Source organism: Neomonachus schauinslandi, chromosome 4 (genome assembly GCF_002201575.2).
Source record: "Neomonachus schauinslandi chromosome 4, ASM220157v2, whole genome shotgun sequence".
In the NCBI taxonomy this organism is placed as follows: Eukaryota; Metazoa; Chordata; class Mammalia; order Carnivora; family Phocidae; genus Neomonachus; species Neomonachus schauinslandi.
The window spans coordinates 5368155-5439111 of record NC_058406.1 but is presented as its reverse complement, the minus strand read 5'-3'; the positions used below and the strand labels follow the sequence as shown (position 1 = coordinate 5439111).

General features: G+C 44.6%; 3 protein-coding genes, 1 long non-coding RNA gene and 1 other non-coding gene across 9 annotated transcripts in view; 3 read left to right on the top strand and 2 right to left on the bottom strand.

The window, feature by feature from the left end:
• The first annotated feature begins 67 nt into the window (after positions 1-67).
• Positions 68-4220, top strand: ERRFI1 (ERBB receptor feedback inhibitor 1). The gene is made up of 3 exons (XM_021683411.2): positions 68-397; positions 509-585; positions 1497-4220. The coding sequence occupies exons 1-3, from the start codon at positions 276-278 to the stop codon at positions 2678-2680; spliced, it is 1383 nt and encodes a 460-aa protein (XP_021539086.1). The 5' UTR covers positions 68-275; the 3' UTR covers positions 2681-4220.
• A 15171-nt stretch (positions 4221-19391) lies between these two features.
• Positions 19392-19495, bottom strand: LOC123324662. Its single transcript, XR_006539939.1, has one exon. It is a non-coding gene; the product is annotated as a U6 spliceosomal RNA (small nuclear RNA).
• A 12998-nt stretch (positions 19496-32493) lies between these two features.
• On the bottom strand, positions 32494-49438 carry PARK7 (Parkinsonism associated deglycase). 5 transcript variants are annotated; one of them, XM_021683410.2, is made up of 7 exons: positions 49381-49438; positions 47865-47977; positions 46222-46323; positions 44216-44275; positions 43312-43381; positions 39820-39906; positions 32494-33048 (listed from the first exon to the last, which is right to left on the bottom strand). In XM_021683410.2, exons 2-7 carry the CDS (start codon positions 47952-47954, stop codon positions 32888-32890), a joined length of 570 nt encoding a protein of 189 aa, XP_021539085.1. In that variant the 5' UTR covers positions 47955-47977; positions 49381-49438; the 3' UTR covers positions 32494-32887. The 5 variants fall into 5 exon arrangements, with proteins under 5 accessions (XP_021539085.1, XP_021539083.1, XP_021539084.1 ...); XM_021683408.1 differs by lacking the exon at positions 49381-49438 and adding an exon at positions 48910-49074; XM_021683409.1 differs by lacking the exon at positions 49381-49438 and adding an exon at positions 48898-49073.
• Positions 49439-52860: 3422 nt separating this feature from the next.
• Positions 52861-53457, top strand: LOC110574644. Its single transcript, XR_002479974.1, has 3 exons — positions 52861-52980; positions 53072-53225; positions 53430-53457. It is a non-coding gene; the product is annotated as an uncharacterized LOC110574644 (long non-coding RNA).
• An 11261-nt stretch (positions 53458-64718) lies between these two features.
• TNFRSF9 (TNF receptor superfamily member 9) overlaps positions 64719-70957 on the top strand; it is a 10624-nt gene continuing 4385 nt past the window's right edge. The window contains exons 1-6 of the mRNA XM_021683404.1: positions 64719-64818; positions 65556-65663; positions 66071-66208; positions 66646-66712; positions 68543-68673; positions 69190-69321. Coding sequence (XP_021539079.1) covers positions 64719-64818; positions 65556-65663; positions 66071-66208; positions 66646-66712; positions 68543-68673; positions 69190-69321 — 676 coding nt within the window. The remainder of the gene's footprint in view (positions 64819-65555; positions 65664-66070; positions 66209-66645; positions 66713-68542; positions 68674-69189; positions 69322-70957) is intronic.

Below are 70957 nucleotides of genomic sequence, written 5' to 3'. Positions count from 1 at the left end.
CTCAGTGTCTGTGTTTAAGTACTGTCGTGAGGAGGATGAGTTCATGCCAAAGGGTCGGGATCAAGTGAACGTCTATAACTAAAGTTTTCTGTCCCACATCCCCCCAAATTCTTTTTATGTCCCACATCCCCCCAAGTTCTCTGATACTAGCTCTGTGTGGGTATTTCTGAATTGTTTATTCTCTCCTCTCTTCTCTGCCCCAGGGAATGCAAGCTACTGGTTGACCACAGATCCCTAGGCCTCACAAGTGTGGAGACCTCCCAGAGTCAGACACCATGTCCACGGCAGGAGTTGCTGCTCAGGAGATTAGAGTCCCATTAAAAACTGGATTTCTGCATGATGGCCAAGCCATGAGGACTGTGAGGACCTGCTGGGGCGGCCGCAGTGAGTTTGAAAAGTAAGCGCAGGACAGAATGGCCCTGAGATCTCCAAGCCCGTGATGTTAAAATGAGATCGAGAATAGGATGGCTCCTTGTTTATGACCAAGCTGTTTTTCCTTTCCTTTCAGTCACTTTTTGAACATTGACCCAATCACCATGGCCTACAGCCTCAACTCTACGGCTCAGGAGCACCTAACATCTCTTGGTATGTGTCCGGAAATCCAAGCGGGGCTAGTGCTTGAGGAGCAAGTTGGCAGTGGGGATGGGGATGGCCCTGGCTGGCCCTGGCTGGTCCTCCAGCACCATGCTGAAGTGAGGAAGCCACCTGAGCCGTTTCCAGCAGGAGCCTGACCCCTGGTGGCAGCAGGTTCTGAAGAGAACCGTGCCTGGCTCTCGAGCCACCCTGCCCTCGTCCTGAGTCACCGACCTGTTTGTGCAAGTGTGATCTCTCACAGTCATTGAATTCTGATCCCAGCTCTGATCCACATTTAACTTTCAGAGACCTTGGGTGAGATCTCTCATCTCTCTTACGAGTATCGGGTACGCATCCGAGGGAGATCATCAAGTAGTGTCCATGTGGATAAAATACTTAGGAAAGTGTGTGATGGGCCGCCTGGCACTTCTGACGTGGACACTGTGTTCCTTAGATTTTTGTCAGGAGCATTTAGCACATTGCAAGCAGGCCCGTGCTCTCCTGACGTCACGTTGGCACTAACGGAGCGGACCCGGTGTCGTCTCATGCACACCCTGCCTGCCTCGTGTCGCCGCATCTCTTACCTGCCGGGCTGGCGTGGTGCGGTCGTCACGGAAATTATACGCTGCTCGTCGTCTGTGAATTTTGCACACGTCACAAAACCTGCCGAGATGTGTGGGTGTGCACCGCGCACATGTCCAAGGGAGATGGAAGAGATAACTTGTTCTTTGAACCAGATCATGTGCATTAGCAATCTTCTGGCCCCTAATTACACCTGTGGCTGTCCCCTGGGTGTTCTCAGGGCAGCAGCCGTCAGCTGTGAGCTGCCTTAGCAGAGAGCCGTGGGCGCACGGGTAGCCGGGCTCGGCCTCGAGCGGCTGGGCTCGCGTGGGCCTTTTACTCACCCCTCTCGTTCATTCTAGGGCACGCGGCGACATCTGGTCCGAAGAACAGCAGCCACTTCGCAGAAAATGGCCCCGCTCAGAAGCCCAGCCTGGCCCCTCTTATTATTCCCCCGGGTGAAGACTTGGGGCAGCGTGAAGAGGAGCGAGTCGTGTGTGGTTTTAAGAAACTCTCAGTGAACGGGGTCTGTGCTTCTCCTCCTCCTCTCACCCCCATAAAGAATCCCCCGTCCCCCTTCCCCTGCGCGGCCCTCTGTGAGCGGGGCTCCAGGCCCCTCCCGCCGCTGCCCATCTCGGAAGACCTCTCTCTGGACGAGACAGACTGCGAGGTAGAATTCCTCACCAGCTCGGACACGGACTTCCTCTTAGAAGACTGTACGCTCTCTGGCTTCAAATACGATGTTCCCGGCAGGCGAAGCTTCCGTGGGTGTGGACAGATCAACTACGCATATTTCGATACCCCGGCTGTCTCTGCAGCAGATCTCAGCCAGGCCCCTGACCAAAATGGAGGGGTGCAGAATTCAAATCCTCCTCCGTCTCAGACCCACCGAAGACTAAGAAGGTCTCATTCAGGACCAGCCGGATCCTTTAACAAGCCAGCCATCAGGATATCCAGCTACATACACAGAGCTTCTCCGAACTCCGATGAAGACAAACCTGAGGTGCCCCCCAGGGTCCCCATACCTCCGAGGCCAGTGAAGCCAGATTATAGAAGGTGGTCAGCAGAAGTTACTTCGAGCACCTACAGTGATGAAGATAGGCCTCCCAAAGTACCACCCAGAGAACCTTTATCCCGGAGTAACTCCCGCACACCCAGCCCCAAAAGCCTCCCGTCTTACCTCAATGGGGTCATGCCCCCGACGCAGAGCTTTGCCCCTGATCCCAAGTATGTCAGCAGCAAAGCCCTGCAAAGACAGAACAGCGAAGGATCTGCCAATAAGGTTCCTTGCATTCTGCCCATTATTGAAAATGGGAAGAAGGTTAGCTCGACACATTATTACCTACTACCTGAGAGACCACCGTACCTGGACAAATACGAGAAGTTCTTTCGGGAAGCAGAAGAAACAAACGCAAGCACCCAAACCCAGCACCTGGGTGCTGACCACAGTGCCGTCTCAGCCGCAGACAAGCTGGACTTGAAGACAAAACTGGATCCAGGTGGCCACGTAAAGCGCAAACATCTGTCCTATGTGGTTTCTCCTTAGGCTCGGGGGTCGCGGTTCGGCAGCGGCTCCCTGGGAGCAAATGGTTCTCAAGCCACTTCCCCATTTGGTTGCGGTTCACAGGGAAATGTTTCCGATTGCAGCATAAAATAGTCGAACCCTCTGTGTTAGAGACAGAGAGGGTCAGCAGCCATGGGGCACGCTCATGCTGAGAAGCCCAGATCTTGTTGGCATCGGAGAAGAGTCTGTTCCAGCCTGCAGCGTAAAGCTGTGCTGGCGGGGAGGGAAGGCTGGGGAACCTTTGACATGTGTATACGTTAGAGACCTGCAGAAGCCTGTGGGGCAACCTCAGGCCATAGTCGCAGGGTGACCAGTTAGTTGCTACCTTAGAGTAACATGTATTCAGAAGGATAAAACAAGCTGGAGGACGACTCCTGATCGAAAATTGAGCAAATGGAAGAAAACACAGTATTGTTTAGATCGGAATCCTAAAACAAAACAAAAAAACCCGTTTTTGCTCAGTCAGTTTGAAAGGGTCTGGCTCTCGGGCCCGGGAAGTTCTTCTGTCTCCTTTATTTCTGCAAGCAGTCTGTGCCCCCGGGGGCAGGGCGCAGGGCGCACGTCCGTCCGTCCGTCCGTCCGTCCGCCCGCCCCCCCGCCCCATGGCTCCACCTGCCCGGTTTAAAAATCGCCCCGAGGCCTGGGTGCCCCCGGGTTTTGCCTCCCACTCCGTTGAGGGGAGGTTGGCAGTGCGCTGGGCAGCCGGGTTTTCCCCTGCGCACGCGTGTCTCACCCCTTGAGAAGCGAGAAGATCCCGGAACCCATCAACCGTTCTTGCTGACAGTTCCTGCTCCACTCTGCCCGCTGACGCCGCTGCGCAGGCCTCGCAGCCGCGGTGGGGGGCACGTCCGACTCCCGCGGAGAAGCAGACCGTTCGCCCGTGTTCAGGATGTCATTTACGCCATCGAGAACCAGCTGTGTGACTGAGCGTCACTGGGGGCGTGTGTGGGGTTTTTTTGGTTTTTTCGGTTTTTCGGTTTTTTTAGACTGCATTAATAAACAAAGACAACACAAGCTGGCCTTGTGTTGCTGGTTCCTACTCAGTATTTCCCGGGGATTGTTTGCTTTTTGAGTAAAACGCTTCTGACCAACAGTGCAGCATGGCCCAGCACAGGTCACGTCAGCGTCTTCCTGCTTTTGAGACTCTCCCGGCCGGCGGCTTCCCCCCGAGTCAGCGAGACCCCCGGCACGCGCTGGGGTCGCCCCGTGCTTCGAGGTACGGGTCTTGTATAGATAAGCACAAAAGAGAAGGTGCTCACTAACCGAGGGACATTACTACAATGTTCTCTTAACAGTTAAACAAGCTGTTTACAGTTTAAACTGCTGAATGATACTATTTGAGCTATTTAAAGCTTATATTTTAGTATGAACTAAATGAAGGGTAAGACATGCTTTAGAAAAATGCACTGATTTCTGCATTATGTGTACAGTGTTGGACAAAGGATTTTATTCATTTTTGTTGCATTATTTTGAATATTGTCTTTTCATTTTAATAAAGTTATAATACTATTTATGACACCGTTAACAATGTTGCTTGCCTAAGCTCTTATAAAAGTCGATGTCTCAAGTACGTTGACAATCATTGCCATCTCTAAGCACAAGGGAAGATTTTTGACAGCTTCCTAAATGCTTGAAATTCAGTCATTCCCTAAAATAAAAGTAATTTGAACAACTGATATTAAATCTTATACACACGCACAGTGAAAGTGGGCTCTTTGTTTTCACCTTCAACAGTTCAGAGAAGGGACCTGAACTGATGCTGGGGTGTTTCTGTCCAAACAGGTGCTGCCTGGGGAGGGGCCCGCCCCTCAGGGGGAGCATACGGAAGAAATCAGCTCTCACACAGGCTTGCCGTGACTCACTGGGTTTCAGGATTAGGTCCGGGTTGCTGTGGGCCCTTTGGGAAGCTCTGCGGCTTGCCTGGTGTGCGGCCACCAGAGGAAGCCCAGCCTGCCCAGGCCTCTCACGGGGAAAATGGCCATGCTCACAGCTTCTGGACGCAGGAGGAAGCCGAGCCGCTGCGTGTGAGGGCCCCTCTCCAGCGCCGTGGGGCCCTGTGCTCAGCTCTCCCCTCTCCTGGGCCCTGTGGCCAAAACCCAGCCACTCTCACCCGTCCACAGGCTCCCGGGCAATGGTGAAGCTCTCCGTGACCTTGACTGAGCCCCTGCATGTGCTTGGTATCCTGCAGAGTCAAGAGGGAGGGCTTGGAGGTCAGTGAGCAGGGCTGGGAGTCCACCTCTACCTCCGCCTAATTATGAGTTGGGCAGATGCTTTAACATCTCTGCCCTTGGGTAAAATTGGGGCAGGGGCGTCCTGATACCCACAATAGGAAATTACCTGTGACAACTGCATATAACCAACTGCAACTGGTCCGCGCATGGACTTCGTGGTCCCTGGTTACTGTGCCTTGACAGGTATTATTTCGGACACTTTATAGACGAAGAAATGGGCTTGGGGAGTGGCTTCCACAGACATTCGCTGGGGAATACCAACCACATTCTAGGTCCTGGGAGGTGGGCATATCCTCTGCCCTCTAGAATTTTTTTTCTTTTAAGATTTTGAGAGAGAGAATGAGAGTGCGCGCATGCGTGTGCGTGAGAGCGGGGAGGGGCAGAGGGAGAGGAAGAGAAGCGGACTCCCCACTGAGAAAGGAGCCCGATGCGGGGCTCGATCCCAGGACCCTGGGATCATGACTTGAGCCGAAGGCAGACGCTTAACCGACTGAGCCACCAGGTGCCCCTGCCCTCTAAAACTTAAAGCAGTCCCTAATTACGGTTTGCGGTGAGCGCCAACAAGGGGTGAATGGTGGGGCTCTACTCTCTAAGGTGATAAGACGCGAAGGGTCAGACTCAAAGCTGAAGGAGGTGGATTGAGTAGGAAAAGCAGACTGACCAAGTTACATGTGAGCCCCTGAGGCTGGAAAGAAAAGGCTGACGCTTCCATAAGCCAGAAGTTGTGGCGGCAGGAGGATGGACGCTGGGCAAGGTAGGGACCACTCAAAGATCTCGGTGGGGGATCGGCAGGATCTGATTGTCTTAAAAAGATGACCATGGCTGTTGCATGGCAAACAGCTTGAAGAGAAGCCAGGACAGGCAGGCATCAGGACCCGGAGAGATAAGGGGACAGGGAAGATGTCAGGACCAGAGACCGAGAAAACTGGCTTTGAGAGATCCTTCGAGGTAGAAGCAGCAGCTTGGAGACCTTGGGTGGGACAAGCCCAGGGGTGCGTAGCTCTGGCGCCCCCGCCCCCCATTCCCACCCTCACCCCCTGTGTGGGCTCCACCAGCCTCCAAGGGTCTCAGGGTGGTCCGGAGATGTGAATGGAGTGCTCCCACTGATCCTTATCTGCATCTCATTTTTTGCCTCTTTTCTTTCCCCCTTCCATTGCCTTTCCTTGTATTGTGGTCAAGACCATCTTTTTTGCTTTCTTGGGTTTTTTTTTTTTTTTAAGATTTATTTTATTTTAGAGAGAAAGCATGCATGGAGAGAGGAGGGGCAGAGGGAGAGGGAGAGAGCGAATCTCAAGCAGACTCCCTGCTGAGCACAGAGCCCAAGGTGGGGCTCAATCTCACAACCCCCAGATCATGACCTGAGCCGAAATCAAGAGTCGGCCACTTAACGGACTGAGCCCCCCCCCAGGCGCCCCAAGCCCGTCTTTAATTAACTCCACATTTGCTTCCCTCTGAACCTTTGCATTTTTCCTTGATTTTGCAAGAATACGCTTTTTCCCTATCTTTTCGTGGCCAACCAAATGCACCTCACCGCGGTGTGAATGCCACACAACTAAAATGCCATCCAGAGCACCAGCTCAATCCTCAACCCGCACCTGCACCCAGAGCCAGTGGAACTCTCTGGAGAGTTCTCCGGCCCAGGCCTGCCCAGGCCCACACTCTCAGCTGTTGCTGAGACCAGCAGCAGGGAGAATCAGCTGTTAGCTACCACTAGATGCACTGTGATTAGGCAGGTACTATCTAGTGACAACGTACTGTCCTAAAGTCAGGAAATGGGGGCTCCAGTCAACCTGTCACAACCATGCAAGCTTCCTCGAGCCTGCCGTCCCCTCAACATGAGACCAGGCCCCAGCAGGCCCAATACCACACAAACCGCAGGGATTTATTATTAGGGCCTGTCTCCTGGCAGAGAGGAGATGCTAAGGTCAAGAGGACTCATTTGTCAGTCAACTCGAAATGCAGATAATATTAAATGGGAAGTCTTCCCAGGCTGTAATAATCGATCATGTGTTGCCTATCTTTTTTAAATGCCACGTGTTTGTATGTTGCTTATTTCTCTCTAGGTCTCTAGGGATATCTTAACTATGTAATGAAAAGAACTCTCCTTAAGAGGGTGTCTAGTCGCTGCTAGGGGCCCTGTTCCCAAAAAAGAGGCCAACAGATCCTTCCAGAGCATTTCATAGTTGGAGAAAAGAGAACGCATCCCTCTGTCTATTGGCTCAAGTACAAAATATATATTAAGTTATTCTCTACTGTAGTTCTTAATTTCATCACCTAATCTGTAGTTCTGAGGTACATGGAGACTTTCTCTTAAAAATAAGCTCCTAGCATGGGTATCTCATACTTTCTTGTTTTGGTTTTTTATTTTGTAGTAATTATAGACTCACAAAAAATTTCAGACTCGCACAGGAAGATGCCCTGGACCCATTACCCAGATTCCCCCAAAGATAACATCTTACAAAATTATAGCCCCTTATCAAAACCAGGAAATGGACATTGTCACAATACTCGTATGTGGTATTTTGTTTAGAAAGAGTTCCTATCAAATCGGACTTGGGTCCCACTTTCTAAAATTAACTTAGAAATTAATTCTGGCATTCTGTTAGGCGTTTCGTGAAAAGCTAATAAAGCTTTAAGAATACATTGCCGTGTAAATATTTATACATTATGCTAATGGTAACTGAGATAAAGCTGATGTGTGTTAACTTTGATCGGCCAAGATTTTCTGCAAGATTAATTTGCATGAGCTCTAGTAAAGCTACTCCTTCAAACCTGGAGGATCCATGAATGGTTTCCCAGAGCCTTGAGGTGCCACAACTTTGAAATGTGTAACAAAGCAAGAGGTGAACTGAATTTGTAAGCCGGTACTAAAGCTTTGAGGTATCCTTGTCTTCAGAAAAAAGTCTGGTGCAAACGACAGTACAGAGACAAGTTTTCTTTGCAGACTAGACCATTTGACAAATGTTCTGGTCCTTCTCCCCGGCACATGAGAATCACACCTTTTAAGAGAAGTTCTGGGGTCTTATTTGGGGGAAAGCAGAGAGGGGAGAGGTGAGAAGAACAGGGAAGAAGGTCCGAATGTGCCTGAACTTGGTGAGCCTTGCCTTTTATGCCTTGTGACTGAGTGAAATAACATGATGTAGGCATGTCTAAGGCAATTGGAGGGTGTGAATTTTCATGCTTGCTTTTCCCTTGAATGTATCGAACTTCAAGAACCTTCTGCCTAAGCCGCAGAGAATCTGTCAGTGGAGCGTGTTTAAACAAGCTCAGCTCAGCTTTCATGTTAGCTGCCCAGAACTCAGAGAGGCAAACATACTTCGTGTGTCTGACTTTTCGTATCTGAGGAAACCCTTCACATCAGAGCAGCCCTGTAAACCGTCCCTCAATGTCCACTGCCCACTGGCAGCAGAGGGGGTTTGAGGCTGGGGAGGGAACTGGGGACGGTCGGAAAGGACTCTTCTGGGTCCTAGTTTCACCTGCTAGAAAGAGAGCTGCTATCAGGCTGTTGGGCTTAAGTGTGCCTCCCCAGTGCGGGCAGCCCTCACCCCGTGGTTCCCGAAAACTGCCAGGAACCCTCGGCAAGTCAGCCTGTAGCAAGTTTACTAACACAGCATCCATGACCATGCATAAATCTGCTCCCCGCCACCCCCCCCCCACACACACACACTAAGTAAAAAGGCCTCAGGGGAGGAGGCAATTTGTTGTAACCAGGGCACCAGTCTTTGGGAGTGTTTCTATGTCCCTCAACTTGACTTTGTGCCCTTATGGAGAAAGGCAGCCACTTCAGTCCTGGGAAGTAGCTTTGGATCCATGTCAAATAAAGGTCTTAATCACCTGCTTCGTGCATATTTCTTCCTTTTTACAGTCATGAGGGTTGAGCCCAGTGCCTCCCCACAGGACAGCATGACTTTTGTACCCTCCCCTCTTGTGTAAGGCTGGATGAGTCTGTCTTTCTGGCCTGAGCCCGGAGCAGCCTAAGGCGCCACGGCTCACAGGAAGCTGTCTGTATTCTGTGTGTGCCCGACTGCCAGCCGCCCTAGTGTGCTTGCATGAACTAGCGTCCTTGTCTACACGGCTTCTGTTTAGTGACCCATCAAAGTTCTCGGCTGAGCAGAAGCTTGGACAGTTCCCGTGGCTCAGGGAGGCCCAGGCGCCGGCTCACCAGCTCCAAGCTGTAGAGGGAACTCGCGCACCCACAGCAGCTCAGACGCATGATAAGACTTGTCTGCGCATCGTCCCGGCCCGGGAGCCTCTAATTACACGTCTGGGGCTTGCAGGAGCCCAGGTGGCCGGGCTCACATGATCCCAGAACTGTGAAGATAGCGCGGGCCGGGTTCTCACTGCCTGCGCAGCCAGGTGGGGGAGGCACCTCGGAGCCCCGTGCGTCATTTCAATACAAATTATAATAACCGCATTCCAAAGACAACAAGAGTTCATTTAACCGGGCAGTTCCTTCTTCCCAAAACATTGCCACAGTTTTATCTTCCCATCTACCCTTTTAGCTGTTCCATCTTCAACCTTCCTCCTGGCCCCTGTCTTGGGACAGCTACTTGGCACCGCAGCAGAATCGGTGTGCAAGAGAGCCCAGCGTCGGGTCCCCAGGCCACGTGGTTTGCTCCACACAACGTAGCTCTGGCCCACGGGGTGTCTCGTGTCACGGAATTCGGGGTGATCTAACTTGCAGCGGTCCTTAACAGTATTCACAGCCCCCAGTTATCAGAAACTTGTCACCTGCCGGGTGCTGCGCTGGGCACACCGAGTGTGCGGGTGTTGTAACCTCATCAGGATCAGCCTTAGAACCAAGAGACCCGGCTCAAAAGGAAACACACCTGTCCTGAGCCAAGTGAGAAAGTCACCGTCATCGGGGCCCGGCAGTGGCTCGCAGAGGAAAGCCACGTGCTGTGGGAGTGTGTAACACAACAGTTGTTGATCCTGTCATTAATCAGCTGTGTAGGAGGATTTTGAGGACCGAGGCCAGAAATCTGTTTTTGTTTTGTTGTTTTTGAAGACACATTTTTTTTTTCTTCCAAGCTCCGTGGATGCTGAATCAGTCCAGTTGTTCCTTTTGCAAGAATCCACACATTTTTAACAGCAATAAATAGAGTGCCATTTGTCATCTGGTCATTGATAAGGATCTCATAAAGAAATTGATTTACCAAACTGAAATGCTTATTTGAAATGTTTCTCTCCAAAGCCTTCTCTATGAGTCTGTAGACAACTTCTATCCATGTCGTTTTTTTTCCTTAAATCATATTCCTAAGGATTCTATATATGCATTAATTACAAAAAGTTTTGTGGGTACAGAGTTTTCTCTGAACAGCCTTGGTATAGGCAAAAAGAAGTGTTACCACCCACCGGCATGCATTATAATTCTGTCCTTGCTTAATCCCCACCCAAATGCCCATTTCCATCTATACAAACTCATATTATTCTTTCTGAATCATACCTAAGTGCCACACCCTGAGTTGCACATAAAACTTGGCCATATTATTTATACACCAGTGTGTACTCACACAGCTGTGGCTGACTTAGAAGTCCACTTATATTTTTCTGGGATTATTTATCACCTTACTTCTCCATTACTGGATCTGGGTGGGAAATTCCCTGAAAGCTTTTCTTCTAAAATTTGGTAGCCTAATCTTTTTTTTTTTTTTAAAGATTTTATTTATTTGAGAGAGAGAGAGAGACAGCGAGAGCAGGAACACAAGCAGGGGGAGTGGGAGAGGGAGAAGCAGGCTTCCAGCAGAGCAGGGAGCCCGATGTGGGGCTCGATCCCAGGACCCTGGGATCATGACCCGAGCCGAAGGCAGACGCTTAACGACCGAGCCACCCAGGCGCCCTGGTAGCCTAATCTTAAGGATATATTTTCAACTCCTTTTCTGGTTACAAATCCTGATGTTGGCAGGTCTCTTTCCTTTAAGTTTGAACCTCAACTGAGACAAGCTGCACTAATTATTCAGATCAGCATCCTATTTTATAGCTCAGAGCCAGGAATGCACTGTAATAGAGTTAATGGAGAGTCCGTAGATAGCCTAACACATGGGGGCCTCCTGCCACCCTGCTCAGCATCTCCTGAAATCTCCTGAAATCAAGGATCAATCTGTAAGTAAAACACAAAACTGTCTTTTGGCATACCAGACTGTTTCAGGAATTCAGGAAAGATACAGAGCAGACAGATGTGATATGATGGAGAAATAGGAATAAAGGAAAAGAAAGACTAAAAGAGTCATAGGATATGACCTCTATGACAGCCCCTCCAAGAATTCTGAGAAAACTCCGCCTCTATGGTTGCAGAACAGGAAGGAGCCCTGGGGTGGGCGTCAGGGTGATTATCTGGGCAACTCCTTCCAGAGTATCTGCCAGCCAACTTCTTCCCCTCTCCCCTTGTGTGAAGCTTTGTCAGTGAGTGTGTGCCTACAAGCTGGGGCATTGGTGACAGAGACACAGCAAGGCCCCAGGTAGCAAGAAATGTTGAGGTGGAGAGCGCCCATCCCAACTACACACTCCGTCTGGAAGCATGGCCCTTCCATTTCCAAGCCTGTGTAGTCAGACCCTGGATCCACAGGCAGGAGAGTGGGGATTTTCAAACACAAATATGAGCATAAAATCAAAAATCACCAAGCACTTGGGGAAAATTAACATCAAGAAAATAACACAAGTCAATAAACAGAGACCAGCACCCATGCAAACATTTCACAAGGCAAACAGATGTTAAAATAATCCTCAGAGATTAGACAGAATATTACATCCACAAAAACAGCCTATTGTGAAAAAGAGCCAAGGGACAGAAAATAGGAAAAGTTAAGAGGCATTTAGTATCTGAGAAGACAAGAATAGAAAGTAGCATAAAAGAAATACTTAAAACATGTATATTGTAATGTATATAATTGTCAGATCACTATGTTGTATACCTGAAACTGATGTAATGTTATATGTCAACCATACACCAATTAAAAATTTTAAAAATAATAATAGGAAAAAATTTTCCAGATCTGAAGACATGGGTCTTCATACAGAAAGGACCCTCTCATACCAAGTAATTTGCTTGAAAATAAGACATACCCAGGGGCGACTGAATGCCTCAGTAGGTTAAACAGCTGCTTTTGGCTCAGGTCATGACCTTGGGATTGAGCCGCATTCAGGTTCCCTGCTCAGTGGGGAGTCTGCTTCTCCCTCTGCCCCTCCCCCTGCCTCAAATAAATAAAATCTTTTAAAAGAAAGAAAGAAAATAAGACACACTCAGACACATTTCCCCAAATTGCAGAATACCAAGCATACGGGGCGGGGCGGGGGGTGGTGGGGAACTACCTTTCAAAGGGAAAAACAAGCAGGAAGTTACCGACAAAGGAGCAAGAATTCTATAAGCCCCAGCAACACAGGATGCTGGAAGAAAATGGAGCCGTATTACCAAGGTTCTAAGAAACAGTGATTCTGAACCCACAGTCTTGTACTTGGCCAAATTAGCATTCAAGTGAAAGGTCAGAATGAAATATTTTGGACATACAAATCTCAGAAAGTCTGTCATTCTCAGATTGGCTTTCTGAAAGAATTTCTCAAGGATTGCAACAGAGCAAAACAAAAGGAACCTAAAGAGGAGGAAGATGTATCCAATGGGCAATGGTGAGCAGAAAAGCCATTATAACTTACAGAAAATTTTAAATAATTTTTTATGCATAACTAAAGAATTAATAATAATGGAGAACTAAGATCCCAGGTTAATCCCAGGAGGAAGAGAATGAGGAAGAAACTGAAAACAGAAAAAGATTCTGGTCTTTGGGAGGAGAGGATACAATTGATTAATTCTGGATATTATTGAATACTATTAAATGTACATAAGAAATTTAGAGGCTAAGTTTCACTTCAGGTAGTAGCATAAAAACTTGCATCAGATTAACCATCCTGCCTATGACAATTATAAAGTCAGGACAAAATATTTTTAAAAACTACTATATGAAGGTAGTGGAGAGAAACCAGTGCCCTGGAAAATAAGGAAACAAACTAGTGCAGATCCATCTGTAACCATCTTTCCCCCAAGACAGTTCCTTAATTCTCTCAGCATACAAGAAATAGAATTCAAACTGAAAGTGGCAGTTTTACTGGGCTGAAAAGACAGAAGTTAGAGTTCAGGGTTCCCTGGCAGAGTAGACAGGAATTGAGGGAGGGCAGATCCTGGAAAGGAGGAAGCCCCCAGATCTGTGTACAAACATCCCCCAAATCCTTGGCTGAATCCTGGACTGCATGTGCAGGTCACATCTCCAAGGGATCCGGTGGAAAGCAGCAACCAAAAGGCCAAAGGAACTGAGTAGGAATTTCAGCAGCTGCCCAACTGTGGAGACAGAGTTTGGATATCAAGTACAGCCAAGTTCAAGGTGCTTGGTAAACCCACTGGCTTTCTACTAAAACCCAGAAAGGCCATATTTTAGAAGTGAGGGCCACATCCCAGACTGAGGGCAAAACTGAAATAAACAACCTAAAAAAGCCTATAACCAAGCCACCACAGAATCAAGGTTATCAGCTGGTAATTTATTTGCCTTCTAAAACAAAATTTATCACTTTTCAGAGGAAGGTGACAGGAACCATTGTTCTATACCATATCATCTGCAATGTTCAGTATATGATAAAAATTTATAAGACATGAAAAGCAGGAGAATGAGTCTCATAATCAAGAGGAAAAATCAGTCAATAGAAGCAGACCCACAGATAACCTGTTGCTGAGTTAACAATGATGCCAAAATAATTATCATAAATACAAAGATTTCACAGGAGAAGTGGATAGAATGGGTGAAGATATAGGGAATTTTAAGAAGTAATATAGAAAATATAACAAAGAACCAAATGGAACTCTTAGACCTGAAAAATGCTGTATCAAAAATTTTGTTTTGTTTTAGAGAATTGATAGCAGATTGGATAAAAGAAAAAAATCATAACATGAACATCAAGACAGATGAGTAGAAAGTATTCAACCTACAGCACACAAAAAGCAAAAACGATCAGAAATCTGTCTCTGCTGGGATACTAGAAATTAGATGTACAACTTCTAAACCTTTTGAAGAAAGAGAAAATGAAAACTTTAAAAAAATGATGAATCCAACAAATGGAAAGAAAAAGGGGGAAATTTAACATTAAAAAAAATCATAGTAGGGGCACCTGGCTGGCTCAGTCAGTAGAGCATGCAACTCTTGATCTCAATGTTGTGAGTTCAAACCCCACATTGGGTGTAGAGATTACCTAAATATAAAATCTTTTAGAAGAATCATGGTAAAAAGTAAGCAAAATAAGTTTTCAGGAATAAGTCAAAACATATCAGCAATCACACAAAAAGAATGAATTAAATCCCTATTTTAAAATACAGAGATTTTCAGATTTAGTTAACAACAACAACAACAAAATCTATATGTTATTTACAGAAGATGCATATAAAAAGAAAGTTATGTGTTGGTGAGAACTACTTTTGAGTACAAATAACAGAAACACCACCTAACAATAGCTGACAAAGTGGGTTTATTTCTCTTGTAGAAGTCTGGGAGTATGTGGCTGCTGGTCTTTGTTGAGTAGTGTAGAGATAGTGTCTCGTCATTTCTCTTGACCTTTCCTTCATGGTCACAGAAAGGCTGCCAAGGTTCCAGCCATTATATTCATAGTGAAGGCAGGAAAAGAAAAGAAGCAATACTGGTCACATTGTTTCCTTTTTCAGGAAAAACAAAAACCTTCCCAGAATTCTCAACAGACTTCTGCTTGTGTTTCATTAATCAAAACAGTTGTCATCTGGCAAGAGAAGATAGTCACTCCCACCCTATATAGTAAAAGTATACAAGAGAGAAGAGAATTCAAAATTAGTGCTCAGTAGCCAATGAATAGTGTCTCCCAAAGGTTCAAAATAAGGGGATGGAAAAGATACACTAGGCAAATATTGACCCAAGGCTAACAAGAACTGAGCTGTTACAGAGCAGTGAGAAGCTAACTGGTGGTTCTATGCTGAATATAATCAACAGGACTCAGTACACATTACCAACTCCTGCATCATAGAGGCTAGAAAGTAAAAACTTCATTTCTGATTCTCTTTTGCAGCTAAGTTGTAGATGTGAATTAGGTTTGGCCAATTACACAGACTTGTGTGAGATTTGGCAGATGAAGTTGACACAGAGGCTGTCTTTAAGCTCATAATTAAGGTCATGAAGACAAGTGTGAAAGATAGTTGTGGCAGTGGCCAGACTCAGCATTTCAGGGTCTTATCAGCAGCTTTGTGGGTAGATATGGTTGTTATGGTAACAGCTTCAGTAGCCTTAGTGGCTTCCTAATCCTAGTTTCCTTATGTCTGAATTAAAACTATGATGATATGGTCTTCAACTCAACAGTTCCAGAGAGGCCTCCTGATTATGACTCCTCCATTTTTCCAGGGATTTTATAAGCACTTAATTTCCTGTTTTAAACTCCTTTCTGCATAAAAAACACTGAGTGGTTTCTATTTTCTGCACTGAACTCCAAAACTGATACCAAGTGTGCATGCATGCAACACACACACACACACACACCACCCATCATCTTGGGATAATAGGGCCCTCAGGTGACTTTCAGAAGCATATGCAAACCCCCTCTGGAAGAACTCAACCTCAGTCCAAACCTCAAAGAATTCCTACTGAATAAAAAATGAAATAGAGGGAAATGAACACTTCCTAAGCAAAAATCACAAGATACACAAGGAAACAAAGCACCATAAAGAACAGCAGAAACCACAGACAGCAGACACAATTACAAAGACTTCTGATTTTATCAGATACAGAACATAAAATACATGTGTTTGGTATGTTTAAACAAATAAATATGTACATAGAACAAATAGATTTGAAAAAGAATAAAATAAAACATTTAAAAATAAACTTTAGATGTAATAATTACAACGAATAGTTCAGTGGATGCTCCAGCCACCAGACTGAACACAGATGAAGAATTAATGAACTACCTGATGGATTTGAAAAATATCACAGAGAATGCAGTACCAAAGCACAAAGGGAAGGAAAACATGAAAAAGAGTTTGAGACAAAATATAGAACAAAAGTTGGTAAGTTATGTTGTCCGGAAGGAGAGGCCAAAGGGAATGAGAAAGAAGTAATATTTGAAAATATAATGGATGAGAATTAGCCAGAATTGTTCAAATATACCAAGGCTCAAATTCAAAAATCTAATAAATCCCAACAGGTTAAAAGAAGGAAGGGAGAGAGGGAGAGAAGGAAGGAGGAAAGTAGATCCACAAATCATAGATTCGCAGTGAGACTGGAAGATACCAAAGAAAAGCAAAAATTTTGGAGGCAGCAAGAGCAAGGGGATGAAACAAATCACCTACAAAGGAATAACAAGTAGATGACTAACTTCTCAACTGCAATAATCAACGTCAGAAGAAAGATAATAGTTAAAAGAAAACACTGTTGAGCCAGATTTTTAAAAAAATAATTCCTCTACATGCTGTTCACAAGACATGCTTCCAAAACATAAGGACACTAAAAAAAGTGAAAATATAGATAAAGATAAATTGGAAAACAGTAGCCAAGAGAAAGCTGGAACAGCTATCAAACATCAGACAAAATAGATAAGAAAGCAAAAATTGTTACCCGTGATAAAGAGGACTACATAATGACAAAAATTTGCAATTCACCAGGAAAAGATAACGATTCTATGGGCGCCTGGGTGGCTCAGTTGGTTAAGCGACTGCCTTCGGCTCAGGTCATGATCCTGGAGTCCCAGGATCGAGTCCCGCATCAGGCTCCTTGCTCAGCAGGGAGTCTGCTTCTCCCTCTGACCCTCCCCCCTCTCATGCTCTCTCTCTCTATCTCATTCTCTCAAATAAATAAATAAAATCTTTAAAAAAAAAAAAAAAGAAAAGATAACGATTCTAAACTTTTTTTTTTTAAAGATTTTATTTATTTATTTGAGAGAGAGAGAATGAGAGAGAGCACATGAGAAGGGGGAGGGTCAGAGGGAGAAGCAGACTCCCTGCCGAGCAGGGAGCCCGATGCGGGACTCGATCCAGGGACTCCAGGATCATGACCCGAGCCGAAGGCAGTCGCTCAACCAACTGAGCCACCCAGGCGCCCACGATTCTAAACTTCTAAGCCCCCAATAATATAGCCTCAAAATATATAAAGCATATATTTACAGATCTATGAGAAGAGACTGACAAATCCACCGTTATGGTGGGAAAGTTTAGTATAACTTTTCTTAGCACTTGACAGATCAAGTGTGTAAGAAATAAGTAAGGATAGAGATTTGACCAGAACAATTAACAAGCTTGATTTAAAGAAATTTTTTTTTAAGATTTTATTTTTGAGTAATCTCTACACCCAACATGGGGCTCGAACCCACAACCTGGAGATCAAGGGTCACAGGCTCCACCAACTGAGCCAGCCAGGCACCCCTAACAAGCTTGATTTAATGAATATATAACTATTGTGCCCAGCAATTAAAGAATACACATTCTTTTTTTTAACTGAAAATTTTTTTAAAGATTTATTTATTTGAGAGAGAGAGAGAGCGCACGCATGCGCACGAGTAGGAGGAGGGGAGAGGGAGAAAGAGAATCATCAAGCAGGCTCCCCATTGAGTGAGGAGCCTGTATTAAGGCTCCATCCCAGGACCCCAAGATCATGACCTGAACTGAAATCAAGTCAGGTGCTTAACCAACTGAGCTACCAGGTGACCATTAACTGAACTTTTTTATTGAACAATAACATATATAGAGAAGAGTATGTGAATCAAAAATATATGACCTAATGAATTCTCATGAGGTTGACACACTACAGACCCAGGACTTGGATTAGATCAGGAAATAGAACTTTATGACACCCTCAAACCCTTTTTCTTGCCACTACACCACCCACAGTCACAGTCCATGCTACAGGAAACCACCATCCTGACTTCAAATGCTTAAATGATTAATTTTGCCCATATTTACTTATTATAAATGACATCATACAGTAGTACTCTTTTGTGTCTCTCTTGCTCAATATTATGTTTGTGAGATTTATGTGTGTAGAAATATCTTTTTCATTCTTATTTCATTGTATGAATAAATCACATTTATCCATTCTTCTGGGTTTTGTTTTTTTTTTTTTAAGATTTTATTTATTTAGGGGCGCCTGGGTGGTTCAGTTGGTTAAGCGACTGCCTTCGGCTCAGGTCATGATCCTGGAGTCCCGGGATCGAGTCCCGCATCGGGCTCCCTGCTGAGCAGGGAACCCAATGCGGGACTCAATCCCAGGACCCTGACATCACAACCTGAGCTGAAGGCAGACACTTAACCAACTGAGCCATGCAGGCGCCCTCCATACTTCTGTTGATGGACATTTAGATCGTTGCCTCTTTGCAAGTAGCACAAATGGTGCTAGAATGAACATTTTTTTTTAACCTTTATTACTATTTTTCTTTTAGTAATCTCTATACCCAATGAGGGGCTTGAATTCACGACCCCGAAATCAAGAGTCATGTGCTCTACCAACTGAGCCAGTTGGGTGTCCCAGGATGAACATTCTTTTAAATGTCTTCTGATGATCATGTGTATGTATTTCTGTTGGGTATGTTTAGCTTATGTTTAGCCTTTGCAGACATTGCCCAAAAGGTTTCCAAATGGCTGTAGCAATTTACATTCCCACCAGAAGTATGTGAATGTTTTAGTTGCCCCACAGCTCATTAGTGGTTGGTAGTAGTCTACCTCTTCATTTTAGCCATTCTGATGGATGTGAGAAGACCCATTCTTTTCAATCACACGTGAAATATTTACAAAAGTTGACCAACTGTTAGGTTTCACATATTTCACAGGATTGGTACCATACAGACCAGTCTCTCTGACCACACTACAATTAAGTTAGAAATCAGTGACAAAATATAGAAAGATAAACTGGAAAAAATGCATACACTTGGAAGTAATCAGAACTGAACGCTGACACAAACTGACATCAGTATATAGAAACAATGTTTAATCTTTGCTATGTATGTTGGAAAAGAAGAAAATCTCAAAATAAATGAACCAAGCACTCAATTTCAGAATTTAAAAAGTTTGGAAAGGAAAGAATAAGAGTAGAAATTTCTGAAAAGCTAAGAAAACATAAAAAAGAAAGTATTATCGGGGCGCCTGCGTGGCTCAGTCAGTTAAGCTTTTGACTTGGGCTCAGGTCATGATCTCAGGGTCCTGAGATCAAGCCCCGCACTGGGCTCCATCCATGCTGGGCAAGGAGCCTGCTTAAGACTCTCTCTCTCCTTTTCCTCTGCCCCTCCCCACCCCTCTATCCCTCCTAAAAAAAAAAAAAAAAAAAAAAAAGTATTATTAAAGCTAATATCAACATTTACGCCAATACATTTGAAAACTTAGATAAAGTAGTAGATACCTTCCTGGAAAAAACACAATTACTGAAACCATCTCAGGAAGAAATAAAGAACTCAAATAATCCTGTTACCTGAAAAGAATTTTTTTTTTAAATATGGAATGCTTCAGGAATTTGTGTGTCATCCTTGTGCAGGGGCCCTGCTCATCTTCTCTGTATCATTCCAATTTTAGTACATGTTCTGCCAAAGCTACTTGAAAAGAATTTGAATGGTGGTGTCTCAAAAAGTTAAACAGAGAATTACCATAGGACCCAGCAATTCCCCTCTTAGGTGTGCATACAAAAGAAGTGAAAATAGGTACTCAAAACAAATGGTTGTACATGAATATTCACAGCAGCACTATTCACAACTGCCAGAAGGTGGAAACAACCCAAACGACTATCAATGGATGAATGGATGAACGAAATATGGCAGACCCATACAACAGGATCTCATTCAAGCTTGAAAATGAAATTCTGACACATGCTGCAATGTTGATGAACCTTGAAACATTCTGCTAAGTGAAAGAAGCCAGACTCAAAAGGTCACACACAGCATAATCCCATTTATGTCAAATATCCAGAATAGGTAAATCCATAGAGACAGAATGTGGAGGAGAGACTACCAGGGCCTCGGGGAGGGGGAAGGAGTGACTGCTAATGGGGACAGTCTCCTTAGGGAACGCTGAAATGTTTTGGAATTGGATGGAGGTGATGGTTGCACAACACTGTGAATTTCTAAATGCCACTGAACTGTATGCTTTAAAGTGGATAATTTTATGTTCTATGAATTTTAGCTCAATTAAAACAAAAATCTCACCACAAAGAAAACACCAGACCCAGATAGATTCAGAGGCAAATTGCATTAAATATTCAAATAAATAAACATGCATATATTTATGAATGATTAAAATTATGTACATATATAATTTTAATCATTCACAAATGTTTCTGTAGAAAAGAAGGACTCTTCCCACTCAAGGTATACTTTAGCATAGCCTTGACACAAAAAAATCATACAAGAAAGGAAAATACCAGTTCAACCTCCACATGAGATGCAAAAAATCCTAGATTAAATACTTGCCTAAAAGAATTGAGTAACATATAAAAAAGATAAAACATTATAAACCAAGTTGGTTTATCTCAGGCATGTAAGAGTAGTTCACTAGAAAATGTACTAACATAATTCATGACATTAACGGATTAAAGAAGAAAAACCATATGATCTTAACTGAGAAACTTAGGACAGTCATTTAATAAATTTCAACATCTACTTATGACAACAACTTAGCAATCAAAGAATGGAAGTGCATTTCCCTAACCTAATAAATAATATTATGATAGTCGTGAGATGGGGAAACTAAAGGGACCCCATGAAAATGCTTTTTTTGCTCCTTTTCCTGCTTCTGTTCTTGCTAGGATCTGCCCCCACCTTACACAGGCCTTATAGAACAGTTAATGTATGTCCTCTTTTTGGAGGTCAAGGACTTAACAATTCTTTTCAGGCTTCCAGCACAATAGATAATATCCAAGGAGTGACTGGGAGGGGTTGTCATGAGCGTTTTCTAGACCACTGGCTCACCAAGACCCCTGGCTCCAGGGCATAAGTGACTTATGGAGAACACCTAAACACTCACCTTTGTTTTAACCAGTTCCTGGGTGGTGGAGAAAACACATCACCAGATTACAATCCTCAGTAAAAACCCCAAAGCCCGAGCAGAGATAAGATTCACTCTCCTTTCCTTTCCAAGTCTCCCGGATGCTGTGTCCTTATCTGCACACTCTGTCTTCAATAAACTCTGCTCTCACTTTGTCTCGGCTCACATTTGATTTCCATCCTGTGCAAGGCCAGGGACTCTCTTGGCTGGTCTTTGTGGGACTCCCTCTGGGTCCTCAGACCCAGCCAGCCTACATGGGTTGGAATAATGCCCCCTGCAACCCGCCCCCTCTAAAGATGTCCCATTCTTATCTCCAAAACCTATACATTACCATTCATGGCAAAAAGGACTCTGAAGACATGATTAGGGTTCAGGACCTTGAAATGGGAGATTATCTTGGATTATCCAGGTGGTCCAGTCTGATCACATGAATCCTTTAATGTGGAGCACCTTTTCTGGCTGCAGTAGGTCAGAGGGAGATGTGGCTATGGAAGGATCATTGATGCAACATCACTGACTTTGAAGTTGGAGGGCGGAGTCACAACCAAGGAATGTGGGTGCCTCCAGAAGCTGGAGAAGTCAAGGAAGTGAATACTTCTCTACTGTCTCCAGAAGGAAGCACAATCCTGTCCACACCTTGATTATTGCCCAGTGAGACCCTGTCAGATGTCTACCCTCCAGAACTGTAAAATAATATATTTGTGTTGTTAAACCACTAAAATCATAGTATTTTGTAACAATAACAATAAAGATGGAATACGAGTATGTACCAAAAATGACAACTCTACAACAAATGTTATATTTAATTCCCTTTAAAATCCAATGCGACCTACGTTGCCCATTTTGATCACTTGAATTTAGCATTGCACTGAAGATCCTAACCAAGATAGAATGGCAAGAAAAATAAATAAAACATTTAAGGATTGGAAAGAGAGAAATAAATTGTCATTCTTTGCTGATGATATGAATAGATATATGAAAATTTTAAAAATAATTTATGGCTACATTATATTAGAATAAGAGAATTTGTAAAGGTTGGATACACGATCAATATATAAAAGTACATATCTGCGTTTCTATATACCAGCAACAATCAGAAAACAATTTTTAAAAGGTCTTTATAATATCAGAAATAAAAAAACTGAAAGGTGGGAAGGAAGGAAGAGCTAATAATAAATCTAACAAAAGATGTGCAAGCCTTTGCTGGAGAAATTAACAAAATTTTATTGAAAAGACATTAGATGTTAAAGGAGACCTAAATGAATGGAAAGCAGATTATATTCTTGGATAAGACTCAGTAACAGAAAGATGTCAACTTTCCACAAGTTGCTCTACAAATTCAATGCAATCCCAATTAAGAATTCCACGAGTTATTTTTTGTGAGATTTGGCAAGCCGATTCTAACATTTCTCTGGAAGAGCTGAGGCTGCCAATAGCCAGGGTATGCCTGAAGAAAATGAGAGACTTGCCTCCACCAGGTAAAGAAATTTGGCTGTGGGGTATTGATGCCGGCAACGAACAACAGATTGTTGAAACAGGATAGAGCCCAGAAACAAAGCACTTACGGAAGTTTGCTTTCAGACAGAACTGGAACTGCAGATTAGTGGGGAACAAATGGATTCACCAATTGGTGCTGGGACAACTAATTAACCATGTGGGAAAATAATGAAATCAGATCCCTACCTCCACATACATAAAATTAATTCCAGGTAGATTGAAGACTTACATGTGAAATACAAATCTGTAAATAATTTAGAAAACAATAAAAGTGGAAGTCTTCATGATCTTTTTTTTATTAACATATAATGTAATGTATTATTTGTTTCAGGGGTACAGCTCTGTGATTCATCATCTTACACAATACACAGCACTTACCCCAACACATACCCTCCCCAATGTCCATCACCCAGCCACCCCATCCCTCCCACCCATTCATGGTCTTGAAATAGAAAAGAATTTAGCACAAACTATAAAGACAAAAATTGATAGATTCTACTATATTAAAATTAAGAATTTCCGTTTTATCATGGATACCATGAAGAATAAAAAGGGCAAGCCACAATCCAGAAGAATATACTTGCAACATATATAAATAATAGGTTTTTTTGTTTTTTCTTTATTATTTATTTAAACAAAAGCAAAAACACTTCATCCATTTCTCCCCCATTTCTTCTCATAGGGAGAATTCCTACAAATCAGAAAGAAAAAACCAAAAACCCAACAGAAAAATAAGCAAAAGACAGTCATTACAGAGAAGGAAAAAAACACATGGAAAGATGCTTCATGAATAATCAGGAAAATGCAAATTAAAGTCTCAAGGAGATACTATTTCACACCCACCATATTGGCACTAATTTGAAAGCCTGACTATAGCTAGTGCTGTCAGGAAGTGAGACAGGAATCATTCGCCGTGCTTGAAGTATAAAGCACCATAACCATGTGGGAGATGGGTTAGCATTTCTTAGTGTGGGGATTCTTAACCTGGGGTAGACAAATGGAACTTGGGGCTCTGTAAACTTCAATGAGGAAAAAAAAGAAAAACTATGTATTTTTGCTAACTTCTAACTGAAACTTGGTATTTTCTTCTATTAGCAATCAAACCAAAGTAGTATTAGTCATGCCTATGACTTCCACCAAAAGAATATAGATTATCACATTATCACATTAAACTTGTTGCTGATATCTCAAAATATCATTTATATTCATCACAACTTCAAAATTAGGGTATGTATGGGGCACCTGGGTGGCTCAGTCGGTTAAGTGTCTGACTCTTAATCTCAGCTCAGGTCTTGATCTCAGAGTTGTGACTTCAAGCCCTGCACTAGGCTCCCTGCTGGGTGTGGAGCCTACTTAGAAAAAAAAAAATTAGGGTGGGTATGAGACTGATGACTAAGTATTACCATTTAATGGTTGGAGGACATATATTTTATCATGAATTTGCTTTCTTAATATTTTGAAAACTATATTCCAATATAATTGGTTTTCTTTGTAATCCTATGTATTCTATTTTATATATTTTTATTAAATGTTATTCTAAGAAAGTGTCCAATGGTTTCACTAGTGTGCAAAAGGGGTCCATGAAACATAAGCAGTTAAGAACCCCTGTCAGGGGGCGCCTGGGTGGCTCAGTCGTTAAGCGTCTGCCCTCGGCTCAGGTCATGATCCCAGGGTCCTGGGATCGAGCCCCGCATTGGGCTCCCTGCTCGGCGGGAAGCCTGCTTCTCCCTCTCCCACTCCCCCTGCTTGTGTTCCCTCTCTCGCTGTGTCTCTCTCTGTCAAATAAATAAAAATCTTAAAAAAAAAAAAAAAAGAACCCCTGTCAGTCCTACAATAAAGCATGAGCAGTCCACAGCAAAGTGTCTGCCCTGGAAAAGCTCCTGCATGTGGGTATCAGGAGACATGTGCACAGCATTGGAAGTGACCCAAACGTTCATCAGTGTACAATGGACAAATTGTGGGATATTCATGCAGTGAATTCACGAAAGTGGTTACCTTTGGGTCTTAGGTTGCGGGTTATGACTGGGAAGAATCATGCAGTAAAACACTGGTAAAGTTCCTTTTCTTAATTTGGGTGGTGAGTAAACAACCATTCATTTAAAACTGTACATCTGCATTTTCCTTTTTTATTATTTTTAATTTTTAATTTTAATTTTAATTTTTTTTAGAGAGAGAGAGAGCATGTGCATGCGGTGGTGGGATTGGTGGGGGGAGAGGGAGAGAGAGAGAGAGAGAATCCCAAGCAGGCTCCATGCCCAAAGCAGAGCCCAATGCAGGGCTTGATCCCAAGACCCTGAGATCATGACCTGAGCCGAAATCAAGCCCGACTGACTGAGCCACCCAGGTGTCCCATGACATCTGCATTTTCATCCACTCTTTGTATGTAAGCTATTTCACAAAGAATATTTTTAAATAAAAAGATGGATATGGAAGCAACCCACATGCCCATCAACAGATGAATGGATAAAGAAGAGGTGGCATGTATACACAATGGAATATTACTCAGCCTTAAAAAAGAATGAAATCTTGCCATTTGCAACAACATGGATGGATCTAGAGGGTATGATGCTAAGTGAAGTAAGTCAATCAGAGAAAGACAAATACCATATGGTTTCACTGATATGAAGAATTTAAGAAACAAAACAAACAGAGGCACCTGGCTGGCTTAGTCAATAGACCGTGTGACTCTTGATCTTGGGGCTGTGAGTTCAAGCCCCGTGTTGGGCATGGAGCCTACTTAATTAAAAAAAAGAAAAGAAAAAAGAAAACAAACCAACAAAGAAAAAAAGAGATAAACCAAAAAACACACTCAACTATGGAGAACAAACTGATGGTCACCAGAGGGGAGGTAGGTGGGGGGAAGGGGGAAATACATAAAGGGGATTAAAGATTACACTTGTCATGATGAGCACGGAGTAATGTATAGAGTTGTTGACTTACTATATTTGCACCCGGAAGTAATGTAACACTGTATGTTAATATATTGGAATTAAAATTTAGAAAAAAAGGGTGGATAATAACAAGCATTGTTGAGGACGGGGGAAGCAGGCAAATTGGAGAACAACTTGGCCATATCTATCAAAATTAGTGTGCCTGCTTTTTGATCTTAAAAACTCTAATTTAAAAAAAAAAAAAAAAAAAAAAAAAACTCTAATTTTTAGAGTTCACACTTGCACAAAGATGTACACACAAATTTGTCCCCTAAAATGTTTTCTTAAATATTGAATAACTGTAAAAAAAAAAACTTAAAAATCCTTTAATATCACCAACAAAAAAACTAAAGAACCTGATTCAAAAATGGGCAAGAGCCTAAACAGACATTTCTCCAAAGCAGACATACAGCTATCTAAGAAGCACATGAAAAGGCGCTCAGCATCACTAATCATTAGGGAAGTGTAAATCAAAACCACAGCAAGCTATCACCTCACACACATTAGGATGGCTACTATCATTTTTTCTAAAAGAAGAAAAGCATACATGTTGGGGAGGATGCAGAGACACTGGAACCCTTGTGCATTGTTGGTGGAAATGTAAAAATGGTACAGCCGCTGTGGAAAACAACTTAGTGGCTTCTCAAAAAATTAGAAATGGAATTACCATTTCTAGAAGATCCAGAAGTCCACTTCTGGGTGTGTACCCAAAAGAACTGAAAGCAACCTCTCCAAGAGATATATGTACACCCGTGTTCACAGCAGCATTATTCACAGTAGCTAAAATGTGGAAGCAGCCTGTCCATCAATAGATGCATGGATGAACAAAACACAGTCTGTCCACACAATGGAATCGTACTCAACCTTAAAAAAGAAGGAAATTCTGACACGTGCTACAACATGGATGAACCTTGAGGACATTGAGCTAAATGACATAAGGCAGTCGCAAAAAGACAAATAGTATATGATTTATAGTCATAATTCATAGATTTATTCATAGATTCAGAATATAGTCAAATTCATAGAAACAGAAAATAGAACGATGGTTTCCAGGGGCTGGGAGAGGGAAGGAATGGGGAGTTCATGTTTAATGGGGACAGAGTTTCAGTGTGGCAAGATGAGAAAAGTTCTGGAGATGGAATTTTGCACAATATGAATGTGCTTAATGCTACTCAACTGTATAGTTTTAAATGGCTAAGATGAGGGGCACCTGGCTGGCTCAGTCAGTAGAACACGCAACTCTTAATCTTGGGGTTGTAGGTTTAAGCCCCATGTTGGGTGTAGAGATTACTTAAAAAAATAAAATCCTTTTTTAAATAGAAAGGGAAAAGGAAAAACAAGGTGTAGAACTTCCTTTGCTGTTTAAAAAATTATTTAAAAAATGGCTAAGATGACAAATTTTATGCGATGTGTATTTTACCACATTTTTAAAAATTGGAGGAAAAAGTCCATCAGTAGAGGATTGGTTACAATACATCTGTGCTGTTCAACTGTCACATAGACAACCCACCTGGTATGGGCAGATCTCTAAGACATTTTAAGTTTTTTTAAAAAAATCGAATCTGGGGCGCCTGGGTGGCTCAGTCGGTTAAGCGACTGCCTTCGGCTCAGATCATGATCCCAGGGTCCTGGGATCGAGTCCCGCATCGGGCTCCCTGCTCTGCGGGGAGCCTGCTTCTCCCTCTCCCACTCCCCCTGCTTGTGTTCCCTCTCTCGCTGTGTCTCTCTCTGTCAAATAAATAAATAAAATCTTAAAAAAAAAAAAAATCGAATCTGCAAAACAATGCACACAATAGGATCCTATTTTATTTATCCCAGAATAATTTTTAAAACTCTAATGTGCGTATCTATGTGTATGTGCAACCTATTAGAATGTGTGTGGGTGTGGATGTGTATTATTAGACATTGGGAAGTTCACAGAAACTAGACTAGAAGAGAGACCCCAAAGTGGGACTTTGGGGCAAGACTGGGGCGAGCGAGGGCAGGAAGGCACACTTCTGAGTCCTGCTTTGTGTATTCATGTATCATCTGAGTCTTTTCCAATGAGCAAGTATTGACGTATCCATTGCATAATTAAATTTTTTAAAAAGTGTTTTAAGACTCAGGTGGCACTGAGCTAGATGCCTCATGGAATAATGACATAGTATTATCCACAATCCAGAGATAATTTGCTCTGCCCTAAGTACGCTGAGTGGCTGTCATTCTCGGATAAGGGACGGAGATGCATAACCAAGTATTAGAAAAGAAGGTGATCTCATTCTTGCTCGTGAACGTGCACGTTTTATTCCTGCATTGATTCACCATGTAAAACAAATGCGAAGGGACGGTTTCAGGCTCTAGGGTGTGGCTATCAGCTTATGTACCGTCTTCTACCTGCCTCTCACCTGGTTAAGTCATCTTCACAGGGCTGGCACCTTACAACCCCCCATCCCCAGGGCAGGTCATTCAGCAACGGGAATGGAGAGAATTGGGCTTTTTGTGAAACTGACCACACACCACACCATGTTGGGGCCCCGAGGCTCGGGGCAGGCAGGGCCCAAGGCCTCCACCCAGTGGCCGGGCTGGAAGGACAGATCCTCCGAACACAGGAATTCAGGACTGACACTGGCTACATTCCATCTGGTTGTAAAAACAAAGCACCACTTTCTCTTCAGTAAACTTGGTGAAATTATTCTCCCTTTGAAAGAAGAAACCTCAGCCAAGCATACTTTTTATGGCTTTTTTTTTTTTTAAATACTGAAACAGAGATGTGGATCCATCAAGGCCCAGCGCCCTGATCCTGGTTGCTCTCTTGCAAGGTAGCTCCCCAGATTCTATCGTCCCCAACCCAAGGGTTGCATCTGTGGATGGCTACTGCATTACCTAGTTTTGTTCTTGTCTTTGTTTTTTAAGACAACGAACTTTTCATTCGAATGTTTCTTTTTATTATTATTTTTTAAAGATTTTATTTATTTATTTGACAGAGAGACAGAGAGACAGCGAGAGAGGGAACACAAGCAGGGGGAGAGGGAGAGGGAAAAGCAGGCTTCCTGCCGGGCGGGGAGCCCGATGCGGTGCTCGATCCCAGGACCCTGGGATCATGACCTGAGCAGAAAGCAGACGCTTAACGACTGAGCCACCCAGGCGCCCCTGTGTTTGTTTTTTTTTTTTAAAGTAATCTCTACCCCCAACATAGGGCTCAAACGCACGACCTCAAGATCAAAAGTCGCATGCTCCACTGACTGAGCCAGCCAGGTGCCCCTCTCATGTTATTTTTAAGCCAAGTAAAAATTTCCAAGAGCAGGCTGAACTCAAAAACAGAGTACTTTTTAAAAAGAGAAGACCCTTGGGCGCCTGGGTGGCTCAGTCGTTGGGCATCTGCCTTCGGCTCAGGTCATGATCCCAGGGTCCTGGGATCGAGTTCCGCATCAGGCTCCCTGCTCAGCGGGAGGCCTGCTTCTCCCTCTCCCACTCCCCCTGCTTGTGTTCCCTCTCGCTGTGTCTGTCAGATAAATAAATAAAATCTTAAAAATAAAATAAAATAAAAAGTGATGACATGGTCACACACAGAACTGAAAAAGCAAAAGAAAGCAGCAGAGCCATGAGGCCCGGTGGGGAGACCTCATCTGGTTTGACAATCGTTGCAGCTGGCCCAGGACTGGTTTGGGAACCTGGAACAGCCCCTTCGGGTTGCAGGAAGCAGAGGATGGTGGTGATGAAGATGATAGTGATGGTGGAAATGGTGAGCAGGTGAAGCCTTCCTCCAGGCCCCATGGGAGCCCTCAGACCTGGGACAGGGCCAAGGGCCAGCTCCAGAAGGACCCCACGCTAGGAGCAAACAGGATGTGTCCTGGCCAGATGCAGACAGGATTTCCTGCAGCCCCTTCCTGCACACCTCACTGCTGATGACTTTGCAGGCAGGTGTGACTTAGGAAGGTCCCCAAACTAAGGGCAAAGATAGGGAATTTCCTTAAAAAAAAAAAAAAAGCTGAGATTATTCTGCAGGAAAACTTAATGTTCTCCTCATTCCTTAGGGAACCAACACCCTAGAATAGAGAACACATAACCAGACTCTAAGATGAGACAGTTGGTCACACTAAAAATACTACATTTCATGTTTCACAGTTTAAGAAAAGGTACTTCCCTTTTATTGTGGCCTTCGATCCTTCCGGCAATCCTGTACAGCACAGGACAGACAAGTTCTCAACCTCTAAAGAGACGAGGTTTTTCTCCTTTTTGCAACGGATGGCAACTCCAGCCACGTTGTAAGGCTGCCAGCATTGAAGATTGGGTTGAAAGGGGCAGCACGCGAATCTCTCCGTACACATTTTCTCTACGACAGAATCAGTGCCCGAACAGGGGGCAGAACGGGGTGACATGCGCTATGATCCCTCTTGTGTAGAGTGTGAAAGAAATGAGTCACCCAGCTCAGTGCTCGGTACCCAGTAGGTGCTCAACAAGCTGTCCTACTATTCAGCCCTGGGGACCCAATCAAAGCCTTTCACCTTAATATCCTACATCACACTGAAAGACAGTCACTGACTTCCCCTTCCAAAGAGCAGTCTGGCCGTCACTTCCCTGGACAGGTCCCAGGAATGGAGCCTGGCCGCCTCTTGCCCAGCGCTGGGCTGTGTCCCGCCAGGGCATGTTCTCCTTTCTCGGGAGGACTGAGCTCCGGGCTAGAGCTTGATTTCTGGACCCACTCTCCTCCATAACCATCCGGGCGACCTGGGCAGACTGAGGGAGCTCCCAAAGCTGTGGCTAGTGTCCCTAAGGTTGAGTGGACAAAGTGGGGGCCAAAGTCCCTCTAACTTTGACCTTCGGTGACCCCGGGCCTAGGAGGGGTCATCCAGTCAAGCTGGACGGGCCACACCCCTAAACTCCAACTCCAGGTACTTTCAAATGTTCCCAGGTTTTGTTTGCCTCCCCCTCTCCCCCTAGAAGGAGGGCAGCAGGTGTGTTTAGCACAGAAAAGCTGCAGCTGGAGAGAGGGTGGAGGCTCCTGCCTGTTATCAATGTGCCTAAAGCCAGTAATTCTTGACCTAGCCAGAAACGGCCCTAGGTTTAGATAAGGCAGTCCTGCGGCCCCTGCCCCAAAAACTGTCAGGAAAAAACCCTTCCCGACAACACCTGAGCTCTGATAAAGGATCCTCTCAGAAATGCTCTTTCATTGTCAGCCATTCTGGAACTACCTTTTCTGGCTGCCCCAAGGGCACAAAAATTCAAATTATCTACTTCGCTGGTTCCCTTCCTGTCGATCCCTCTAAAATTCCAGGGAGCTTATTCAGAGCTAGGGGCTGCTAGTAAAAAACCCTGGTTAACTTGGGAGAGTTTACAAATGCTCACTGTTCTCAGGTCAGTAATTTGTGACATTCTGGTTTCGCGTTCCATAGCGAAAGTCGATTTTATAGACACCTCAAATTTGTCCATCTGATCTCTACATTCGCCCCACCCACCCTCAACCACTTCCTCCAGCTCCAGACACAGAAGCTCCATTTGACCTTGTGTTCGAGTCGGAGATGCGGCAAAATGCCCTAGACGCCTCTTCTCCCACCCACGCACAGGCGCCCCACCACTGCCATCCCCCCCATGCCTCAAGCTTCCCACCCTGGGGCCTGCAGCAGCCCTTCTCAGCAGGGCCTTTGAGCCAAGTAGGACGGTCCCTCCTCGATGGTTCTCTTAAGTTCCAAGCCTTGGCTCAGGCTGCCTCCCCAACTTCACCTCCCTGAGTTTCCCCTCAACTGGCCCCCTTGCTGTCCCTCCATACCTCAGGCCCTGCCTCAGGCCCTTTGCACTTCCGGCTTCTCCTTCCTGGAATGCTACCAGACCTGCCTCATTCACACCCAAGTCCCCAGAGTTTCCGAGGTCCCTTTCCAGAGAGGCCTTCTCTGACCAGCTGCAGAGTGACCCCATCACTGCCTCCTTACCCTACTTGCCTCTCAGAACACAGTCTCTCCTGTCCTCTCTCCCTTAGCAGTCTCTTTATAGCTTCATAGTTTATCAAAATGTGCAGTTAGATGTCTGCATTTAAAAAAAATTATCTGCCTTGCTTCCCAGTCCAGGGGTCAGCAAAGCGCAGCCTGAGGGCCAAAGCCCCACAGCTGCCTGGTTTTGTAAATTTTGCTGGAACACAACCATGATTATTGCCTAACGTGTGTCTTGTCTGCTGCTTTGGTGCTACAAGGCCCGTCGAGTAGTTATGACAGAGACTTGATGGCCCACATGTTTAAAATAGTTACCGGCCCCCAGCCGGCCTTTCCACAAAGTTTGCTGACATTTGTTCTTTGCCAGAGGAGGGAAGGTGGAAAAGAAACAGGAGAAAGAAAGCAAAGAACATGCGATGAGGTTGTTCAGCTGAGAGTTTTACTTAGTAGCTCAGCTCCGTGTTCTGAAGCCTTAACCCTATTCCACCCCTTTGGAGATGTAGCAGTCACTCGTCAGGAGATAAAAAGAAGCCCAGGGACTCTGCTGGCTTCTGTGAACAACCAGGAGTCGTTCTTGCTCAGGTCCAGCTGGATCCCAGGTCAAGTACCGTTCTCAGCGTTCTTGGGCAGGCTCTCCTCAGTGACAGGTTGGCGGCCAGTGGCTCCAGGCTCCCTGCCGTTCCTCTCAGCCACTCAGCAGACAGAACGCCCCCAGCAGGCACAGCAGAGGCTCCAGGATGGAGTCGCACGTGCTGGCAGGTCTCACCCAGGTCACGAGTTGCACACGCTGGCAGGTCTCACCCAGGTCACGTGGGCAGGGACAGAGGGGGGCTCTGGCTGGTGGGTTCGGGCTGCGCGTGCGGCAGCCCCTAGTGTCTGTTACCCAAAGAAGGGGAAACAGAGGCTGGGCCAGCCTCGAAAGGTTTTCCCTTCCATCTGAGGACCCTTTCTGCAATGGGAAAAGGAACTGGTCTACAAAAATTCACTATGACAGCCAACTTCATTGGTATTTTATTTTAAAGATTTTATTTGACAGAGAGACAGCGAGAGAGGAAACACAAGCGGGGGGAGTGGGAGAGGGAGAAGCAGGGGGAGTGGGAGAGGGAGAAGAAGATTTCCCACCGAGCAGGGAGCCCGATGCGGGGCTCGATCCCAGGACCCTGGGACCATGACCTGAGCCGAAGGCAGCCGCTCAATGACTGAGCCACCCAGGCGCCCCTTCATCGGTATTTTTAATAGCACATTAACGATACACAGTTAACAAATGGGAGAAAATCACAAGCTGCTTAAATCTTTGCTTTTGCGCTTTTCCTCCTTGCTGTGTCAAATGTGTTCACTGCTAGTGTATCTCAGTAGCTCTATCAACAGTCAACAGATGCAAGTGAGGCTGATCATGAATTTGGTTTCACACACACCAATAAGGGGAAACCAGCAATAAACAAAGTAACAATTGGTAGTTTGCTAAATGCCATTTGCTCTGCCATCAAGGTTCAGGACCGTGGGGACCCGGGCGCAGGCGGGGAAACTCTGCACGGGAACCGCGCGTCTTGCTTCAAGCGAACGTGGTGAGAATGATTACGAACGGCCTGTTTGTCTACTTCTGATCAAAGAGGTCTGTTCTAATCTTTAAGAACGAGCGGGGCCTTCACTTGGTCAGCCACGTCCTTGCCGTTCAGTGCCTCGACGATCGCGAGAGCGAACTCAAAGCTGGTTCCAGGCCCGCGGCTCGTGAGGATCAGGCCGTCCCTCTCCACACGGTTCTCGGAGTAGCTGTAATGACCTTCAAAGTCAGAATGGGAAAGGGTTACATCCCAGTGTGCTCTGCCGGACACCAGCGAGTACCACTCAGCAACTCCATGCCCTGATACAGCAGAGGATTGGTCTCACATAAATTCAAACAAACCCCAACCCCAAACCGCCACACTGTGGCTGGCCACCGGGAAACCACCGGGAGGCAGAGCGCGGGCAGCCTGGGGGCGAGGACACCCAGCTGCTGACGTGACACACAGCAATACACGCGGGGTAAATGCACCTGCGAAAGACCTCCTCCGTGTGAGGCTGAGTGGGAGGGAAGGCCGACCGTTCACATTTCTGTCTCCCACAAGGGCTCCAGAGGCCGCCCATACACTGACACACGGACGGGTAAGCAGAACGTGCCCCCCAAAACGCGCCGCCTCGCTAGGGGGATTATTTTGAGCTGAAGACATCTGCGAAACAGCCAACGCTGGGAGAGGCTTTCTTTGAACCCCCTCTCCGGCCTGAACACAGGTCCTCCTTGGCTGCCGTGTGCCCTCGGGAGTCCATCAACCAGGGAGGACGGACTCGTGTCCCGGGAGAGGAGACCACAGGTGAACACCACACCCACACTGTCACAAACGATCACACCTCCCATCTGTTCTCCCAAGGGCCCCTTCATCTTTCTTGAAAATCAGTTATTCTCTCCTGAGAGGCCTACCTTCCCTTCCCCTTCTCTACAGACTGCCTGTCACGCAGACTCCATGTCAGAGACCGCCTGCCATGCGAACTTTCTATCATACACACTCCGTGTCATAGACCGCCTGTCACGCAGACTCCGTCACAGACCGCCTGTCACACAGACTCCCTCACAGACTCCTATCATAGACTGCCTGTCACAGACCCCCTGTCACAGACCGCCTGTTATACAGACTCCTGTCACAGACCGCGGGTCATACAGACTCTTGTCATAGACCGCCTGTCATACAGACTACCTGTCACATAGACTCCGTCACAGGACCGCCTGTCACAGACTCCCTCTCACACAGATTCTATGTCATACAGACTACCTGTCACACAGAGTCCTTGTCACAGACCGCCTATCACAGATTCCATGTCATATAGACTACCTGTCACAGAGTCCCTATCACAGACTGCCTGTATCTCTCTTTCTCTCTCTCTCTCTCTCTCTCTCACACACACACACACACACACACACACACACATACTCTGTTGTCTCAAAAACAAACAAGCAAAAATTACACAGGACACATAGGGAGGGGGAGAGGGAGACAGGTGGAGGGAGAAACCACATTCATTTCTTGGGGACCCCTTTCCTTCTGTGTTCCCCAATTGGCTTTTTGGAGACAAATACAATAAAACAAGAATGTGCTTCTCCTATATTCGAATTCAGTGAATGATATGACATCTGGGCAAATCACAGCCACAAAGCTGGGCTTCCTCGGCATCAGCTCCCCAAGGCCTCACCCTCCGCACAAACAGTCATCAAACCCTGCCCGTGCACAGACCGACCAGGCCCAAACTCCTCAGGAGCAGCAGTGCCCCCACGACCTGGCCCCCCACCTTCCCCAACCTGTCCCCACCAGGCTCCCACCTGGCGCTCCCCAGCCCCGCTTCCACTGCGCAGAAAGCTCTTCTCACCTCCTCCCACCACCCCTCAGAGGAGGGGTATGGGATCCCTCCCCAGAGCAGGCCCCTTGAGGTGCTCCACCAGCGCCTCCCAGCACTGACACGATATGAAAACAGTCTTCTTGTTTACTGTCTGCTCTTTAAAAGACCGGGCCTCCGCCGGCCTTCTGTGGCCTAGAACACTAACGGTACCGTGGAGGTGCCCCCAAGTATCGGGTGAACCTATGAACAACACACCTGTTCTCTCCTCCCCGCACCTGCCCCTTCACGCAGGCTCTCCGCCTGCCAGCCCTCTGTCCGGCTGCCCTTCCCTCCACTCGCTGCTCAGCACCACAGAAAAGCTCACCCTTCCAAAGTGCACATCAGAGCATATCCCGTTCTGCCCCCAGGAGGCGGCTTTGCCAACTTCCTCCAGCACCTAAAGGTGACCCTGTACTCCACACCCTGGTGGGCATACCCTCTGAGTCAGACCTGCACAAAGACTTGCCTGGAAGGAACCAAACGGGAAGACAGAAAAGAACTGCCATCCTGGTGGGAGCTTATGGTGACCTGGGTGCGGAGAGTGTTGACAGGGGAGAAACGATGGTTTGAGAAACCTCTTAAGAGCCAAAATGCAGGACTGAACATGGGGAGGTGGTGACGATGACTCCCGGCTGCCTGTCCCGGGCAATGGAGTGGGTGTTGGGGCCACACTGATACCACTCTGCTTCTGCTGTATTCACGAGCTTTAGAAACCACGCATTGATGTTCACTTCCTTTCCAAGTGATCAAGAACCCCTAGAGTAGTTTATACTTTACTATCCTCATTAGAAATCAAGTCACCCACTAAAATAACGGAATACAGCACATCACAAGTTTCCTAGTTACCCTACCATAGAAGAAAAGAGGGTCTGGTTTGAAGGGAAAAGGTTTTCAGAATCTAACCCATTTACTGATGGTTAAACCGGGCCAAGGCAATTTTAGATGCTAAACCAGAAAAAACTGGCTGGGTCGAGTCTTCCAGAGCTAAGAGATGAACTGCCCAGACTGCAGCAGTGTGAGGCAATTTCTAAATGGCTCACCGAACAATCTCTTTGTGGGCAAAATATGACAAACACAGCTTAAACTGGTTAAAGACCTTTCAAGGTTCCACAGTTCTTTCCACAATTTCAACCAGGAAGAGCAAAAAAGACTACACTAACCAACCACCTCCACCTAGTGGCAGTGATGGACCAGGACAACGCGCATGTGCGGCGACCCGCGAGCCGGGTGCACGCGGCGACCCGCGAGCCGGGTGCACGCGGCGACCCGCGAGCCGGGTGCACACGGCTCCGCTGATTTGGATTTGGGAGCTCTGCAAATTTACACCCCACAGCCAATTGGCATAAAGCATTAATCATAAATTTCTTTTTAAAGATTTTTTTTTTTAAGATTTTATTTATTTATTTGACAGAGACAGAGATAGCGAGAGCAGGAACACAAGCAGCGGGAGTGGGAGAGGGAGAAACAGGCTTCCCCCCGAGGAGGGAGCCCGATGTGGGACTCTCCTGGGATCATGACCTGAGCCGAAGGCAGACGCTTAACGACTGAGCCACCGAGGCGCCCATAAATTTCTTTTTAGCTTTAAGCAAGCACCCCAAATCCAGAAGTCTCTTCAGAGAAAAGGCAACTGGACCCGAGGGGTCAGCACCAAACAGTGGCTTTTACCGGGACACCTCTCACCCACTTGGTCAGTGGCTCTGCGACAGCAGAGTAGTTGCCATCCAGACCCGAAGTCCCCGAAAGCCCAAAATATTTACTCTGGCCACTTATGGAAAAGTCACTGACCGCTGAGCCCAGCAGCTCTGGGTTCAAATCCCAGGGCTGACGTTAAGTAGCTGTCTGATGGCTCTGAGCCTCACTTTTCTGTAAAACGGGGAGGGCCCAACCCTCCCAGGACTGCTGTGGGAGTCCAGCCCCGTGGAATAGCAAGGCCAAGGGGTGGTGCCATTACAACAGATGGCAGCCGGGTGAGGGCAGCCTGTTCACTGCCGGGCTCCCAGCACTTGGCCCAGAGCTGGGCACTTACCAGCTCTCCCTTCCCCCGCGTGGGCTCGTGACAGGCAACGTTCTGTGGGCATCACACATAGTAAGTGACTCAGGGGGCCTGTCAACAGCCCTGTGAAGCAGGGGCCACCGGTATCCTCAGAGGACAGGTGAGAAACTGAGGCTCGGCGGTGGGGGAAGGAGACCGCCCACAGCAGGAGCCACACCCACACTGCCTGGCCCCAGGGACGCAGCTCCTCCCGGCTCAGCCACTCGACGGGGCCTCCAGATGCTTGCTAGCACAACGGGCAGGGAGGAACTGAAGAGGCTATTAAAGTCACAATTTCTTCGTTTAAAAACTGAGAAATAGGAAGACTGTGTCCTTCTAACTGGATTGCTTATCTGAGCAAAAATTTCACACTTACCTACTAGGTACGTGATGAGGACAAGGAGGACCAGACAAGCCACCCAGGAGGTGACGAGCTCCGCCTCTCGGAGCACTCTGCAGGGGCAGATGTTTCAAGCATTTTTTTCCTCATAGCAGGACTTAATGGCTGAACTCAATACCTCGGAGCTTAAGCGGGTATGGGAGCCTCCCTGAAGACAGAGGTGGGCCTGAGTTCCAGCCTGACTCTGGGCAAGTCGCCTGGCCTCTCGAGCCAGAGCCGGTTTCCTCACTTGTGAAGTCAGTAACCTGCCTTGCTGGGCACCAGGGCCTGGGAGGCTCCAGGGAGATAATGCTTGTGAATGTACTTTATAAACCCTGAGAGTTAACAATCTAATCTGCTTCTATTCCTAATCAACCTCAGTGTTCTTGAGGCATTACAAGAGAACAGACACAACAGATCTACCTTCAGATAAAGGAGGAACGTAGCCTACTACTTGACCCTTCCCCCAATATGTCGTAATGACTAAAGGAAGCCTGATTCCGATCTTTCCAACTCTCCAAAACCTCTCCGTTAGCTCCAAGTAAATTCTATTACTTTTTTTTTAAGATTTTAGATGTAAAGATTTTATTTATGTATTTGACAGAGAAAGATATACAGAGAGAGAGCGAGCAAGCACGGGCACACGCACAAGCAGGGGGTTGGGGAGAGGGAGAGGGAGAAGCAGACTCCCTGTTGACCAGGGAGCCCGATGTGGAACTCGATCACTGGACCCTGGGATCATGACCCGAGCCGAAGGCAGGTACTTAACTGACTGAGCCACCCAGGAGCCCCAAGTAAATTCTATTTCTACATTAAAAAATGCCCAGTAGCCAGAGCCTTTGGAAAAAAAAATCACTTTTCACACAGATGGTTTTATTGACAACTTAGTATCTTTCTAGCAACTAAAATAAAGTTATAGGTTTTCAAGAAAATACTACTTTGGACCAAATTTAAGAATATTCAGAATGTCCAAGAGCAAGAGCGAACCCTAATATCAACGGCGGATCTGGGGCGACGATGCCATGTCAGGGCAGGTTCACGGACTGTAACACGGGTACTGCTGAGGCGCAGGAGAGGAAGATGAGGAAGACGGTGGTGCACAGCCGGGCAGGGCATGTGTGCGAACTCTGCACTCTCTGCGTCCTTTTGTTGTGCACCTAACACTGCTCTAAAAAGCAAGGTCTGTTACTTAGAAGGAAAAACCCAGTGAAAATGCACAACTCGACTTGGCTGTAAAGCCAGCGTAAGCGATGCTACCCTGCCCTCCTTTTTGTTTGAGTTCAGTATCAGCCTCTAGCAGGACTGAGGCAGGGAAGAAAATGCAGCCCCGGCAGAGCGGTTCCCAAATCAGCTGCTGATGTTACTGTGTTGTCTTTTTGTTTGTTCACTGAAATTAGGCTGATGTTTTACCCAGAGCCAGCCACTCCGTCTCTTTGCTGGCTGAATGCCAACCGAACCACTTCTGGCTTCTAACTGGAAATTTCAGATGCTCACACTAGTGTGAGCTTTCTTTCTCTTTACAAGTTCCTGGGTCTCCGCCTCTCTGTTACGGGCACTCCAGGGAGAGATGGCAAAGGAAGACGCCACCTGACAAAAGACACTACCTGGTTGGTGTTCTGAATCTCATGCTGAGAAGTGGTAGCTCTTATGAGGAAGGATCAGTCAGTACGTAGTTGTACATTCAGATGCTTGGTTATACAGCTTTGGGTGAATTATACATTGCCTTCTATTTAAAGATATGCTTGATAAATGACCCCCCCACACACACCAGAGGATACAATCTTAGGTTTAAAAAGCTGCAGAACAATATATTTAGCAGATCTGAGTAAAAACATTAAAATACAAAGGATAATGAGTATGTGCAGAGAAAACTCTAGAATTACACAGGGAACTTTCTAAAAGAAGTTACCTCTGAAAAGCAGAAAGGGGGTGAGGAAGTGAGAAAAGGCATATTTATGTTTTGACTTCATCCTCCTTTCATACTGTTTGCACTCTGTACCACAAATAGAAATTGTTTTTATAAAAATAAATTAATAAAAGTTAGCTGTCTAGCTGGTATTTATAAAAGAAACATGCCACCTAAGGGAGCAGGTGGGTGGCTCAATCGGCTGAGTGACTGACTCTGGGTTTTGGCTCAGGTCATGACCTCAGGGTCCTGGGATCAAGCCTGGCATCGGGCTCCCTGCTCAGCGGGGAGTCTGCTTGTTCCCCTCCTTCTGCCCCTCCTCCCTCCCCTTGTGCTCTCTCTAAAAATAAATAAATCTAAAACAAAACAAAACAAGACCATGTCACCCAAGGAAACAGACCCGCCACCCAGGAAGAGAGCAATATTCACTTTACTTTGGACTGCGGGCAAAAGGGCACTTTCTGAAATTGCTGTTGAGGTTTAAAGTTTACCCTCAGGCCACTGGCAAAGTGTTTAGTAAAATATCCTAGTTAACCTGGCATTTCATAATCACTCCCATCTAGGACAACTGGGCCCCTGGCTGGCCTTTGCTTAGCCCCTGAGCCCCCGGCAGGGCGCACACAGAGACAGGTACGCACCACCTCTGCCCCACTGCTCACTCCCCCTCTCTGCCCTCTGTCTAGCTGGAACACTTGAGAAGAAAGCAAGGAACAGCCTGCATCTCAACCCAGAGTCTCTCTGCATAGGGTTATCCTGGGTGGGAAACAATGCTAAATAGCAGCTTTCTGAGGAGATCTTTCTGTATATTAAAATAGAAGCATATACTTACTTCCATTCATCATTTTGTCTTTAGCAAGTGGGTGTGTTGTAACTTTGCTTCCAAAACCTATTTCATGAGCCAAAAGAGCCGTAGGACCTGTAAAGAAGATTAATAAAAAGACTTAAGGATGGATACAGAAAAACCAATGGTTTAAAAATTGCAACAGCAGAAGTATTCTTCAAAACCAGGAGGCTCTTACCTAAAATATACTTATGATTCTGAAATTAAACACTTTTTCATATGAGAGGTAAAGTATGTTTGTAATAAACCATCTGCTGAGCACATCAGGCAAAAGTGTACAAACTCAAAATACTTCAACGCCCATCTAATCAAATCACACTGAGGAGCATCCAGATAAACAGAGTGTGACCCCCCGCTCAAGGAACGGTAAGCAAGGGTCCCAGGGGTCCAAGGAGGGGAGACCACCAACGCCTTCCTCTTAGCACATGAAAGGCAGCTGGTGCTTTCCCAACTTCTGGACTTGACTACTACCTCACAGACTAATTTTTTCTACTTGAAAATGAAAGATGAGCACACATTCCACCATCTACCCACCCAAACATCCCAGGTGGTAGGATTAGTACAATCAACAGGACATTGTCCAGCCCTGCGAAATGCCCAGAAGTCTGAGATATAAGAACACTAGTATTTCTTTATTAAAAATCACTTAAGACCATGCACAAATGTCAGTTTCTGATCCTCTAAAATATGCAGTTGCTAACTTGAGACTTTTATCCAAATGTATTCACTGAAAATGACCAATTTCATTGATAATCACAAGCATATTTCATACGTAATGGTCCTCAAATAAGGCCTAACACAAAAAATATCTTATAAACTTTGTTGTTACCTTAAAACTTTAAAAAGGTAGTTACTCTAACTTTTTTCCTCCAAGCCTCACACCACACGTAGAAAAACATGCTTTGGAACAGCAATGTAACCTTCAGAATGGGTTGGGGTGCCGTGGCTAAGACCTGAGGACAGAGCCTGTGCGCTTTAGCTTCAGCCAACGCATGCACCTGCTCTCACTGACCTTTCATTTATCAACACAGTTCCAAGGAAAAGGGAGTTATAGACTATACCTACCGGCTAGATCACAGCTGCTGTTCACAGGAAGATCAACAAATACTTAATTACATAAGCCTTCCGCCTGACATCAAGCCAAGTCCCAATTTATAGCTCCTAAATCAAAAGCCTTAAATAGATTTGATGTCTCTCACTACCTTACTTTTACGCTACACACCTGACAGCCATGTATAGTGGCAAATTTTAAGTCTGTAAAGTCTGAATAATTACCACTCAATTTTTATTTGAATAGACTCATCAGTTACCCTGAATTCTTACTTTGTAAGATTTTTAAGAGATAAGAAATAATTCCCTACGTGATCTTGTAGTTGAAAGCAAACCTCAAGAGGTGATCGTACAGTGAGTTAGGAATTTTTAGGCTGCTCCCTTGAGCTGATAAAATTGCTGCCTACAGTAACGTTAATAAATTTGTTTCGGTTGAATGCAGGAATTCCATGATGCCTTACTCGTCATGGTAAGCCCGTAATTACTGCTTTCTGGGGCTTAAGAATCCTATTTGGAGAATTCGAGAAGAGATATTTACCTGCCATCACTTGAAATTCTGGTGGATGAAAATGTTGCTGAGTCTGCAACAGGGACCCAGCGAGCTGAGAGCAGAGGGCACCACAGGCGGGAGCCCCCTGGGCCGCCACAACACGGAAGCCAACAGCGCCACCGTGTGGTGATGTGCAGAGAGAACATCACAGTCATCCACCCCGCCCCACAACCATGTCCTGGAGCCGGTACCCAGAGCCAGGCATCTGACAACTCCTGGACCCTTCACCTCCAGGCTCCTTTTCCTCCCCCACCCAGAGTGAATGTCATTTTATTTTATCAAGATAGTCTCCGTTCCAGTTTCTGTCTCAGTGACTCCATACCATCCCTCAATACGAGGGGCTAAGAAGTCTTTCAGTCTAGTACGCAGTTCCCAGTTCCTAACTGCAACACTTAGGAAGCATCCTATTTTTCATTACACTTCCTATTTTTGGCCGCACCCAGAAGAGCAGTACAGGATGTTCAACAATACAAACACAAGGCGAGAGTGCTGTTTACGGCTAACGTCGATTTAAGGGATTACGAGGTCTGAGCTCCTTAGCATGACATTCAAGCTGCCTGAGCTCGCAACAGTGAACCAGATGTGGCTAATAATTCTGCCACCTTAGTGACACAGAAGGACAAACTGACATGTGGTTTCTTCCTTTCAGCAGAGTCTTAAGGGAACAAATCCACCCCAAACCCTTCCTTTCTTCCTTTGGTTAGAGAACCTAAGAATGAGGCTGTGGCCACAGTGACTGCAGTATTCTTCAGTGAGGAGAAAGCCCTGTGCTCAGAGGGCAAGTCAAGAGGCTGCTGCTGACTGGAACCTGAGGACAGGGCCCGCCAGGGTGGCCACCTCTGAGGTCCTCAAACGTCCGGGTCTTAGGACCCCTGAGCTTTTACGTGGGTTACATCAATCAGTAACTGCCGTGTTAGAAATTAAAACTGGGAAATTTTTACAACACAACAATACTTGAGCATACGTGTCACGCCCAAATGATGGCATCGTCCCACTCTCATGTCACTCCTGTGAGAATGTGACGGAAAAGGGCAAATAATGTCTTAGTATCTGCTTTCACCTTATGACCCCCTTGAAAGAACTCTTGAGAATCTCTGCTGTAATTATGCAAAGTCCCCAGGCTCCCTGGCTTATAACTTCTTTAATAAATCCATCGTACTGAACAAAACATCATGTCATTTTATCTAACCATCCATCTATTCATTTATTTATTTGCTCTTTTGACAAAGATTTCATAAAGACCAATAACAAAGAAGGCACTGGCCAAAATTATACTATGGAAAAAATACAAGACGCCAGAATATCATGACACTGGAGCATGAAGACTGGATTTTACAATGGTATCAGAAAACAAAATATTAAGTTTCAAAGATGTGGGGACATCTATGAAGTACCAACGACCTTCTTCTAAGTTACGTGACAGATAACACAGTGCCTAAGATCTAAATTTTAACACTGAGGGTCAGGCAGAAAACACCCCGAGGCCTCTGAATCCGCAGGGCAAGCACAGGACAGAGCTGTTATGTTTATGTCTGACCAATTCTTGCTGACTGGGTGCTGGCAGATACACTTTCTGGCACAGAGATTTGCTGTAACAAGCTGTTTACTGAATTCCAGAGGGCGTTATTTTCCTCAGAGGTCAACCAAACACGGAAACCACTAAGTTTCACAGAACACAGACCAAAAGCACAGAGAGCTAGAAAACAGAACAACTGTACTCATTTCTGAAATGACACCAACTTCATGCCACCCAAACTAAATATGCCAATATGGATGCCCTTCATGCTTTGTGAAGGTAAAGAAGTATTTGGAACAAAATCTTCTAATTTTTGAAGAAAACCCAACAACACATTTTAACACAGGATGGGTCTGCACGTTACCTGCACAGATGGCAGCTATGAGGCCCTTCCTTCTTTCTTGTTCCTTCAGTATCTCCTTCACAGCAGCAGACTATTCAAAGAAAGCCCAAACATATCAAGTTATCATGAAACCACAAGTTCAATCTCCAGCTGGAAACTCTGGGTGAAGATCTCGCAGTTAAACTAAAAGCAGATTCTACCTATTTTATAACAATATTTCTAAATCATAATTAGAAAAATTATCAAATTCATACTGTTTCTACATTGTTAGACCTAAGCAAAGCATTTATTTTAAGAGAAAGGCATCCTTTTTTAAAAGATGTTTAAAGATGAGATGAGAAAAGCAACTGCCCTTGGGCAAATTGACCCTTGCCATTTTGTGCTTCTGGGAGAAAGAAGGAGGAAGGAAGGGTATGTGGTGTTTTGGGTGTTTTCAGATGGCAGAGTAAGGAACACGGTCCAGCAGAGTCCCACACATCAGATTCGACCTGCTTTGTAAGCTTCTGTCTGCCATGCCCCTCCCTCCTCTCCCGCTATTCCTGCAGGCTGACTCCTCACAGAGGACTTCAGTGAAGAAGCAGTGGCCTCGTCCGATGCCATTTTTCACCCCCACTGTCAGCTCCCGGCCCCCAGCCCCATGGTCTCTTAGCTTTTTACACTTAAACCTTCATGAAACACAAAATTAGATTCATTCTTCTCCCGCAGACTGCAGACACAGAATCTGTTCACGAGTAATTGTTCCACCAATGCCACTTACTCACGTGGTAAATGTCACTAGAGATGTTTTTCTTAATTAAGCCAGAACACCATTTTGCTCATTTCACCTGCTCCTAGTTTATTCCCAACCTCCTTCCTGAAATATTTTAGTAACAAAACCAACACAACACAGGCAGATGCTGAAATACTTCCTCTATACGGTTTTTACCTCAGATAAATTCTGCGCACCCAGATTGCCTCCTGGCAGAACCACTACGTCATAAGGTCCCTGTAGTTAAGAAAAAAAAAAAAACGTAAAAACATTTCACTGGAAATGTGCACTACAGTGATAGTCCAACACTTTCCTATTTTAAATGTGGATCAGAGCAAAAAACTGTTCACAGAAGAGCAGTTAAATAAAGGAACGTGTATCTCTATGATGCAATGTTGTTGTAACTAGCAAAAAATCTGAATATAGTAACACGAAAGGACATCCATGTTGCAGAATTACAGGTGTAGCATGATCTCATTCTTTAAAAAAAAAAAAAAAGGGGCATCTGGCTGGCTCAGTCGCTGGAGCATGTGACTCTCGATCTCAGGGGCTGTGAGTTGAAGCCCCATGTTGGGTACAGAGCTTACTTTAAAAATTTTTTAAAAAGGTATGTAGTTGTGTGTATATGTCCCCAACATACATGTGACACACATGTATGGTCTGCAGGTAATCACAGACAAAAGAGGCAGCCCAGCTGCTTCTGGAGTGTGGTGTGGGACGGTGGCGAGGAGACAATGAGAAAGGGACATTTCACATTTGGACTTGGTCTACACTGTATAGAGTTATTTTTTTCAACAAGAATGTACACAGTCATAAAAATAATTAAAAGAAAAACAAATTTTAAGTGAAAGGCACAGAAAAAAGTTTTTACCTCTATGAAAAGTAGAACTTAGGGGAGAAAAACAATGGCAGTATTTTAGTGTCCCAAACACCCAACATCCCAAAAACCTACTGAGTCCAAACTTGGTGAAATTATGAAATGGAAATTGGTTTAACAATACTTTAAGATGTGAAAAAAGATTTTTTAAAAATGTAGTCACTCAGCAGATCACGAAGTGACAATTTAGTACATAGGGCAACACATACTGCTTAGAATTACTCTTAAAGACAATGAACATTCTACTGTTGTTTTAAAACCAAGCAAAACTACAGACTAAATAGAAAGTGTGTGTAGTACAGAATTTCTTTCACTCCTTTCAGAATCTGAATAAACAGACACAAAAGGTGACCACTGTTCTAAAATACCCAGACACCACAAGATGAAACAGAACAGAGAAGAGGGACTATTTACCTCTACTCAGCCACTGTGAACATGCTATTTATAACATTTCAACAATTCCTACATAAATACCAATACTCCTATACTCCACAATCTGGCACTGAAATACGTGAGCTTATCAGATAGAAATAAACTGTTCTCTGTGTGAGGACAGCCGAGCATGGGACTCACGCTCTGGGCTCCTTGGCAGGGGACAAACGGCCGTCCACAAGCTGCCTCTGCTCATTTTCCTGCCCCACTGACACTCCAAGAGCATAGGCCCACTGTCCTATCACACTGGCCATTAAGCAGTGAACTCCACGGAAGGGTAGGCAAAAGCGCCTGCGCACTTTGGGGTGGGCTTACTTCCGAGGAAAGGGACCTCAGCTCTTGACATATTCCCAAGTGTCAGGTGCCATCAAAGATGACTGTCAAGAAAAAGTGGCACAATTTAACTAGAATTCTTACTCCTCCCCTAATCCCACCACTAATCAATTACGAGCTGTTCCACATAAAATGAATCACACAACTACGTCTGTGTCACTGAAAACGGAAAGACAAAAAGCAGCTTTCGAATAAAGAATAAGAAATGAACAGGCAATGTGGCAGTTGATTCCTTGTATCAGGTGATGAAGTTGATGTAATGCGAGGCAAAGTGGCCTTCGAGGCCAGAGGAACACCGATGAGAGTGTCCCACCCACCCACTGAGCACAGGCAGCAGGGAACTGCCAGTTTCCATGGAAACAGAGTGGAAAATGGCAGAGTCCTCGACTTCCCAGGGCTTATTATAGTGGGGAAGACATCCCAGCAAAGTTGACTTTCTTAAAATAAGTCTGTGCTAACAGCCTGAAATGTAATCAAAAGACATTTGAAGAACCTGAAAAGAAGTCATAGGAAGGAATAATTCCAGGTCTGGAGAACAAACCTCTTTTTTTGCATCTTCCAGACTGGCATCAGGACAAATGACGACATCTCGGCTACACTGTACTGGGTCTTTCCCAGCCAGACCCGCGATGGTGACTTTAATCTAAGAGAAAGATGTCCTCACATTTAACACTGAAACATAAATTTAGAGTAACATTTTCACAGCTGTTGTTTTAAAATAACTTGGCAGGAAATACTGCAACAAAACCATGCTGACTTTAAGCTAGTAAGTTAGCTAAATATAATTAATAACTAGGTCTATCCCAGTTCGCCTGGGACAGTCCTGATTTATAGATGCTTTCTTGGTACCCTGCCTGGTCACTGTCCTTTCTCCCACAAGTGTTCTGCTTTGGGCGATCATCCTGTTAATAATCCATCTTGCAAAGTTATTGTCGCTATTTAAATCTCATGGCATTTCCTTAAGATAGAAAGACAAGTTAAAACAATGAAATACTACTTTAGCTTGCAAAAATTAACAAAGTTAATAAAACCAAGAGCTGGTACTGGGAAAATGGGAATTTTCCTATACTGCTGGTGGGCCCACGTTGGTACTTTGGGGAGCCATTTGCCAAAATCTGGTAATGCTATCCTTTGGCCAAGCAATTCCACTTTCAGGCATAAAATCAGGAAAAACTGCCACACGTTTGCATAAGGAAACCTGTACAAGAATACTCGAGTATTATAATGTCCTGAAACAGTGGAACAGAAGCATGGATAGACTGCAGCACATTCATATAACATAATAATAGGCAGCAATTTTAAATAAACAAACCGGATCTAGATGTGTCTTCATTCACGAGAACCAGAGAAATGAAGGGTTAAAAGACTTTGGGGTCAGACTGCCAGGGTCGAAGTACTGGCTCTTTTCCTTACTAAGTTTACAAACTTAGCTAGTGTCTCTGTGCCTCAGTTTCTTCAACTGTACAATGAGGACGGCGATAACTCATAGGGTTGTTATAGGATTTAAGCAAGTTTATGTAAATGCTTAGAATGACACCTAACATCAGTAAACACTATTTAAGTGTTCACTACGGATATATATAGAGAGAGAGAGAAAGAGACACATGCAAAATACAACTGCAGTCTAATGCTATTTTGAAGACATGCATGGGATGGATACACATCAATGAGAGGACAGTTATCTCTGGGGCCAGAAGGGGAATAGTACCAGGGAAATTTACAAAGAGTGCTCTGCAATGCTTTATTTCTTTAAAGCACCAGTTCCTCAAGAAGTGGGTCTACAAGAAATATGGGAAAATGTTAACAAGTATTAAATGTGGACAGTGAATAAACAGGTAATTATAATACACTGTGTTTTTGTGTGTTTGAAATATTTTATAAAGTACACTGAATATTATTTTATTAAGAATGACTGCAAAACCCGTGGCACGGGTGGCTCAGTCGTTAAGCATCTGCCTTCGGCTCAGGTCATGATCCCAGGGTCCTGGGATCGAGCCCCACATCTGGCTCCCCGCTCGGTGGGAAGCCCAATTCTCCCTCTCCCACTCCCCCTGCTTGTGTTCCCTCTCTCGCTGTCTCTCTGTGTCAAATAAATAAATAAAACCTTAAAAAAAAAAAAAAAAAGACTTTAAAACCCAAAAATGTTTGAAAAAGGGGAGGGCTAGAAAACGTTGGGGGACTTACTCCAGCTCGCCTCATGACATCTACGGGGATGACTGTCTCCATCTCCTCTGCTCCTTTGGCCAGGATGACCAGAGCTCTTTTCGAAGCCATTTTTATGTTGTATTTTTTAAAGACTTACTTAAAAAAAGAAGAAGAATTTCAAAAAACTTTGCATTGCAACCTTAAAATAGCCCAAAACTTCAAGTTTAGGAACATTTTTAAGCAAAGTAACTAAGTGCCTCCTACGGAAAACGTTCTGATAAACAGAACATGAAAAAAGCACTTTAGGGTAATACTGGTTTACACATTCAACTGCTGTTATTTTGAGATGCGAACACAGTAAGGTTGCTAGCACGTGTTAGCACTGTTTGGATTTTCTTTTACCATGTTTGTTCGTTTGTTTGTTTTTTAAACAAACCCAATATACAATAACTTATTGCAACCAAAATTTTCTACAACACAAATACACGGGTCTTGCATTTCACAAAATGCGGGGAGAGTCTTATTTTGGAAATACTATTTCAGAGAAACGACTAAACTTAATTTCATGGGCAAAAAGCTACAGACACAGTCTTTAGCAATGAGCCGGTGAGATTTTTGGGGGGGATTTTCTTTTAAGTTCCAGTAACTGCACTAAAAATTCTGGAACGTTAACAGTGCTAAATATTTCACCTTTTTTTAATGATGTAGAAAGATGGGAATTCCCCCACTAAACTCAACCCAACTGGACCCGCTCTTTACACTTCGCTCTCTCGTTGTAGAGGGCAGCTGCCAAGCGGGGGTCCGAACAGTTTTTAGCCTGTTCTTTTTGTGGAGTTTGCTGTCCATGCAAAACATACGCTAATTGAAACCACTTCAGCAAACACAGCATTGACCAGTTGCAAACTGGTGGGATGCCATGCACACAACCCCGGAGAATACGAGGCCGTTCCGTTTGTTCCTGCCGGAAGGCCGCACACCCCACAGCCGCGGCGGGACCCCGTCTCCGGCGCCCCCTTCCAAGCCCGCCCCGGGCTGCCCGTGGCCCCCTCACCACCCGCAGCGTCCCCCATACCGCGACCCGAACCTCGACTCTGTGCCCACAGATAAGGAACCTCGGCCCCTTCGGCAGCAATTCCGCGCCGGGGACGACCGAATCACAACCGGACTAAACGGGGACGCACACGAGCACGCACGCACGCACGCACGTCGCCCGCGCTCGGGCCCTCAGAAGCGCACTGCGCAGACGCACGCCGCTAGACTTCTCGTTCTGCCCCACCCCTCGGTACTACGCAGACGCCCGCCGCGCAGACCCCTCCATGTTCTCCCCCTCGCCCCCCCGGCCCTGCACTGCGCAGACGCCCGCCGCGCAGACCCCTCCATGTTCTCCCCCTCGCCCCCCCGGCCCTGCACTGCGCAGACGCACGCCGCCTGGCTTCTCATTCGGCCCGTCCCCCCGGTACTGCGCAGACGCAAGCCGCCCAGGCCCCACCTCCTCCTGCACTGCACTGCAGACTGGTGCCGCTCGCTCGCTTACGTTACATCCGGCTGAACCCACCTAGGACAGCCGCGGGGGACGGCCGGCCTTTCCGAGTCCTCACTGTGAGTCCAGGGATGTTTCCATTTGGAACACCCAGCACCACGAGAATCCCGCTGGCTCACGCGCCCTCACGAAATCTCCCCCGCCCCGAATGGCGCGGTCCGGCCCGCTGCCGGCGCCCGCTGGAGTTAACCCGCTTGTTGCCGCAGCCTGGAGGCGCGCAGTGCCCTCGGGAGCTGTGGCGTTTTGCTGTGAAGGGGCGTTTTCATGGAGTGGCGTTGTGCCTTCACGCTTCTTCCGCGCACTCGGTTCCCCTTCCCTGGAGCACTTTCCCGTGTCCCCTCCGACCTATTATGACTTAAAGGTGTTCCCGATCTTGTGTCCCCCCACGGTGGGTCACCGGTCCCCTGAGCCTGTGCGACTCTTAGCATTTGTGTGCGTGTGTTAATTTCACGTGTGTTAGTTTCTCAAGGGTGTTTTATCCCAAAGATCCCAGTGCTGCTTCTGCACCCACAGGATTAGAGCACTGCTGAGCACATGGACCTGATAGTTATATTGAACAGTCCCCTTGTCCCCATCCAGTTCCATCCCTGCCCCCAGGCTCCTTGCGGGTAACGTTATATTAGTTTCCTGAGCATCTTTCCAGGATTTTCTTATGCAAGCACAAGAAAATACATTGTTCTACTTCTTTCTCATAGAAATGTAGCAGACTATATACATTGTACTGTCCTTCTCTCCCTGCCACCACTTTATTAAGTGAATATGTTGGAGATCTTTCCTTATCAAAAGGAACTTCCTTTTTTACAGATAGTATGCCATTGTGACATGTCTCATAGTTTATTTATCGGTGCCCTACTGATAACACTTAGTTATTTCCAGCTGTTTTTTTTTTTTTTAAGTAGATTGTCCGCCCAGCATGGAGCCCAACCTACAGCTTGAACTCTCAACCCTGAGATGAGGAAGACCTGAGCTGAGATCAACAGTCAGATGCTTAACCAACTCAGCCACCCAGGCGCCCCTGGAGTCATTTTATTGTACAGACAGCATTGCATTGAATCACCTTATTCATATGTCCTGCTTGTGTAGGTAAAACTGGAGGGTAAATTCCCAGAAGTGGTAAATACATTGGAGCAACTCCATACAAGTTGAGTCACTTATCACTCTTGCCAGTAATGTGAGGTCAAACAGTATTTTAAATATGTCGGTGTTTTTGAAATTTCAGTTTAGCTATTAAAAACATTTATTTTCAAGAAATAACTTACATTCCTTTGTTAGTTTACAGAGCACTTTAATATATTTCATGAGATCCTTACAATGATGGTTAGAGTGGTTTTTAATAATTTTAAGAATTGTAAATGTATAAATTGCAACACTGCATTGTGCAAAATTTTTAAGTGTCTTTAATCATTTGGCATTTTAAGAAAACATTTTGGGAGTTCTGGAATAACTTCATCTTCTGTTATTTGCAAAGGAAGCAGGCAAAAGCCACCCCCTTTCAGTTTTGAAGTATGGTGGGAAGTAGGCAAGTGGTCAGATGTGTGTTTCAAAAACCAAGGAGGGATTTAGGTAGATGAAGGAAAACCAAGCGAAGATGGGCTGTTGTGTTCCAGTGCCCGGAGTAAACTCTTATAAGGAGACAAGCATGCTGGTGGCTTGCTGCAGCATGAGATAGCCAGCACAAAACAAAAATGGCAAGACAGTCTTCGTGGTGAAAGGGAGAGAGAGAATGAACCTGACTTAACACTCCTGAGACATCTGGATCACCATCAAGATCTGAAATGGACCTGGGTCAGCATCGATTTTATCAAAGAATACATTGCATGCGGTGTTTACAACTCAAGTATTGCTTGTGGTGGATTATCTTTTAGAAATATTCACCCTTTCCTCTTTCACCTTCTGAGTGGAGGATATTCCCTGCCCCTTGACTTTGGGTTTGGCCTTGTTTATTTTCTAAGGTTTTTACTTTATTTATTTGAGAGAGAGAGCAGGGGGAGGGGGCAGAGGGAGAAGCAGACTCCCTGCCAAGCAGGGAGCCTGATGTGGGGCTCGATCCCAGGACTCCGGGATCATGATCTCCGCTGAAGGCAGACGCTTAACCAACTGAGCCACCCAGGCATCCTAGATTTGGCCTTGTGTTAGCTAACAGAATGTTAACAGATGAGGCCTGAGCAAAGCCTTGAAAAGCATTGACCTGGTGACCAGGCTTGCTCTCTTGTACTTTCGCACTGTTATATGAAGAGCTTTCCTCCAGGCCTGCTGCTGCTGCCCATTCAGCCTGGGTTTAGAATGAACACCTGTGGAACCTGTACCTGTGCCCGAGGCAGGCACCACAGCCAAATGGCAGACTGTAGTACTCAGATTTTGTTATGCCACGATAGCTCAGTGATAAGGCTTTAAAAGGCTCTTAATGAAAAACAGCAGTCTTCTGACTCAGTCCTTTCTACCCCTCAACCCTGCTTTCCAGAGGCAAATATTTTCAACTCTTTAAATTATTTCTTGTAATTGTCTCAATACAGTTGACCCTTGAACAGCATAGGCTTGAACTACATGGGTCTGCACAGACATTTTTCGATGAACACAGTTCAGTACTCTAAATGTATTTCCTGTTATGATTTTTCTTTTATTTGAGAGAAAGAACGAGCACAAGTAGGTGGAGGGGCAGAGGGAGAAGCAGACTCCACGCTGAGCAGGGAGTCCGACAAGGGTCTCAATCCTGGGACTCCGGGATCATGACCTGAGCCAAAGGCAGACGCCCAACCAACTGAGCCACCCAGGTGTCCCTCTTATGATTTTCTTAACATTTTCTATTTTCTGGCTTACTTTATTATAATAATACAGTATATATAAAATATAATGAACAAAATATGTGTTAATTGACTGTTTATGTTATTGGTATGGTGTCCAGTCAGCAGTGGACTATTAATAGTTAAGTTTTGGGGGAATCAAAAGTTATATGCAGATTTCTGACTGCACAGGCTTGGGGGATAGGGGGTGTTTGGTAGCCCTAACCCTTACATTGTTCAAGAGTCAACTGTATTTTTAAACAATATGCTAATACTGTTATTTTTCCTTATTGGTTTAGACATTATATATTAACTTCCTGGGAAACATACTTTTCATCTCACAGCTGCAGAGGTTGGAGTCTGGAAGGGTGAAATGACTATAAAAGGTCCTGCAGAGTCTTGGTCAAATTCAGATATTCTGATACCAAAGTTCACACTCTACCCACCATAAACTCTATCAGTATTACTTAATAAGTCCACAACACCCATGACACTCTCTTAACTTTCTAGTTCATACCTATTTCTCATCACACATTTGCAGAATAAAACAAAACATTAAACCATCCACCAAAAAATGTTGCTCTATTACTGGCAGTGAAGACACCTCCTAATTCAGTCCCTGATTTCCAGGCAGAAAAACCTCATCCTATTCACTATTTTTTTTATTCAACATTTGACAAGTCTTTATGCATTGTAAGAAGTGCAAACTAAAAGTCTCTGTTTTCAGGGAGCCTAAAATCTCCTTTTTCTTGTAGCACTTGCAACATTTAATTAAAAGATACTGTTCTGCCTTGGTGAGCTCCTAATCCAGCAATGGAGAAATGATATTGATAATGTGAGTGAAGGAGTTTGGGACATGCTACCTCCAAATATGTCACCTTGGCATATTGATTATTTTGAGCTAAAGGCATTTTTTTAAACAACAGGTGCAAGAAAGGCACTCAGATTCCCATTTTTTCATCCTGAAAGCAGAAGATGAAACTCTCAGGTGAGAACTGCGCTTCCAGTGCCGAGAGGAAAGAAACAGCACCAGAGAAGCACTTGAGTCTGGAAGAATTTGCACATGGAGACCTTGTTAAAGTAACTCATATTCCTTTAGTCTCCCTGTTTTACTTTACTTTTCCACAGTTGCCACTCTTTGTTCAACCCAGTATGTAAACATTAGCTTTGCCACCTCTTTGGGTCTTCATCTTCTTATGAAGGCTCCTGGGTCTCGTAAAATTTGCATTAAATAAATTTGTATGCTTTTGTTCTGTTAACCTTTTATGTCCATTTAATTCTCAGGCCCTGCCCACCAGAGACCCTAAGGAGGTAGAGGTGAAATTTTTGCCTGCCCTACGTTAACAAGAGCCACCAGTGGCCATTCTGATCCTGGTTCCAAAAAACAACCCTCCCCCAAAGTAGACTGGTCACAATAAATATTAAAGAAACTGCTGCTGGGTTACTTATCTTTCCACGCATCCCTTACATTTCGCATCTCATCTCACTACTCATTTTCTATGAATGCGGATGTGTCTTTTATCTCAGTAAGTACTTAGCATCTTGTCTTTTGTTTGCTCCTCTGTTTCCCTCTAATCCTGTGAACTCAGTAGGACCTTCCTGTCTTCGTCACTACTGAATCCCTACCATCTACTACAGTCCCTGGCACATAGCAGGTCCTCAATAAATACTTGCTAAGCATTATCTTAGTTTCACCCTAAAGATGTTCCCTCCTTTGACTATCGCTATAGAGTAATAGTTTATATTTGTAGAACACTAGAGTTTACAATGGGGCTCCAACCAATTTCTTATTCCTATTTTAATCTTTTCCACAACAAATTCATCTCGCCAGACAGCGAATGGGAAATTTCATGTGCAGCGGATAGGGTCACTTTATTTTCACCCTTTCCTAGGTTCACTAAAAAGGGCGAGGGGCTAAATTGCAGTTACCGGGTATAAGGAAGGCATTTGCGGCATTGAGTAAAAGTATTTTTCAACATCCACTAAAGGCTAGTTCGGGGCAAGCTCCAGAGAGGTCCGGCAGAAACGGCGAATTTCACCTCCGAGCCCCCGAAAGGTTAGGTCTGCGAGACAGGAGAAGAGTGGGCGAGCCCTGACATTTGAGGCAGCGCTGGCGCAAGGGGGAAATTCTGACACCGAGGTCTGTGAGGGGCCCTGGGGGGGTGGCTTCGCCTCTGCTCCCAACGGTGTGAAAGCCCACCGAGCGTGGGCCACCCGGCACCACTCCTACCCCCGGACGGGCGGCCAGAGGCCGGCTGCCGACCCGCAGTGACGTCAGGCCCGCGCCGCGCCGCAGGGGGCGGGGCGGCGCGCGTTCCCAGCAGCCCGTGCGGCGCGCTCGAGCCTGCGGCAGCCGGCCTCCGTCCGTGCTGCCGGCCGGAAATATCCAAACGACCTCCGGACCGCGGTGGGGTCGCCGTCACACCTCAGCGACCCCGCGAACTTCCGGGGGAGGTTGCGGCCGGCGTAGGCGAGGCAGGAAGTCGACCCTTCCCACCTCCGCATCCCAGATTGGTTCCGGTGGCGGACGCCTAAGGGCGCAGAGGCTCTGGCGCCCGGGAGCGCCGCTACGTGCAGGCTGCTGATCGCCCAGCGGTGGCTTTCTGGAGAAGCTGCAGAGCCCTGCGTCGGAACAGGGCCGTGCCGTGGGCCCCGTCCGTTCTCATTTCTCCCTGGCCCTTTGTGGACGACACCGTCCTGCTCTGCTGTTCCTGCGATCTTCTCGGATCAGGATCTGGTTAGGGTTTCGATGTAGGAGTATCAAAAGCGTTAAAAACACCTTTCATTTGTGAAATGGGAATAGTAATGCCTGCCCGTAGTTTGGTGAGGACCTAGTGAGAGCCTACGTGAAACAAGAGCTCAGAGGAACTGAAATGTGGGGTCCCGCCTGGCTCTGTCCTGTGGTGGTCCTTTATTCTAAATCTGCTGCAGTGTTTCCAGATTCCAGGGGTCTTGGGAACACGGTGATCCACGAGCCACAGCGACATTTCTCTCAGTGGTCGAAGTGATCAGCATTCCACCCGGCAGCACACGTTGGAATCTAGCAGAACTCTCTGAGTCCTTGCTTCCGCCCTTTGATTGTATCCTGTGTCCCTTTCTTTTCTCAAGCCAACTTACTGCACGTGGTGTTAAGCTGGGGCTGCACCCACGGTGAAAACAGAGTATTCTGGCAACCTTTGGCATGCCTGCATAGTGCTGTGGATCTGCTGGCTTGGGCAGTGCACACCTACGCAGGGGGTTACAATCAAAAGAAAGTATGTGACGGTGTTCAAATCCCTCCACACTGGTTCCTTTTTTTTTTTTTTTTTTTTAAAGATTTTATTTATTTGATAGAGAGAGACACAGTGAGAGAAGGAACACAAGCAGGGGGAGTGGGAGAGGGAGAAGCAGGCTTCCCGCCGAGCAGGGAGCCCGATGCGGGGCTCGATCCCAGGACCCTGGGATCGTGACCTGAGCCGAAGGCAGGCGCTTAACAACTGAGCCACCCAGGCGCCCCTCCACACTGGTTCCTTATCTTCCACATTCTTAACCTCTTACTCTCCCTCACTCATTTTTTCTGTTCCTTGAACACACCCTGTACTTTGCCGCCTCCATGCTTTGGCACAAAGCAGTTCCCTCCAACTGGAATGCCATCTACTTCCCTACCGGGCCTTTCAAGGTATTTTCCATTTTGCAAAACCCAGTTGCAGTGCAAAGACCATATATTCCCATAGCACTTTGTTCTCCTATTACAGAATCTGTAAGGCTGGGTGGCCTTATCATAGTTATTTGGGTAAACTTCCTTCCTTCCTCTCTAGGGTGTGAAGGCTGTTGGCATGGTGTCTTACCTAGATATGCCTCACAAGACAGCAAAACTCATTCAAGAAGCTTTGAGTGCCTGTCATGTGCCCAGCGCTGCTCTGGGTGCTGGGGATACAGCAGTGAAAAAAACGCTCCCCTCCGACGGCGCTCGCGTCCGTGAGAGTGGGAGAAGACAAACAGTAAACAAATGCACGAAAAGCACTACGTGCCAGGTGGTAATATGTACAATCGAGGAAAGTAAGAGGGGGAAAGGAGATGGAAAACAACAGGGAGAGGAGGAAACCTTGGTGAGACGAGGGGACAAGTCATATAGAAAGTGAGAGGACGAGATTTTAGATGAGAGAGCAGCAAAGAAGGGCCCTGAAGCGGATGTGTGTTCCCTCCGCCCAAGAGCAGCAGGGCAGGCCGGCTTGAGGGGCGTGGAAGGACTTAAAGTGGGTGAAGTGGCGGGTCAGATCATGTGCACACTTGCATCAGACATTCAGTAAATGCTCGTGAATCAAATTTATTGAATTGATAAGGGATTAGAGAATAATGACAGTCACAATGAAACTTAGAAATTGTTAGAGTGGGATAGACCTCGTGGGCATATATTAGGTGTTCGCAACTTACATGTGTGTCCATTGGAACTCTTTATTTAGTGCGGCAGCGTTTAACTGAAAAAAATCTCAGTGAATACCGATGGTTTATGCAGTGGTCTTCCATTAAAATGGAAATCTGGAAGAAAAGGACACAGGTTCTGTAGAGGACGAAATGGACTGACATGTGACTGGAGTTATTTGGTAGATAATACAGATCACCATTAAAAAGTTCAGAAGGAGGGGACGCCAGTAGGTTGAGTGTCTGCCTTTGGCTCAGGTCATGATCCCAGGGTCCTGGAGTCTGGATCCCTGCTCTGCAGGGAGCCTGCCTCTCCTTCTCCCTCTCCCTCTGCCTGCTGCTCCCCCTTTGTGCTCTCTTTCTGTCAAATAAATAAAATCTTTTAAAAAAGAGTTCAGAAGGAAATAAAATCTATCTTCTGATGTTGTCTTGCTTTTGATTTGGAGGAAAAAAAAAACCTTGTATGTTAGTTGACAAAAGTTGAGTTTGTGAAATAATTGGATATATTTGTGTATTTGTTCATTATAAAAGCACTTTCCTTCCCCAGGGCTAAGGTGAATGCTAGGGAGAGGGGCCACAGGCAGAAGGTGGCTTTCAGCAGAAAGTCATAAGCTTCAGGACAACTTTGCTTGTTGGGGTGATCTTTCTTTGATCACAGTTGTCACTTGCAGCCCAAAGAACATTTCCCCTTAAGTGACCTGTGGCAACTATCTTCAGTGGAATTTTAAAATATAGAACACTTGTTTACTTAATAGTTTTTGGTTACGTGCTCTTAAATTCTTAAAAGTCAATCTAGCTTCCTTCAGAAAGTGGCTACTATTGATTGCACTCTTCATCACATTTCTCAAAGTTGAAATCGGCTGTCAGTTTATTGGCAATCATTCACATAGATGAGCTCAAATGTGGTTTCTGATTCAGCTCTCAAACCACTGCATCGGCAGTCTCAGGCTCTGCTGCTGAGTCAACAGATCTTTTTATTCATTCACAGGAATGAGTAGCTCCTGAGTTAGTCATAACTAATGTTAAGGTAGCCTTGGAGTGAGAACAGCAGGGCTCCGGCCCTGGCTTCTTTCCCTAACTGTGGCTGTCCGGTGTGCCGAGAAAATACGCTGTCCTGGTTCCAGCCTGTCAGTGTTTAAGCCCACCTCTGCCACGTGATAGCTGGATGATCCTGAGCAAATTAGCTGACCCTCATGCCTTGGCCCCCGTCTATACAACGGGGATAACTTCGCAGGATTATTCTGAGGATTAAAGGAGTTAACAGAGATGAAGCTAGAACAGTGGCCTGTAGTAGACACTCTAATACTGTCATTAACACTTGGCTTGGTCACTTGAATTCTTTCAGCTTCTGTTTCTTAAACACTAGAAGAGTAACAATAGTTCTTGCCTCGTAGAATTGCTAAGAGGCTAAATAGTATGCTGAGTACAACATCTGCAATGCAGGAAGCAACCAGTAAGTGTTAGCTATTATTAAGTATTAGGAAACATTCATCAATAGTTGCAATCTGTTTAAATTCATTAGTGAAGGGCCCATAGGAGAGGAACATAGAAAGTGATAGACCATAAAAACATGCCATCTTGATGGGGATGGGGAGGGATACAAATTACGCAGACAGAGCTTTTGCCTAAAGGTGCAGTGACAGGATCCACATAAAGATTCAAAAGAAGAACGAATCAAAGACTAAGCAAGTTCCCGGAGCTAAAACTAAGTATTGAGTATATCTGTCTCAACACAAGACCTGAAAGGTAGCAAGGAGGCTAGGTACAGGGCTTGTGATCCTGGGGTCGGCAGAAGACCAAGGGGCACGGATAAAATTCAGGAGTCTGTGAATTTGGATGGGGAAGATTACATCTTTTATTTTCACTAAACTCTGGCAGAAATCTAGTATTTCCTTCAATCTTGAATTTAAAAATCGACAGAGCATAGCCAGAAGCACAGTACCTATGATATCACACCAGTGGAAATCAGTTATTTTCTTTTTTTTTTTAAGATTTATTTATTTATTTGTCAGAGACAGAGTGAGAGAGCACAAGCAAGGGGAGCAGCAGGCAGAGAGAGAAGCAGTTTCCCCACTGAGCAAGGAGCCCGACTAGGGACTCGATCCCAGGACTCTGGGATCACAGCTCGAGCTGAAGGCAGACGCTTAACTCACTGAGCCACGCAGGTGTCCCGGAAATCAGTTATTTTCATATCATGTTACAGTTATTGCAGATATCTCCAAATACCATTTACACTCATGATTAATTTGAAATTATGACTCATGGTTAATTTGAAATTATGACAGGTATGTGTTAATGACAAAGTCCATATCGTACCACATTGCAAGCTGGCCTTTTAAATTTTTGGTGAGTATATTTCAAAACAATTAGTTTCCTCTGTAATCCTTTGTATTTTATTTTACAAACTTAAGAATATTATTCCATGAGGGGTAAGCATAGAGATCACAGGATGAAAGGGCCCTGTGCACAGAAAGGTTAGGAGTCCTTGTCAAGTGCATAGGGTCTGGAGCCAGCCAGCCAGGCGAACCCTTTCTCTGCTCCTTACCTTGACACTGGACAGGCTACCCAGGTTCTCTGCGCTCCAGTTTTCTCATCTGTAAAGTAAGGACAAAGGCTGTTGGAAGGTATACTTGGGGAAACTATGTAAACATGTAGAACAGTGCCTTGCAGGGAGTAAGCCCTCAGTAAATGTTAGCCATCAACAGGAAAGCATCTTACGTGAGACCCAAGGAAGGGAAGGGTAAACCGTAGGCGGGGATACACACACCAGAATGATTTCCCAAGGGAGAGAGAGAAAGCAAAGGTTAGGGCATGAGGAGGTAGGCAGGCTATGAGACTGGAGTTAGCAAACTCATCCATTCATTTACTCATTCATTCATTCAATAAAGGTTTCTTGAATGCCTGCTACGTGCCTCTCAATACTTTCACTAACACTTGTGGGGTCTGGAGCAGGTGTAGAAATGGAACTCACTTACCGTATGTCTGAATATTTAAAAGTGGCAAATCAAGCTAACGATGTGTTCTGTTTTTCTACTCCAACAGAGATGTCTTCAAAATAACACTAGTAATTGTTTTTATGCCACAAAGGTGGGAAAATATCAACGGTAACCAAATTTAATTATTGCAGGTATCTGAATGTACTTGGATGGTCTGGGAATGTTTAAATGGGTGGTAAAGACACACAATTCATAAATTATTATGTATTTGCTCCATAAAATTTCTTTTTCCCTGCCTTTATTTCATTTGTCATAACTGAGAACTTCACATAAATTGTGTTCTGTTGACAGTGCTGACAAAGGAGTAAAAAAAAATATGTAATTGTAATCAAAGCATACAGAATTTATATGCATGTAATGTAAAATGTAAATAGAATTTTTTTCAATTAAAATTATTTTTCGTGTTTGTTTTTAAAAAGTTACTCTACCAAAAGCTTTAAAACTATCTATTAAAATAAAAAATGATAATTGATAAATATCAAATATCTAAAATTATTTCAATATATCTGAGACTTTTTATTTTTGAAATGTAATTAAATTTCATTAATTTTTTTTTTTGAGAGAAAACATGCGAGTGGGGTGGGGGTGGGTAGGAGCAGAGGGAGAGAGAATCTCAAGCAGGCTCCACACTCAGTGTGGATCCCAATGCGGGGCTCATTCTCACGACCCTGAGATCATGACCTGAGCCAAAATCAAGAGTCAGACGCTCAACTGACTGAGCAACCTAGGTGCCCCTGTTTGTTTATTTATTTAAGTCATCTCTACACCCAACGTGGGGCTTGAACTCACGACCCCAAGATCAAGAGTCACATGCTCTCCTGACCGAGCCAGCCAGGTGCCCCTAACCTTGCAGTTTTCATGTTATTTACTATGCATATGCATATTTAAAAGTAATATAAATTAATATTGCAAAGAGTTCCTCAGACTTCATTTGCAACTGTTATGAATTCCATGCTAATTCACAAGGACTCCCAGAACCACAAACAGGAACATTAATAGGATCAAGAAGATGGACACTTGGGACTTTTGGAAACTATACTTGCCATAATATTCTTGCAAAATAATAGATTATATGAGAATATGTTACATCTCAGGTATTGCCAAATAATAGACTATACAAGAATCTATTACATTCCAAGGATTTGGCTAATTAATTTGCCTTTCCCAGCCGCAGTACTCTGGGGCTCACACTGTGCCTGCCACTCTGAGGCTGTAGCTCAGTACAGAGAGGCTGTCACCATGTATTTCCAGGTCATAGACCAAGAGCTGTGGGGTAGTGTTTTCCTTTGGTTAGCCTGGATGGTACGTGCATCAGGTTAACTATAGAATTTGCCTTAGCTTCCTGTGATGGTTTTATCAAACAAGAATGTGTTAAATGAACAGTATACAACTCCTTCAACACTCGAATCGAGCTGTGCATAGCCTTCAGTAGACTAATTGTGAAGTGGTTGATTTTGGGTAACACAGGCTGGTGAAGCTAATCTTGAGAATCTTTCCTCTCAGTAGAGACTTCTATGTCACTAGCCCAGCCTGAAAAAGTGAGCTAATTATTGTGCTGGGAAATGACAGACATCACTTTCAGAGGAGGTAATATCTCCGCCCACAGACTATCCAAAACGTAGATTAGTAAGTAACATTTAGTTAAATGAAAATAGAGTCCAGTTAAATGTCATGCAGCAATGTTAAACAGAGGACCATATGTAAATGAGGAGGCAACTTGGTTAGATCGTGACTTTGAAAGTGTTAGGTGATCAGCAATGTCATTTTTATATGGTATGAAACTCCTACATTGGGGCCAACTCTGCTGAAGCCCGTGGAGGGAATCCCATAATCATCACAGGTAAAGTGACTCTCAGAGGATACTTAGAATTTGAGAATAAGTTCTATGGACAACCCATGCATTTTCCTTCTCTTTTGCTACTTGCCCTTGTTACTTTACTGATGACCAGCATGGGAAGCTAGGGAAGGCAAATTTTAAAGCAGTAAGTCTTGCAATAACAGTTACTGTTTTCTTGAGACCTATGTGCCAGGCATGGATCTAGGTAGTTCATATTCATTGTTTCATTTAGTCCTCACTAAATGAGGATGAAGCACAGTATTACTGTTTCTGTAAGACATGGTTGGAAATATTGACTCAGGGAGGTTAAGAAGTTTGTCCAAGTTCATATAGCAGAGCCTGGATTCAATCCAAGTCAGTCTGACAGCAAAGCTTGGGCTCTTGCTCATGTGCCATACTCTACTGCTCCCATTATGTGTGTGTGTGGGCAGGGGCGGGGGCATAATAAAATTGGGCTAAGGTAGCAAATGAAAACCAGAATGAAGTACCACCTACCAGGATGACTATAGTAAAAAAAAAAAATTAATTAAAAACAAAATGAAAACATAACTCATCCCAGCAAGGATGTGGAGACATTGGAATCCTTATCCATTCCTGGTGGGGATGTACAATGGTGCAGCTGCCGTGGAAAACAGTCTGGCAATTCCTCAAAAAGTGAAACAGAATTACCATATGCAGCAATTCTACTTCTAGGTATACACCCAAGAGAACTGAAAAAAATGTCCATTCAAAAGCGTACACACACATATTCAGAGCAGCATTATTCATAGTAATCAAGAAGGGGAATAATTCAAATGTCCATCAACTGATGAATGGAGAGACAACATGTGGACATCCATCCAGTGGAATATTATTCTGCTAAGTGAAAGAAGCCAAGATGCTGTATCAGTCTATGGATATGGAATGTCCAGAACAGGCAAATTCATAGAGACAGAAAGCAGACCAGTGGTTACCAGGGTCAAGGTCGGGCTGCCCTGGGGAGTGACTGCTCATAGGGATATTTTGGGAGTGACGAAAATGTTCTGGAATGATATAAAGATGAGAGTTGCACAACATAGGGAATATCAGTGAATTCCATGAAATAAACACTTTAAAATAGTGACATTTATGTTATATGAGGTATATCTTAATTTTTTTAAAGACATCTTCAGGTCAGGTCCCAGAAGTCCTTGAACAGTGGGCTATAGGATCCAGGTTTCCTTTGGTGGCCAACAGGGAGCCACAGAAACTTTCTAATGAGGATGGTGGTATGATAGGAGTTATGGAAACATGTAAACTGCATAGCACATAGCAAGTGTTTAATAAACATTAGCTCCCTTCTCTCTTCCTCCCCCAATTCGACACTAAGCCCCCATGACTCCTGGGGGAAAATAGTTCTTTTCTGTTTGGATCCTAACAGAAAGCCATCTGTTTTAGTTGAAACCACTCTTGCTATAGTTCCCCTGGTCATCTTCCTGAGGGTCCCTAGCCTCTCAATGCTGGGCAGGTTCATTTTAGTGTCCTTAGAACATCTTCCTCCTCTTCCTCCCTCCTCCTCACCACCCTTTCCTCATCTCTTTCTCCTGTACTCCTCTTCCTCTTCTTCTTTTTCAATTTTTTAAGTTTTTATTTATTTATTTAAGTAATTTCTACACCCAAAATGGGGCTTGAACTCAGGACCCCGAGATCAAGAGTTGCATGCTCTTCTGACTGAGCCAGCCAGGAGCCCCCTTCTTCTTCCTTTTTTTTTTTTTTAATTAAAATAATGGTTTTCTAAAAAACCCTCATAGATCTCAACTTTACCTAATGTTATCCACCATATAAGTTCTATGCCTTCCTTGTCTCCACTTCATTTCTCCCTCCTTCTTCCCCCATCTCACCCACATAGCAAGGAGCTCAGTAGAAAGGAATCAGGTTGCCCTGGGTTCCAATCCTGGCTCCCCATCCTGCTGATTATCTGGCTAGATTCATAGGCTCAATGTTCTCATTTGCATAATGTCATTCTAATAATAACAATGTCAACTCCTGGGGTTCTTTTGAGGATAGTATTCATTAAAGCGCTTATTAGAGTGATGCCTGGTACATCAGCGCCCTCAGTGAATTATGGCTAGAGCATCACTATTATTATACCAGTAGGGGGTAGGGTATGGCAAAAGTGCTGATATTTCTTTAGAAGTGGATTTCATCCCTCAAATCTCAAATATGTGTAGGATGCGTTAAAGGTTTTGACAAGGAGGGCTACTTTAAGTGACAACACCCTTTCCCAAAGTCATCTGAGAGATGTCCTAACAGTACATAGCTGCTTCCAAGAAATGATTTGCAGTGCCATTATCAAGGGAGGACGGGGGCTCTAGGGGATTTTGGGGTCAACAAACATCAAATGCGCGACCTCACAGAGTCGTGGCAGGAATTTCCCATGAGGCCCCGCCCCCGGCTGAGTCACCAAGCCCCTGTGTTTGACTTGCAGCGAGGGAGAGGCAGAACCTCACTGCTCTGAAGATCAAGGAGTGGAAAGTTCTTCACCAGCCCTGAGAATCTCAAGGTTTGTCTGTCTGGAGCAGTCGGGGGAACGGAGTTGGGGTAAGGTTAGAAGCTTTATTCCTTTCCTCCATGTCTAGACTTTTTGCCCTTCTAATTTCTAATAACTTTTATTCCATAGCCTATTAAATAAAGATCAAGTACCTGACCCTAAAGAGATTTCTTACTTCTTAGTTTTGTTACTATAGGAGCTTCAAACCTCAAAATGGGCAAATATATATCTATTAAGAAAATGTGATCATGAGTTGAGCAGAGCGGTGCTTCAACATTTTAGCAATTGGGTGTTGAACTGTTCACATATTGTTCTGACAAAGGGGAAAGAGTAATGAGATATCTCCCCACTGAGCTGAGCTGTTAGGTAAGACTGACAGATTGTCATTTTAAGAACTCTATCTCAGAGCCAGCAAAGAGCTGGCATTGTTGAAATCCGGATGCTAATGCTAAGTGTCTATGAAAGTCCCCCCAAATTCTTGTTATTGTTATTTCTGCATTTTGGCAGAACATGGTGGAGAGTACACGGTTAGACTTTGGCAAACCTGCACGAAGCTATGTGTGTATTCATGTTTGTCTTATCATATCACATGTCTATGCATTTGCACCTTTTCCATAATATTCCATCATTCATTGTTTCTGAGAAGCCCCGAGTTATGGTCTTGTGGATTGCATAGGTAATGATTGAAATGTAGATAATCCTAAAAGGAGAAACCACCTCATTCTTGGAAATTTTTACCTTTTGCAGAGTGGTATTTGTGAAACCAGCTACTTTGATTAAAACCCTTTGGAATCTGCTTTGCTTATATCCTATCGATGCAAGATTTCACCATGGGCAGTGGCTATTACAACATAGTGGCTGCCGTGTTGTTGGTCATGAATTTTGAGAGGACAAGATCAATGCAGGATTCCTGTAGTAAATGCCCAGCTGGTAAGAGCCAAATTAACATGTGTGTTTGATCTGTTCTGTTGAACTCATGGTTCAGTTAGTCTAGTAGTCAGGGTTAATGAGTTCTGTTTCAGTGACTTTTTAAAAATTCATTCATTTACAAATATTTCTTGGGTGCTACAACTTAGCTGTGAATGTAGCCATGTCACTTAATCCCTTGCGCCCCAGCTTTGGCATCTGGGGATAATGAAAGAACCTATCTCGTTGCTCTGCTGGGAGGGATCCTATGATAGTTTCTGAACAGTGCATAGCACATGGCAAGACCTCAGTAAATGTCAGCCTTATCTGTGAGGACCTATGCTCAGACTGGGGGGCACAGCAAGGAATAAGAAGTGGCAGGGGGCTCCACAGAGTGGGGAAGAAGCAGACACATGTATTGTTAGTATACTGATGAAGGATGCTGATCTCCTGAATCCAGTCATATTGATCTCCTGGATCAATCAAGAGAAATCATTTTTTTTTTTGTTCAATAGATAAAGGAAACTGTTTTCTTTTTGTTGGTTTGTGTGATGCAGTATCTATACTTTCTTATTTGTAATTCTGCTGCTATGCTAAAGGCAACCTTGCAAATGTATAATTATAAAAGTCAATCAAAATAAGGTCACTGTGACATCTAGAAACTAATCATGTTTCTTACTCTAGTTTTCTTGTGAACTTCATAAAGCTTTGGGCGATTACTATGCATTGTCCAACAGTACACCTATTATCTATCTTCTTAGGTACTTTCTGTGGGAAAAACAAGGGTCAGATCTGCCTTCCTTGTCCTCCAAACAGTTTCTCCAGCACCAGTGGACAAACGGCCTGTGACATATGCAGGCAGTGTGAAGGTATGATTTAAAAGATGTATGTTGATCCAGACATGTGTTGGGACAACAGGTTTTTATTCCCTAGTATGTTGATCTCGGTGGAAAGTGTTAAGTGTTAACTATGCTGGTTCCTCTGTCAAAAGGCAGGTCCAGTAAAATAATTTGCTGTAAAAGCAATAATTTGTAGATTGAGGTTTTAAATATTAGAAGCAACACTCATTGACCAGAGAGAAGTGTTTAATTAGGAAAATGTAAAAATGTCTTCTATAGAGATTTAAACAATGAACTTTATACTTTAAGGTCATTAGGAACATTATAAGAGTGAGCATGGTTTGTGTGGGTTTGTTTAGGATGATTTTTATTGCAGAACATAAATTTGCTTCCTGGATTCAAAGATCAAGTGTAATGTAACTTGGGAAACTTTGTAGGTGTTTTCAGGACCAAGAAGGTGTGTTCCCCCATCAGCAATGCAGAGTGTGAGTGCATCTCAGGATTCCACTGCTTGGGGGCAGGATGCACCATGTGTGAACTGGATTGTAAACAAGGTCAAGAATTAACCAAAGAGGGTAGGTTTGCTCTTCTTCAATCTAGTGCAAGTCTGTTTATCTAGACATATGTCATTAATTTAGGTCTTGGTCCTTTTTATGTAAAGTAAAACAGATTAGTAGAACCTTAAAGTAACATGCAATGAACCACTGAGTCAAGTATATGATATTTACAAAATTATTTTTCAATCAATGGAAATAATTTGAAATCACAACATTTGTTATTCACCAGGATATGCCTTTGCATACATTCTATACATATATATACAATACTCTATGTACTATTAGAATAAAAACTTTAGTCATCTTGGGGTTTCGTTTCAAGAAGCATTGTTGAACAGCCTGTGTAGATTGTATTAAGTTAATGACTTTATTATTATGTAATTATGTTCATCACAGGAAAAGTTATGAAATCATAAAAAACTCCCTTTTTTATTGTTGCTTTAATTTTTATGCAGGTTGTAAAGACTGTCGCTTTGGGACATTTAATGATCAGAAACATGGCTCCTGTCAACCCTGGACAAAGTACATATAATTTCCTTTTGCTTTCAAAATAGAGAATCTGGATTAACATTTTTGGGTTTTTTATTTATTTATTTTTTTATAAAGTTTTGGTTGTTGTTTTTTTTTTTAATATTTTATTTATTTATTTGTTAGAGAGAGAGAGCACAAGCAGGGGGAATGGCAGGCAGAGGAAGAAGCAGTCTCCCCATCGAGCAAGGAGACCGACTAGGGACTCGATCCCAGGACATTGGGATCCTGACCTGAGCTGAAGGCAGACGCTTAACCGACTGAGCCACCCAGGCATCCCTGGGTTAACATTTTTAAAGACAAAGAATGTTATCACTGAAGTTTTAAAAAACCTCTCTGGGGCACCTGGCTGGCTCAGTCGGTGGAGCATGTGACTCTTGATCTCAGGGTCATGAGTTAAGCCCCACGTGGGCCTATCAAATATAAGCATAGAAGAGCATATGAACAGGCAGTGTGTGAACAGTATGAGGTAGGAGTGATTTGATACAAAGCGGGCATTTTCTCCAGAAATACTGCCCAGAGCATTTAGCTCAGATTTACTAGAACTTTGTTACTGTCTGCCCCAGCTGTTCTGTTCTGTTTCCTTCCAATCTCTTTGCTGCCTCTTACCTTTCCTCACTGATCACTCAGCCCATCTTCAAGGGTGCAAGGCCAGCATTGAGGATGATACAAGAAGGGTAAATTATGTTTCCTACCCTCAAAAACACAACACCTACTTGGTCAAACAAGACCATCACAGAAGTAAAACAGCCAACAGCACACATGGGAATATGCCTGTTGACCTGTGTGATCAGGACCAGAACTACTCAGAGTGTGGTCTGTGGACAGGTGCTGGTCCACGGACAGTCTGTGGTGTCTGGCAATTGGCGGAGTCATATGTGTCCGTCAACTCTAATAAAAATTGAAGTCTTGTATTTTGTATGCCTTTGTTCTTTTTTTCATTTGATTTTCTTACTAGAAAATCATTTTGATTATTATTTTCCATTTACATTCTTAGGTGTTACAAAAATATTGGTTCGTACAGATTGGGGAAGTTTTTTTTTTTAAGGTCTTTCGACACAAGTAGTTCAGAGAAGTCAATGAGTCTGCATGGAAAGTGGGATTGAACTGCTTTTGGAGGAAGAGTCAGTTTGCATTAGGTAAAGGGATGAGGGAAAAGACAGAACAATGGTGATGGTGATGATGGTATGTTGATGGGGATGATGATGGTGGTGATGATAGCTACCATTTATTGGGATGTGTGGGTCTGGGTTCATAACATCCAGCCCTACAAGTGTGTCCCTGGGGTCATTCATTTGCTCTTCACGACAGTCCTCGGTGCATGTATTCCTTATTTTACAGATGAGAAAACAAGCTTGGAGAGATTTTCTTAACTTGTCCATGGTCATTCTGCACAGAGACAGACCCTGGGCTCAAACCCTTGTCTGTCTGATGCCAACACATCATAAGGTTAGGAACTCCTAACCCTTATGCTAGGTTGTCTGTCCTTCATATATGCCAGAGATGGTCAAATATGCTTAAGAAATTGAGGGTGAGAGACTAACCAGGCAAAACAGTCTGGAGACAGCTGTGGGACAGGGCTCCCCAGCCTGGGAAGAAAGAAGAATCCAGTTAGGTGGGTAGAATAGGGTGAATTATGGAGAACTGTGAAAGTTAGAAGAAGCCAGTCAGTCAAGTGTATGTTTTCCGTAGTATCTCTATGAACCCAGACCCACACATCTTTGTCACTAGGCTGCTTTATTGGATGGAAAATGTCAATATTTTTAATTAGAATGACCTGTACCTAAATTAATTATTTGAACTCTTTTCATTGGATGGCCTAAGCTGTTCTTTGGGTGGCAAGTCTGTACTTGTGAATGGGACAAAGGAAAGTGACGCAGTATGTGGACCAGCTTCAGCTGACTTCTCTCCAGGTACAGCCTCTGCCCCCACGCCTGCCCCTGCAAGAGATCCAGGTAGCTGGTTCATTGCTGTTGAATCAGAGTGGATGTAGTATGGCTATTCTGATTGGAATCTAAATCACCGCAATACTGTGATGCCTCACGTCTCTGCCTACGATGGGCACCTCCTGCATGCCTTCCTTGTTTTATCCTGGCATCAAGAAACCCATCAACTTTTTTCAAGTGTTTGTCATGCAATCTGAGACATACATTAGTAAGCAGAACAAGGTGAAACTACCCAGCCAAATACTACACCTTTGATAATGTCAAATTAAGGGGATGATGGAGTCCCATATTTTCTATATTCTAGAGAGGCCAAGCCATTTAATTTTTGTGGGCCTCTGGAAAAATTATTTAGGTTTTTAAGAAAAGTTTTCTTATGTGCAAGCAAGTTTATTAGGTTAGCTGGTTAGAGATGTCCAAGGCACCACTTCTCCTTGTGATTAGGGGTTTACCAATGTAACTATAAATATATGTATATTTGCAAAACTGTATATCTGCATGTATTTCTCCTTTTGCTTTTTTTTAAAGGTCACACCCCCCAGATCATCATCTTTCTTGCACTGACTTCGGCTGCCGTGCTGTTCCTGGTGTTCTTTCTCGTGCTCTGTTTCTCTGTTCTTAAACATGGCAGAAAGAAACTCCTGTATTTATTCAAACAACGTAAGACCAATATAAACATATTCGATATGAGCTCTTCTGAGGCAAGGCTTTTTACAGTAGAAAGGAAAAGATTATTTTTTTGGTTAGCATAGCACAGAGGTTATCAAGCAGGGGCAATTTTGCCCCCGAGGGGACATTTGGTAATGTCTGGAGACAGTTTTGATGATCACAACCTTGGGGGTGTGGAGAGCATCTAGTGAAAGGAGTCAGAGATGCTGCTGAAATTCTACAATGCACAGGAAAACAGTTACCCACCCCCCCCCAAGCTCTCACCAAAATCTCTGATTTAAAGAATTATCCTTCCCGCCTTCACCCCCACCTACAATACAAATGCTTTGCCAAGAGTAGTGATGAGTAATTAGTGAGTTGCAATGAAACTGTAATCCATTTTTTAAATTTTTAGGCCATTTAAAAAAACTTTCTATTTTGAAATAATTATAGGTTTGCCGGAAGTTGTAAAGACAGTACAGAAAAGTCTCATGTCGTTCATGGGGTTACATCTTCTGTAACTAGAGCACAATATGAAAACCAGACAGTTGACTTTGGCACATTGTGTGTGTCTAGCTGTGTGTCGTTTGGTCACACGTGTAGATTGGCGTAACCTCCAGCCCAATCAATACAGAAGTATTCTCTCACCACCAGGATCCCCTCCTGCTGGTCCTCTGTGGTCACATACACTCCCTCCCCACTCCCTCCTGGCAGCACAATTCTGTTTTCCATCTCTACACTTTTTTTTCCAAAGATTTTATTTATTTATTTGTCAGAGACAGAGAGAGAGGGAGTACAAGCAGGCGGAGCAGCAGGCAGAGGGAGAAGCAGGCTCCCTGCTGAGCAGGAAGCCCAATGCAGGACTTGATCCCAGGACCCTGGGATCATGACCTGAGCAGAAGGCAGATGATTAACGACTGAGCCACCCAGGTGTCCCCCATCTCTACACTTTTGTCACTTAGAGAATGTTATATAAATAGAAGCATGCAATATATAAGTGGATTATAAGCATGTGACCTTTTCAGATTAGCTTTTTTCACTCAGCTTAATGTCACTGAGATCCACCCAAGGCATGATGTGCTTCAACTGTGGGCTCTTTTTTTTGTTTTGTTTTAACCGCTGACCAGTGTTCCGTGGCATGGTTGAACCTCAGTTTGTTTGACCATTCACCAACTGAGGGACATTTTGATAGTTTCCAGTTTTTGACTATTGCATATAAAGCCTTTGTGAATAATCGAGTACAGGTTATGTGTAGACGTAAGTTTTCACATTGCTAACATAAAAGCCCAGGAGTGCAATTTCTGGGCCATATGGTTTGTTGTTTTAAGAAACTGCTGAACTACTTTCTGGAGGAGTTGTACCATTAACATTCCACCAGTGGCATATGAGCTATCCTTTCTCCTCACTCTTGCCAGCATTTTGTACTGCCACAGTTTCTTACCCAGCTGTGCGAAGAGGAATACAGTGATAGCCCACTGTGATCATTTGCCTTCCCCTAAGGGTCAAACATCTTTTCACGTACTTCTTTTTTTTTTTTTTTTTAAGGTTTTATTTATTTGAGAGAGAGAGAGAGAGCACAAGCAGGGCCAGGGGAGAGAATGAGGGAGAAGCAGGCTCCCCATCTAGCAAGGAGCCCGACCCTGGGATC

Bases quoted from the DNA above. Each gene is read 5' to 3' on its own strand.
- ERRFI1 (XM_021683411.2), top strand. From the start codon at position 276: ATGTCCACGGCAGGAGTTGCTGCTCAGGAGATTAGAGTCCCATTAAAA. The intron at 398-508 runs GTAAGCGCAGGA...CTTTCCTTTCAG, and splicing joins GGCCGCAGTGAGTTTGAAAA to TCACTTTTTGAACATTGACC. The intron at 586-1,496 runs GTATGTGTCCGG...CGTTCATTCTAG, and splicing joins GGAGCACCTAACATCTCTTG to GGCACGCGGCGACATCTGGT.
- PARK7 (XM_021683410.2), bottom strand. From the start codon at position 47,954: ATGGCTTCGAAAAGAGCTCTGGTCATCCTGGCCAAAGGAGCAGAGGAG. The intron at 44,276-46,221 runs GTTTGTTCTCCA...TCTTAACTACAG, and splicing joins TGGAAGATGCAAAAAAAGAG to GGACCTTATGACGTAGTGGT. The intron at 33,049-39,819 runs GTAAGTATATGC...CTGACTTTGAAG, and splicing joins AGACAAAATGATGAATGGAA to GTCATTACAGCTACTCCGAG.